The sequence below is a fragment of the Rhipicephalus microplus genome, chromosome 8 (genome assembly GCF_043290135.1).
Source record: "Rhipicephalus microplus isolate Deutch F79 chromosome 8, USDA_Rmic, whole genome shotgun sequence".
NCBI lineage: Eukaryota > Metazoa > Arthropoda > Arachnida > Ixodida > Ixodidae > Rhipicephalus > Rhipicephalus microplus.
This window is the reverse complement of record NC_134707.1, coordinates 58,774,248-58,846,336: the sequence shown is the minus strand read 5'-3', so window position 1 is coordinate 58,846,336 and position 72,089 is coordinate 58,774,248. Positions and strand designations below refer to the sequence as shown.

The following is a 72,089-nucleotide window of genomic DNA, read 5'->3' as shown; positions in this document are numbered from 1 at the left end:
AAGCCCAAGCAGTTGAGCAGGATCGCCTTCCGACGAATGGCAGGTAGGTCGAAGGCGCCCGAAGCAACCATGTAATTCTTGAAAGCCTGGATCCATTGCTCCCATGGAATGTCCGGGTGTCCAGGTGACGACAGGAACGGAGGTGGCGGCTGTAGCCCCGAAATACTCATCGTAGAAGATGGTAGGCAATAAACGAGGGCACAGATGAGGTTCAGGCCGGTAGCACATGGGCTGGTGAATCCTCGTCGCCAAAATATGTTACATCGTGCATAATGAATAGCACAGCATAAACGGAGACATCTTGTTTATTTCATCTTCTTCCTTCTCCCCCGTGGCGGCCACCGAGCGCGTGCCACCGCACAGCGCTGTAGTCGGTAGCGACGCCTTATACCACACCAATGAAACATAACCTTTCGTCCAAGAAGGCGGGTGAAAACTAAACTCATCACTGACACGCTTGCACCTGTGTCCACCAACGCCATCGTTGGTACACCATCGATAAGCACTCGAACCTTATTTCTAAACATGGAAGCTAACGGAGGTATATCTGTTGAAATCGAAGACTGTCCGGCGACCTCACCTCCAACGACCGCGCCGGCTAGTTTTCCGTAAGAGGCGAGGAGTGGCGGCGCCGAGGAGACGGTGATCAGTTGGCACGAGGGGCAGGTGGTGGTGTCACACTGTGGTCAGAGGCCGGAGATTGGTTTCGTAGCGGTCCTGGGATCTCGTAAGACCCGCTTCCCGGGAATGTCGGTGCTCGGGTAACGCCAGAACGGTTAAGTCTCGGTGATCGGTCATACCTTGGCGGCTGCCGGTAATTGCAATACCTGGCAATGTGTCCTTCGAAGCCACAGTGGTAACAGACTGGTAGAGGACGCTCGCCGAACCAATGCTGGGACCGCTCAGCTGTGAAGGGTCGGTGACGAGCTTGTTGAGCGGGGGCTGCCCACCTCTGTTTGGCGGGGCCGTGCCGAAGGCGTTGGCCATATCGCTGGTCGGCCACGAATGAGTCACGACGTGGCCGCGGATTTCCAGTTTCGCTGATGTCTGCCACACATACCGATGGTGGCAAAGAAGCTGATGGTGCCGCCGTGTAGTAGGGTGGATTGGTAGGTGGATGAGGAATGGTTTTGTCAACCCTACTACCTTGTCGTTGCAGCTCTTCACGCACAATTGCCCGAATAGTAGCGGCAAGGTCGGTGGGCGGGCTCACGTCGACGCTGGCAACCGTTGTCACATTTGCCAGCCTACCAAATTTCGGGGCGATGCGACGAGTCTTCAATTTTTCAAACGTGCGGCAGTGATGTTGGACGTCGGAGGCAGAGGTGAGGTCATCCCTGCCTATCAGAAAATTGTAAACGTCTTCCGCTATGCCTTTCAATAGGTGTCCGACCCTGCCTTCTTCAGACATCTGCGGGTTTATAATCTTGCAAAGCTTAAGAACGTCCTCTATATAGGCAGTGCAGGTTTCTCCAGGAGTCTGGGCTCTTCCGGCAAGAGTCCGATCCGCGCTTTTCTTTCTTGAGTCGGAGTCACCAAAACACTTCTTGAGTTCTTGAGCAAAAATAGCCCATGTTGTCAAGGACTCTTCGTGGTTTTCATACCACATCAGGGAGTGTCCGTGAGAAACAGCGCGACGTTTTCCAGCTGATCGATAGAGTTCCAGTGGTTGTACCGGCTCACCCTTTTGTAGTGCGTTAGCCACGCGTCCACATCTTCTCCTGCCATTCCCGCGAACGGGCGGGGTTCCATGTAGTGATGCCTTGGTGTAGCCAGTGTAGATTGGCGCGAAGTCGAGGCGGTTGATTCCTGACCTTCGCTCTGGGTCATGACAACTGTTGTCGGCGGCAGACCGGCAAGACGACGGCTCCGGCGAACTCCGAACAGCTGTAGCTCCGTGGTACGTCGATGTGTCGTACCCAGCACCTCCACCACTCTGTTACGTCTACGAGGGGTTTATTCGAAGCAGACGTAACGGTCGACTCGACGGTATACCGCAGTGAACGGGCAGCAGCGAGCTTTTGCCACCAACTGAACGTCCTCCTCTTCTGCTACCACCATGTTTCCCGCTACACAGGTGCACATACCTAAATTACACATGTGGTAACAATATAATTATGAGAGACGTCGTTTGAAGGTCCCCGGAAATATTGACTCTCTGGTGTGCTTTAACGTGCATGCTGACATCAAAACTGTATACGGGCATCTGCCATTTGGCCTACATTGACATGCGGTGGCCGGCATCGAACCCGTGACCTTTCGGTCAGCAGTCGAGCACTGTAACAACTGATCTACCGAGGCGGACTACGTCGACGCTCTTTTGCAAAGAGTTAATTAGTGTGTTTATGTTGCATATGAGAGAGCTAGGTACGTCGCAAAAGGGGGCCCAACAGGTTGTGTCTCCTTGCTCGCCCAGATGGTGCACGTCGGACTCGGGCAGTGCACTTAGGAGAAATTGTAAATGGCGATAAATTCCTTACGGAAACAAGCATCGGTGATTTCAGGGAGAAGAAACCAGCTGCGGACAACGCCATCTCTCCAGGTTTCAATGACTTCCTCAGATAGAGCAGCTGTAAAAAAAATATTCACTGTAGCGACTCAGCAAACAAAGTATGCAGTTGAAAAGTCGAAGAGGCAGTGCGTTGCATTGACGGGTGAATGGGGCTGTACCCTTTGAACCAGGCAGCCTTGATTCCACGCGCTGCCATTTTTTTAATACCCGTCCTTCATAATTATACATATTGTTTCCAAAATACTCATGCAAACTTCTTTCGTGTATGAAGTCAAGTAATGAGTGGTGGTGAGGTTCACGAATCTAGCGTTCAGAGTCGGGTGGTCGGCCAGGCCAAGCCTCCGGCCACTTGCACGGAGGGGACGACGGCGGCTTAATTGTAGACCCTTGAAAGTGAACAAGTGTGTGGAAATTACACAGTGGGTTGGGGCGTCGTAAAATGGGTACGATGTACCATTTTTTAACTCATAATTAGCTCTAAGTTGTGAAAGACTGACTTTCACTCCTGCCTTGGTCTTAGCCACCAGAGCTATAACCCCCTCTTCGTAGTTCCTAGCCGTTTAAGGTCTCTACGGTGTTTTCTGAAGTCAAGGTGCGCCCTACGGCGGAGACTGTCGGTATCACAAAGTGGAAATCAGTCTGCAAGTCCCTCTAGCTTTTTTGTTGCATGATAATTGGAAAGTTGCGCAGTTTTACGCCAATGACAAAAAGAAAAGAGGAACGGTGCCGTGTCGTGTTTTTCTGCAGAGTGCATTATGACCATTTTCTTTTAGAAACCCTTTTAGTTGACGCGATACGGCTATAGCGTATCCGCCCCCCCCCCCCCCACTTTTTTTGTAAACAGAAATACGGTCATATCTTTCTGCAATCAGTTTTGCGCATACCAGTGCTTGATAAGCTGCAATTACGGTTTACATTTTGTTTGTCTGGAGCGTTCTTTTGTTTTTTTTTCTTTTTTGTGTTCCACGAGTGTTCTATCTTGATTTGTTCACTTTATTTTGTACCTGTTACTACCATTCCTGCTTACAGCCTGCTTACAGAGGCTAGCAGTACTGTATAAATAAATAATAAATAATAAATAAATATCTTAAGTATATAATTTCATGGTTTTTCTTTTTTGCCAAAGCCACAAATAGTCAAGACTTAATCTTCGGCGAGCCGTTTTCCTCACAATGTGAAAATAAAGACTGCCCATCAAACTTAGCGTAGATTGACAGCCAGCGAGACGCACGCCTTACCTGGTCAACGTAGTCGCGATGTTCAGAGGAGATCGCAGCTTTTTCCAGGGTGTGTCTTATCGCTCGCACCTTCAAAGAAAGGTGAAATCGACTGAAAGACACTGTGGCGGTAGGTATATCGATGCCGGACAGCGTCCTACCTCTATAGTTAAACAATTACTTTTCTCAATTAACACTTAGCCACATTAAACGTTTTCGTGTGGTATGTGTTTTCATCTACCACGTCTCTTTGAAAGCACTTTGAAGTGGGTCTGTCCATCCCTTGTATGTATGTACGTGACCGCCTGAAGTTCCACCTTTGCAAACTGCCCACTGCTTCGTCCTTGCAAACATCCCACAACGCTGCATCACCGATCCACCATCTCACCGACCACAAAGCCGTTACAATGAAGGGGGAACGGAAACGACGTATAGCTACCATGTACGAATAATAAAATTTCTTGTATAAATATATACACTATTTGTCACACCTTTGATGAGGTAGTGGGCGATATTCGCGGACAGTTCATGGTTTAGTGATGAAACCCTCCTACGCTTCGCCACACTTATCATCATTCACTCCGTGCATATACTGTGATTTTTTTTTTAATTTGAACAATCAGTAATTGTCACGGACGGCCATTTTTGGCGACACCGCGTCATGGCAATTAACGGGCGCCGTACTCCCCCACTGACCGTGAGAACAGCGGCGCATGAAAGGGAGCCGAGAAGTGCAGAATGGGGTGCTCTTCTTAGAACGTCGCCGCCGACAGTCGTCCATTTTGTAACTGCGGCGGCGTCTGCAAGGTCGTAGAAGGCCACGGTATACCCCAAACAAGGATTAGACTACGAGACGCACCGGCTGAGAGCCAAACGGTTGACCGTTCCCACGGGGAAAAGCGTGGGAAACGCTCTGGTGGCCAAGCCGTATGACAGCAACCCGACAGGTTGTCACTCTCGCTAGTTGAGGGCCCTCTCCCAATTAAAAAGGGGTGAAGTCAAAATATTTTTGGGGCGGAGTTTCCGTCAATTAAACGCGCATAATTGGACCCATGTAGAGGTCTCTTGTCCCCAAGGAAGAGAGCGAGAAGACACGAGGGGGATTTAAGCGCAGGAGTTTGCCCTGCTAGGCAGACTAGTCGCTGACCAACATGGTGTAGAAACAGATCAACAAGCATCTCTTCTAGAAGTTTTTAGTGTGGCTCTGTATCGGCTGGCCACCTAAACTTAGCCATTCGTCTAGTAGTGACGCGATATTAACGTCTGCAACGTAGACATCGGGACTTCGCCTCGAGTTAGCTCAACCTGCTCGAAGTCACCTGCAAGCACTAGCCTCCCGGAGCCACCAGCGTTGCAACAACGCCGACATCGTAGTCGTGCCAGAACTCTCTTCGACTTCTCGCATCCGATCGTCGGGGACACAACGCTGCCGGTCATCACACGTATGCCTTCACCTGTTTATATCTTCGAACTTTCTCCTCCGTAGTCTATTGTTGTTAGTTTGTGTAGTTTGTAATACTTCTCTCGCGTAAGCTGATCGATTGTTTTATATGTATTTTTTTTTAGTTGTATCAAGTGTTGATGTATTTTGTTAGTTGTATTGAAGTGTTGTATTAGATCCCGTGTGCTGCAATATCACTAGAGTAAAGTTTGTTTTGTTTTCCCATCTCTGATCTCTGATCTCTTCGCTGTCTCTGCTTGCGTATGGAACGAACCAACCTGCTGTCATTCCCGTCGCCGACTTCACGCTGGCGACGCTAGAGTGGCAGCTTGTAACAGTAATAATATCTGAGGTTTTACGTTCAAAACCACATGAATATTAGGTATGTCGCAGTGGAGGGCGGTAGAAAGGTCGGCCATCAGGCGTTTTTTAACGTGCGCTGATATCGTACAGCCATACGCGGGACTCTGGCATTTCGCCTTCATGCAAATAAAACCGGCCTGCCGAGATCGAGCCCGTAACTTTCATGTCAGCATCCGAGCAGCCTAAACACTGTGTCACCGAGGCGGATTCGGAACTTGCACAGCATCGAAAGGTGGCGGTGTTAGTGGTTAGAAGATGAGAAAAGGCACCTAATTTCTGCAACCCGGTCGGGAGCACGGCGCAAAGCCAGCACCGAAAGCTGAGTAACATACACAGGCGTACGCCCAGGTTACCCGCTTTTCTTTTTTTCTGTTTTGTACCATGGTGCTGAAGCCAACCAGCGAAAGCATATTGTCTATGGCTCCATAATGTTTTCAATCAATGAATCAATCAATCAAAGGACGCGCTCGCCATCGTGGCGGGTGCAGAGTGTGCACACCTAAATTACATTTCTTACAGCATGGCTGGGACATTTGAAACTGTTTTACACCACAGCCTGATAACAAAAAAGAAAGAAAGAAAGAAAGAACAAATCGCAACTTGTAGCAACTTCATTACCACAGATGGTTCAGTGAAACCTCAAGCAGACGCAAATCCATGGATGTTAGCTTTAGGTGAGATATATGGTCATGATACTGCAGGCTACTGAGCATCACACAGCCGACTAGCCCACTTCTGGACTTAAGCAAACTTCCGTACCAAAGAAAGTGTTTTTCTTCATACTTAACAACGATTCCTGAGAAGCTACAAGCCAGATACCTATTAATCTGATCACGACAGGGCGTTTACGAGAAGGCCTTCACAAATTACGAGAAGGCGCTTGACTCAGTCGAGACATCAGCAGTGATGCAGGCACTACGGAATCAGGGCACCGACGAACCCTACATAAACATAGTGGAAAAAATGTAAAGTGGATTTACAGCTACCATAAGGAGGTCGACATAATCCCAATGAAGAAGGTTTTAAGGCAGTGAGACACGGTCTCTCTAATGGTATTCACCGCGTCTTTACAGGAGGTTTTCATTAAAGTTATTAGTAACCTGCGGTTTGCCGATGACATTGTCTCAATGAGTAACTCAGGGGACAAATTAAAGCTCATGATTACTGAGCTGGACACGGAAAGCAGAAGAGTAGGTCTGAAAATTGATATGTGCAAAACTAAAGTAGTTTGCAACAGTATCGGCAGAAAACAGCACTTTGCGATAAGTGGAGAGATGCTAGAAGTTGTAAAAGAATATTTATACTTAAAACAGGCAGTAGCTGCGGAGCCGAGCCATGAGAGTGAAATAACTAGAAGAATAAGGATGGGGTGGATCACATTCGGCAAGCATTCTCAAATCATGGATGGTAATCTACCACTAACCCTCAAGAGCAAGGCATATAAGCGCTGTATCTTGCCGGTACTTACCTGCGGAGCAGAAACCTGGAGGCTTACAAAGAGGGTGCAACTTAAATTAAGGACGACGCAGTGAGTGATGATAAACAAATGATAGGAGTAACCTTAAGAGACAAGAAGAGAGCAGAGTGGGTCAGGAAACAAACGGGGTTAAGGATATCATAGTTGAAATCAATAAGAAGGAATGTACATGGGCTGGGCACGTAGTACGTAGGCAGGACGACCGATGTCCATTAAGGGTAATTGACTGAATTCCCAGAAAAGGCAAAGGCACGAAGGGGAACACAGAAAGTTAGGTGGGCTGATGAGACTAAACGTTCGCAGGTATAACGTGACAGCAGCAAGTACAAGACCGGGTTGATTGGGCGATCATGGGAGAGGCATTTGCCCTGCAGTGGGCGTAGTTGCGCTGATAATGACGATGATGATGACATGCCAAAACCACGATATCTTTGCGAGGCACGCCGTTGTGGAGGGCTCTGGTATTTTCGGCTATGCGTTGTTCTAAAACGTGCTCTCACTTATCATAGTACGCGGGGTTATGACATTGATAGAAACCGCCGCGGCTGGAATCGAACCCAGAACTTTCGGGTCGGCAGGCGTATAAGGCACGATCCACTGACCAGAGGGAACGGCGTTTCCCGCATGCTCCGTCCCAAGTTAGCGGATAATGGCCGTGAGGGGCGCGCATATCACGGATGCCAGCACGCGTCCCCCACGTGACACGGCCTCAATTCGCCCAGCATTGCAGGAAGGGAGACGCCCGCATTGCGTTCCGTCTTGACCTACTCCGTCTCATCATTTTTTTATCAGGTAAGCTTCGCGTTATGCTGCTGCTGTCACATTGGGAAAGCTCGACTACACGGTGTCTACGGGGAAGAGTGTACTCACCTCTGTGACCATCGCGTCGCTGAGGATTACTATGTCCAGGAAGTCCAGTGTCGCCGACACAGTGTTGAGAAAGGCGAGAACATTCTCAAGTGTCCATAACTCTTCAACGAAGATCAAGTAGACTCCGATGCAAAAGGAGAAGAGTAACACACCACCCGAGGTCACTATTACGTACTGCCATATGTCGTTTAGACGTCGCTTGATGTCCGAAATGGTGCAGAGGCTGAACCTTACGTACTCGACCAATCGCGCTCGCCTTTCCGAGCCAATAACGTCACATTCTTTCCTTCGCACGATGGACCTGAGAACCCCGTGCTGGTGCTCAATGTACAATCTGATCACTTCGCAGCAGGGCCTGAGGACCAGAAAGGACGCTGCGTCAAACACGTAATAAAGAAAGTTGCCCGCCATGCATGTAAGTTTCAACATTACGCCCAGTGCTGGATCACGGCCGAGTCGGTCTACAAATTCCAGCGAGAGGTAACTACAGGTGCATACGTTCGCAACGAATGCTGACAATAGTAGGAAACGTATCAAGCAGCAGGTAGGTGTCATCCTGCGATGATTCCTCGGTGCAACGAACTGAACGCTTTCCTCGTACTTGGAAGATTCGCTGAAGAACCTGTGCATACTTCTCACTTTGACGGTCGCGAGAGTTGTGTTTAGCGCCACCTTGGCATTGACGACGACGTAGAGCAATACGTGGACGGTCGTGGTGAAAGGCACGTCGTGCGCGAATACGGCCAGGCAGAGCTGGTAAAAGAAGCCTATCTCGACGATGGCACACACAGAGAGGCAACCGACGGAATAGATTAGGTACAACTTATTCCAGAAGCAGATCCTTCTATCAGATTCTGACGTCTCAGAAGTGCGAGAGATCATGAGACCCGACGACTTGCAAATCGTTTCGTACCACTTGAAGTGACGTGTCATGAAAGATGCCATAGTGACCACTTCGATATTGTCAAAACAATAGTCTCTTGCTTTTTTCCTTTTTGAAGAGTGAGAGTGAGCAAGGGAGGCCTGTGAAGCAAACCACGAGCTATTGCGGTCACACCAGTGTTCTGTAATGAATAAAACACTAGCAATTATATTAGACAACGTTGGGACGTAATACGCTCCTCTACGGCGCATCATAATTCTACAGCGTAAAATAAACGCAGCGAATCACCAGTAAACTTAGTATTAAATAACGCATAGTGCGCGAACATTCACGCAAGACGATTGTTTCAGTTACGCATTGTGGCATCGGTATCTCATGAATTCTACTTATCACTTGAATCGCGGAGGTATAAGGAGTTTAGTTGAAGTTAAGCGCTTGTGTTGTGTGTTCTGTGTAATAGTGGCTGCGCTTCCCAGCAAGATGGTATAAGGAGGTTAGCCATCTTAACTGCATAAATGCCGTGCATTAATTATTCGAACAGGTTCTTTTTAAATACTCACGTGAATATGGCTATATATTCGCAATTTCTATTGAAGCTTACACTTGGTTCAACACCCATGGCAGTTTTTTTTTCATATACGTAAATCTGTGCGTTTTTTTAAGGGCAGTAGCAGACTAGAAGGCATGCGACCATAGCTAGAGGCCTTCGTCACATCGCGCATATACCACGCTTGCGCACTGGAATTCTCCGCTTAACTCCAATCATTACCCTAAGAATCTTAAGTCATTACGTCAGAAACAACTGCCATCCAAGATTTGTCGACGTGACGCTACAATGCTGTGCCAGCTGTGGACTGGGGTAGCGTTTACTAAGTCATTCAGCCATAGCATTGGCATGGCGGATTCATCCATGTGTGAAAGCTGCAAATGTATAGAGACTATTGAACATCTCTTGTGCCACTGCGCCCAATTTGATGAAGATCGCCGGACTCTCCAGTGTGTCTTAAATAGACTCAATGACCGGCCATTTAATGAAGCAAAGATCTTAGGAGCCTGGTCGCGCAGCACATCAGCACAGAAAGCCACACGAGCCCTCCTGAGATACTTGTCAGCAACTTCATTGAGGGACCACCTGTGAAACTCGGCATTGTGTGTGTGATGTGACATGTGCCTATCCTTCTCTCTCTCTTTTACTCCCCCTCCCCATGTGTAGGGTAGCAAACTGGACGCATAGTCTAGTTAACCTCCCTACCTTTCCTACATTCCTTCTCTCTCTGCATTGTAATGAACCATATATATCCCTTTCAAGACCCTTGTACACGTAGTTATCACTTCATAGATTATCTAGACCCCTCCTCTCACTTAGGTCACAATATTGCCTCTAGGCTACACTACGCAACACATCGTATCTGAACAGTGCGAGAGACCTGACCAATGGTGCCCAGCGCTTCCCCTCTTGTGAAGCACCAACTCACGCTTTCAAAGGGCCGCTCGTACGCGGTTATCTGGTGGCTGTTGACAGTTCGAGATACATCATCACTGACGCTCTCTCGAAGGCTTTCGCCATCGACGATCGTGAACTGCTAGGCATAACCCCTGCTGACACTGCTTGTTAACGATGTTTGCTTGCGTTACCGTGGATACCGTACACTCGCGCGGAATTATGAATGCTTCTTACGCCGGCGCAAGCGTTTTACGCCAACGGGCGCCAGCCGTGGTCTCACAAGTACGACCTTCAGTTTTTCGCCGAGAGCGAGGCGCTGGACGTGCGAGAAGTGCATCGATTTGAATAACCACGGTGCGGTGCTCGTAATTTATTCTTCGAAGTCGATATGCAGCGCGCAGGGTGGAGGGTGTGAAGCTTTATGGTGCGCGGTCTGCATATCTTATCACCGCAGCCGCACGCTGTAAAGAGACATGAACAAGACAGCTATACTCCGAGCTAAATTAGGGTTCACGTCCACGAAGATGAGTCAGGACACCAGCGTGGTCGTTGATTACGTCGAGCACGCGAGGCACCGTTCAACGGAGGCTTTCCGTTGTATCTTCTATTTTTATTCACCAAAAAAGGAAGCAAGATGCACGCCATGCGCCCGCGTTTATGAGCTGGTGCTAAACTGGCTTTGACCATGCGCGTGCGCATGGCCTCCAAGATGGCGAACGCGCGGTGTTGGTTTTGACTATGCATGTGCGCATGGCCTCCAAGACGGCGAGTGAGCGGCGGCGCTGCGCGCCTGCCATTTAGGAGGCCATGGTGTGTGCTGCGAAGGTACAAGCTGGTCGCGTAGATCGCGCTGTGTGGCGATTCCGTTTAAAATAAACAAAAAAACGTGTACTCGAGACGTAAACGGTCTAAACCCGAGTTGGAACACAGCGCGGCCTTGCTCTAGGTGGATTGTGCTTCGTGCGAAGGTTTCACGTACGACTGATGCTCAGCACAACCCGAACTGTCCGTAACGTCACGTGAGCACATCACGTGACTTGAGCAACCGTACAGTATGGAACGCCGCCATTTTGAACGCGCCAGGAAGCGAAATAAAAGAGAAGAAAAAGGTTAAAAGGACCGGGTCCTCATCACGGGTACGAGGCCTACGTACATGCCGCAAGAATACAGCGTAAACTGAAATGTTTACGCCTTATTGTATATGGAAAGACAAGTCCAGCACAACGAAAGACGACACTATTATTCTTTATATTTGAAAGGTCGTTTGTACAGGTAGGGAAAGGGGTGCGGGTCAGACGTTCTTAGTTTGCTAGCTCGTCTATATCTATGGAAACGTGGCCTGGGAACTTTTTACTAGGATTTTACGTTTCCCGTTGATCTTTGCTAAGGCTTACCCGAGCATGCCTGACATTTTATCCACCGCAGTCTATGGGAGCACACACACACACACACACGCATCGGACACACAAACGCATCGGACACACACACACACACACACACACACACACACACACACACACACACACACACACACACACACACACACACACGATGTCCGCTGCGTCTTTCCAGATATGCTGCCAACAGCCACCTTGAAAAGCAGTTTAATTTTCTTTGTTTAAAACATCTGACTTTTACATGCATGTTTTCATTGATTTTGTCAAACAACAGACGCTTTTACAGTTCGCTGTTAGCATTATTTTTAGTTCAAGCTATTACCAAAACACACTTAACATGTCCGTTCGCAGGTGAACACTTCAGAGGTCGAAGCTTATTTGGCGCAGGCTTCACACAGCCGCAGCCACGACTTTCTGCCCTTCTGTTCTTTGTAACTATAGGCTATAGGCTGGATTTATGGACACTAAAAAATCGGGTTTTATGCGCCGAGAATAGACAGACAGAACACCGTTTTGGGACGCCAAAATCGTGAATGTAGGCACAATAAATATTTACTAAAAATAAAATTTCAAAGAAATATGTGAGGGGCCAGTGTCTACGAGAGGAAAGCAAGCAAAAATCTTTTTTTTGTGATGGTACGAAGGTGCCAGTGGTTTAGCGTAGCCACGCGATTGCTTTATCGCAGGGATTTCAGAACATGGTCTCTCCTTTTATTGTCCAGAAATGTGGGTCAAGTGTCCACTGTCGAATAAACATGCTTCTGGGACCCTTTCTTTCCGGCATGGCTAACGAGGGCAGCACATGAGCGAATAGCCGGACTGCTATAGCCAAAAGGGTCTTTTAGCATCGTGTTAACCTGGTCTAATCGCACAGGGTCGATTTCTCCTTCTTTCTGTGAACCCCGTATACTCTTGGCCATAACCATGTTGTACTTGACGACTTTTGGGCTACAGTGTCTCTGGCTTTTGGCTGCGCTGCTTCATTTGACCTGGCAACACTGGCTAGGTGAGCAGCCACGATGAACAAACAGCTCTATGTACCACGTGACTCAATGCGCTGGCGAAATAACTATCCCGTTTGTTGTGCGTGCGGTGGGCGTTGCTTCTCGATCGGTCGAGTGTGGCTGTCGGTGTATTGTTGTTTGAAATGTGCCTGCGCTCGTCCTTGAAGTTTCGCCAGTGCTGCTCATTGCGAAGATGCACTACGCTGGCGGGAAGACGTGCATATTGCTACCGTGGTACACTCGACGTAAAGCGGTAAGTACCGCTCGCACGTCCCCGCGGACAGCGCTTTGTTAACTGCGTCAGCGCAATAATAACGCTGCTAACCAAGTCTTTTTTTTTCGTGACAGGTCGACGATAAGTGAGCATTTGCTCACGTTGGAAGCATGCCTGTGCGTACTGTTTCGTCGGGATGATGGCAAAGTTGTGTGATGTTAGGTGCGGGCAAGTTCTTTGTTCGGAGTGAGGCAACAGAGTATACGCGCGCGCGACTGTGATTCGTCGGCGGATTTGATCCGAGTTGTGGCGGCGCCCTTCTCTGTTGGCACTGGTGTTTGGTGCCCCGCTAGCGACTAGCCACTATCTCGGTCCAGGAATAGTTGCGCAAGGTTTAATAATCATTGAGCCAGTAAGCTCTAAGCGTCAACCGTTTCTAAGGCCCATACGCTTGGTCGGGTTGGTAATCCATGTGCACTTTTTTTTTGTCGCCCAAAATGACCGTGGACGGGAGACAAGGGCATGGTGTCCGCGTCGTTCATTTTGGGTCCTTGTTCATTTTGTACACTAAAACTACTGTGGATGATCACTGATAACGAACATAATGCTTCGTGTTACGTGCGCCCCTCAAGGCTCGCCTATACGTGATAATACAGACTATTTCGTTAAGATCGTACCGACGTTTCCATTCACCCGCAACGTAGATGGCGTGATACTGATACGTAGGCGGCGTATATATAGCCGTTCGTTGAACTGTGTTTAAACGGATCTTTCATGTGTGTGTGTGCTGGGGAGGGGGGGGGGGGGGGCAAATCACCTTACCTGAACTGCCCAAGCGCTAGTTTGATATTTTCAGCCTTAGTGCTGGCGTTAATTACTGTACATTTTTTTTAGTCTGCAAGCTTTCATCATGTGGATCTTTCGTTATGTTGTTCTAGTTATCGAAAGTTATGTTCCTCAACCAGCTTTTGGTGTTTGACTTCGCTGAGTACGTTTGCGTTCTTTAGTCACAAGCTACAAAAGTTCTAACTTATCAATATCATTTTCTTTGATACAAAGAAGACGCGCTCTAGTATTATACATACTGCACGGTTTCCATGCATGTATTGCCTCTAAAATGTCAAGTTATAACCAGCATATTCGTCTGAAAACACAACAAATATAGAACGTTTCTTCCTTCGGGATCTCGCCTTTGAAAGAAGTAAATACTTCAGGAATCAGTCTCACCAAATGTTCTGATGTTGAGTAATCGTGTCGATACGAGCCGCCTGAAAAACACTACTTCACCTTTAGTCGCAGCAAGCATATACCTACACACAACTTATTTTACACGTTACCTTCACTAGATACATGATATATGTACATACCGTCATATATGCGCAGTGACATTGCGCTTTTCTTCAATAAATTAATTGTTTATACGGTGCGCATCACATTGCGTTTTCTCTAAGAAACGCCATGGTAGACTTAAAGTACCATGGTAGATCTGCAGAAATATACGTGCGCCTGGGTGGATATGTGCCCTGCTCTATTAGTGAACTCATTCGGTTACTCGTCTACAGTTAATGTAAGAACAAAGTGGCCCTTATTTGGAATAGGCCTATGCTCAGATATGATGCGTATCCAATTAAAAAAGGGGTCCTTAACCAGGTTTGATGATTTTGAGCTGACGAGTGCGATGCATACATGGGCCGTTCGTGATCATGTGTGCCAAATTTGGAAACGCTACACGCCGCGGAAATGGGTCGAAATTCAGGACGAACACTGCTTGCCCTTCTTCTCGTGGACACACGCTCAGAGAATGAGGGAATGACGTAGACAACGAAATCGCCCTAAGCATATGGTATATGCTGTGATGTCGGTCCTCTGCGTAGACGACTGTGCTCTGATGTCGCCAGTAGCACGTGACAAGGCGATAATTATTTTACACATGTGTAGTTTTGTGTAATTTGTTGCTTGAATATATGAATAAAACTTGAGATAAATAATGAGACACACACAGGTGATGTGTGCGTCTTTCATTTTTATCCCGTGAATTGCAACAAGATGCGGGGCTATAGTGTGCCTGCGTCTTTCATACGTTCGTGCCCCTGCGGTTAGCGCATCGAGAAGACGCCAGCCTTGGAAACAAAGTGGCTCTGCGCAGGGGCTTTAGAACCAGGGGGGGGGGGGGGGGGGCAGTGGGGACCACCTACCTCAGTTTAGATTCCATGCCCCCCCCCCCCTAACAGCTGCGATGATCCCTTCCTCTGCCCGCACACTTCCCATATACTTCCGGAGCCCCTGGCTCTGCTCGTTTCAGCACTCGGTATGCTCATCTATTCACGGCGTCTAAAGCGTTTCCGAACGAATGCGAACTGAGGCATCCATCCCGCAGAAATAGACAGCAGACCACAAAATAACGCTGGTCAACAAAACAATGCCGCTCGTGTGCTGCAGGTTTGGGCTTTCTCGGGCCTCTGGCACGTCATGCGCACGTGACCTCTTGCTCGGAGAGTGTGGGGACGAGATTTGGCCTGCGAAGGCTACGCGGGGCGAGCAGCAAGAGTTTCGAGCACAAATCCTCGCATCCTGGTTTCACGCCGCTTAAAAATGCTGGTTTTGTCGGCTCGTGATGAACCGATCGAAAGAAACCTTGTGGCATAATTCTCTTCATCAGACACATAACTACTATAGTGCCTAACTAGATTGTTATAGGGCCTGGTGAGGCGCTTTTTATGGGTTCGTGTGCGGGTGATTATTGATCAGCTGCCGTCTCGTAAGATCACTTATACTACGTGAAGAATGCAAAAAGAGCGTTCCCGCACCCGCCCTAATGGCTACAGGTGGCGCTGCTGACCGCCGTCGTACCTCAAAGGTACGGATCGGACGCGTTGTTCGAAGGTCGCCGCTTCGGATCCTGCTGGTGGCAAGTCATCCTTTCGTCCACTTTTCTTTCTTCACATTTACACTATAATTACTTTGTAACAACATTCCGTAAACTTTCCTCGGTAATATTGTCGGTTAGCTCTCTCTAATGATGTGTATCCCTTAAAACGCTTACCTTGGACCATTATCATCGATTTCGCTTGTTTGATTTTTAATGCATTTTTTAACATTTAAAAAACTATATTGATTGAATGAAAGTGCTTGGAAGAAATTCAAGAGTGTCACTCGTCGCTCGTGCGACTAAAAACTGGAAGACCAACACCGTTCCCTTCTGCAATATCTCTCTGTATCAGGGTTGCCAGTTGCGCTTATATTAACAGGATTTGGGCTTCCTTCTACGCCCAGTCGCTTGTAGGATTTTTCCAGTCGCTTGTCGCGTTTTAGGGGCTTAATTGCATTTTTCTATAAATTATAGGTATATCAGTCATCACGTTCACCAGCACACGTTTGTTGTTTACTAATAGCGTGTTTCTCAATAATACAATGTAACTGAGTGTATAGGCCTGTTTGAGGGCCAAGGTTAATAGCAGTGCCCGTCCCCCCCCCCCCCCCCCCGTCTTGCTAATTCAAAGCACGGGGCAGATTTTTTGCCCCTCCCCGTTTTTGAAGTGACTACAGGGGAAGCCGGCTCCCCTGATTCTGTCCTCGTGTGCACGCTTGTGGTTCGGTGTCGAACTCAAAAATACGTTGGCGGAGTGAAAAAATACCGTAAGTCGAGAGCTGAAGTCCAGTGCACCTCAACCGCATATACATACCGCAGGCAATTCCCCGACGCTGGCTGTATCTCATGTAAGCACGAATGCGCAGACATGAAACACACTCTTTGGAAATTTCCACACGCTACACGGCTTTTCGATCACCCGGACCTCCTTGAAATGCGTTAGCTCGACGCTCTGGCTAGCTCAGAATTAGAAGACCCAATTTGTGCCATCCAGCAGTCCCGAGAAGCGGCGGAAAGGTTAAGCCTTACCGCGACCACCCGGGCGGCCTATAGGCCCAGTCGCTAATCTGCAGGTTTTTAAGATAATATTTTGTACATCCGTGTATCTAAGCGTGCGTTCTACCGAAGGGAGACTGCCCTGAGACGATGTTAAAGATTACTATGTGCTTTCGTTCATAGTGGCGCATCTTTTGGCTCTACAAGACAAGAAAATTACGCGATTTATGAAACTCTCCTTCGTACTTTAATGACATTTTTTAATCATAATCAAAAATATTGTCAATAAACACAAAACTTATTGCTTCCGCTTGTTTTGAATTTTTTTTCATCATGAGTGTTTGCTTGTTTGCTCCGTGGCATCTGTCAACACTGCTCTGTATGCATGATCAGGTAGCGCTATATAATGCAAAAAAAGCGTTCAGCAAAGCACATGGCATTGCTTGCTCAAAAAACAGAAGGAAACAAACTTTCAAGGAAGCAGCAAATAAATTATGGAGGTAAAACTTTATTCTACCACTGAGCCAAGCCGGTGCTTGGGACTTGGCAAACTTTCCTTGGGCAGGCTTGATGTCGGGGAAGCAATCGCGTTAATATGAATTATAAAGCGTTTTAAAACAGCGAAAAAACAACCAGTTGTCCCACAGTGCGAATAGCGTAGCGAGTGGGCCATCCAACGCTCCAACTCATTACAAAAGCTTATTCTTGTTCACCTATTAGCTGTAGCGCATACCCACTTCAGGCATAATTCATCATCGTCGTCAGCCACTGCATGAACGAATGGCGCAAAATTCCTTGCAAGTGTTTACCAGATACCACGCTTCTCAGAAGATTGACAAAAAAATAGCATAGCGATTGCCGGTCTACTACCCTAAAATTTTTATTGTTAATGCCGTAATGTCCATCAAGCAAGTGTGCTTGAAGCAATTACCCAATCAGTGTTTAGAGAAGGCTCTGAAAGGCTGCTCTTCTATCTTTCGCTGTGACTGTGCTGCGCCTTCCGCGCAGGCCTGGCGTTTTTTCCACCAAGAGATTCGGGAAGGTACGTCATGGGTCCCCGCAGGACCCTATTGCGCTACGCGTTCATGACGTCATGTAGTGGCATCACGTGGGCGACCAGGTCAGTGGCGATCTTCTGCTTGGCCTTGTCCGTTGAGCGCAGCAGGGTAGCCCATTCCTCTCATGTGGGAGTTTATCGTTGTCCTCCTGTATACATGATTAAGAACTACGTGATATCGAGAAATCGTTCGTTCATTTGTCAAGTTCTGTCAGACTTTCTTCACAGTCTCACTTGTCTGAACGAGAATGACTGTGTACGTGTTCACTGCTCCGGCAAGCTGCAAATGGAAAGACATGTGATATTGAAGCTTTACATATGCAAGCTGTTCTTCTTTTTGTTAGAAGAAGATATACAGAGGCCGTCTTGTGTACACCTTTACATATCATTTCAAGAGGTGGGAAGCTACGTGCCTAAAAAGAGAGGCTACAACGGTCACTTGCCTAAGTCAACATAAATATTAGGGGGCACACTTCACTTTCTTCACTCGAAAGCATTTCTTCCGAATGATGAATTGAATTCGAACATTACGGGGTTGTATTTTAACCAGTGCAGTACAAGGTTGAACCATCATAGCAAAAGTTCTGGCACCCACATCAGTATCTTTGGTTTCTGCATCCCTAAAATTTCCTGCCAATCTTTTTTTTTTTCGTTCAAGACTGCAGTGTCAGAAACATACGATATACGGGCGCATGGCATTCGGACATCTCTTATATGGAAGTTTAACAATGCTTTGCTATAGAGCCAACTTGTGAACTATAACTATAACGTTATATGTGACAAGAGGAGCAAATTAAGCGATGACAGCGTCAGAATTCATGTTGTCAGGCAACAGAGCAACATACAAAGTCAGAGTTATAACCTCTGCCATTTTACGTGCCAACCGGGCCACCATCTGATTATCTTGTCGGTCGAGCTGAGGACACTTTAATGCCACGAAAATAGTTATTGTAGCCGGCCTTTACAACTCAGCGAAACCTTGCGACGCACGTCTTTCGGCCCAGATGCTCGTCGCGAACCTAGCGGTGACCTCGAGCAACTCGAGTTAGGGGACACACCTGCTGCGCTCGTTTGGACACCTGTCAATTCTATCACCGTGGCCCAGTGAAACGAGCTAGGCCTAGCGCCTCTTGGTATGTTAGGCCCAATCTAGCACATTTATTATCACCTGCACGAACAAACATGCTTCGGGCTCGTCGCTAGGCCGAACCTCCACAGATTTTTTTAGTCGCAACCTATTCGACCATTCCATCAACTGTAGGCGGCGCAATGGCGCGTCGAAGTGGAGGACGAGACGGTGATGTCGCGAGCGTGCACGTCAGCGTTGCAGAGCGTGAAGACGCGCTGAGAGACTGAAGTGCGGCGCAGACTATCGCCATGTGACAGCTTCGGAGCACGGCCGCATGGTGCCACCTGCGTCGCTGGAATGACCGAATTTTGCACAAATTATGGCCGTATCTTTTTTGTAACAGTCACTTGCTCTCTTTAGCTTCTTCACGGGCTGCATTTTTATTGCGTTGTAAGAACGAATCTAGCATAACCCGGAGCGGTGTGCTATACCCTGACCAGCGAGTTTTATTGCCTTGCGACCTTGAGGATGCTCGAAAGTAAAACAAAAAACTAGATATCGTCAAACATGTCTCTTTCTAGAGATAACGAACAGTTCACGGTGTTCCAGAGAAGCCGAAAAGCGGGAACTTTACATTCTGTTTTGTTCTGTTTTATTTGTCAGCGACACCAACTGAAGTCAAAGAACTGCCCGCTCATTTTCGAGTTCAGTTTGGTTGACAGACACTCCATAATGGAATAAATCCAAGAGTTCAAGTACTTTCATGATGAGGGCGGCCCGGTCAGTGGCGAATTGTGGAGCTCCTATGTTTCTTTATACTTGTATTCAATATATACTTTTAAGCTTCCTTACTCTCGAACGTAGCACAATATGCTTGGTACTTAAAGACTCGCTGACTTTATAGCCTACACTGAAAGAATTAAGAGTGACTCTACATTTCTTACCGAAACGAGCGTCGGTAATTTCAAGGAGAAGAAACCAGCGGCAGATAACGCCATCTCTCCGGGTTTCAAGGAACTCCTCAGATAGATCACCTGCAAAAGTCGTATTGTTCGAGCATATGGTTCGAGCAAGCGGAGATTGTATTCAGTGACATGTGCTTGCTAGCAGTGAATAAGCAGTGCGCTTAGGGGTCGACGGGCATCTTGTTAGGACATATGCATGTGCAGAGTGCTCCAGCTGTCCTTTGCGAGAGTTTCAAAATATGCCAATGCAATGACGACGCGACCAAGTGCCTGTCGCCGACTCTCGCCTGGAGCTAGTCATACTATATTTTTGGATTCTGGTTTATAGCTTACTTTGGATACTTCCGTTAATGGACTTCTGAAGCAACGAAGCTGGGCAAAAATTTCAGTGAGAAAGTTGTAGATCGGTTTGCAAAACTTCCGATCAGACTATTTCGAACTAATCTGTTAGTTATTATAGTGTTTTACTGCTTAAGACAGACGTCGCGAAATACAAAGATACCTCGTGTCATGCCCGTCCATGCGTGAGAGCGCGCTGCGATTATAATGCTCCCTAACACTCCGCATTCTAGCGGCCATAGCATTTGCGGGATGGTGCTGCCTCGACAGGGGCGCGACAACGGTAGAGATTGTGCGATAAACACGCTTTAATGGAGGCGCGCCCGAAGTTCGGCCTCTACTGAAAGTGATCAAGAACAAATGCGTACTTGGTCGACGTAGCTGTCGCTTTCTGAGGAAATCACGACTTCTTGCAGGGTGCGTCGCACGTTCCGAACCTTCAAAGAAAGAGAAAAGTTGATGGTAGGGCACCGTTAAGAAACTGACGTCAGTGTTGGACAACTCCGCACCTTCATAGTGTCCCCTGTTAGGGACGATGAAGTAGGCGAAAAAGAAATTCTATTGTTCACCAGGTTACATACAAATTTTGTTCCACAAACACATACTAATTCGGTTCCACAAAATTATGGCACTTGACAATTCTATTCACAATAAATGTGTCGCATGTTTGCGCTCAATTGTTCTGGCACCCAGCACAACAGTGTTTTTTTAGGTAGTTCTTAGGCCCTGAATCGGCAAACACGCCAAGACAACCCGGTTGTTGGCGATTTTAATGAAGGCATGAACCCATCGTTTCATGAACTCCTCCTCTTCCAGTGAAAAGAATTTTTATTCCAAATGGCCCGTTACAATATTATACAACCGCACCAGCAAAGCCCATTGATATTTACGGGCATTTGCTTGATGCACAGGCAAGCCCGTGTTTTCCCACAACACGTACATGCCATCGGTCAGCACTAGACGTGCCAGCGTGCCATTTGGACATCGTTCCCTTTTGACAAATCTTTCTACACCCAACGGGAGGTACGCCCTGTCCACGATGGACCAAAAAGTCTTGGCCACTCGACAGGTTAACAAAGCGTGCTCGTTGTCCTCGTCCATGCCGCAGTGCACGCACGATCGGACCGAACGTAGTGCCACTTGTACATTCGGTTCGCCGTGGGCAGGATAGCCCACCTGTAACGCGACACGACCTCCTGGATGCTGCACGGCAGCCAACTGGGCGTCAACAACACCCACGGAAAACCGGGGTTTTTGACCTCGCAGCCCGAGTTTACAAGTAGCTCTTTAGTGAACTCCGTGTTACACACCTCCAGGATGGTGGTGTCCAGATTTAGCGCGGCTATACGCTTGTAAAATCCTACTACATGCCCGTAGAGGGGCGTCGGGTTCATTGCCTTCGGCCCCGCGGGTTGCGTCGGCAGGAACAAACTACCCTGCACCCCCAAGAAATACATTGCCAGTTTCCTGGCGCGGTGTTCCTTCTGAAGTTGCAAGACCTTGAGGGTCGTCTTCAAGCATACATGTCCGCGAGGGCGACCACCGAAGGGATGTCCCATCCGCCCTTCTCGCGAGGCAATCCCAACTGCTCGTATTTAACGAGGGCCGTTTTGCCATTCCAGAAAAAATTATTTGGGACTTGACTTTACGCGCGATTTGGTTCGGTATGACTACAGAGTTTGTAAAAAACCGCAGGCGCCCAGTATGTACGCCCATGAGTAGATATCGACATACGTAGCACGGAAAGCTAAATTCAAGTGCCCTGGTTATCGCCTGTTTTAGTGTATTCACCTCCTCCTTTCAACTCTGGTTGGACAAGCCAGTGGCCCTGTAATTTCTTCCTAGGATAGTTACATTGTCTACCACGGAGATTCTGTGCAGACACGTTACCGGGGATACATGGAGACACAAAGACTTGCATTTATGCAAATAAAGTTTCGCTCCGGAGAGCTCTGCTTAGGTTGAGAAAACTTTAAGGACGGTGGCGAGGCTGTCCTCGTCCCTGTGATATATCGTGATGTCGTCTGCATAGGCAGCTACTATAAGTGAGCCACTTCCTGGGGTCTGCAACCCAAGGACACTCGGGTGTCTTTCTACCTGGACAAGGAAAGGTTCAACTGTCAGCGCAAACGACAGGGGGGAAAGGGGACAGCCCTGTCGCACGCCTCGCGTTACCGGTAAAGAAGCTACCGTTTCACTATTCATCGTTAAGTCACTATTAATGTCATCATACAGTTCCATGATAACGTACACGAACTGTCTAGTAAAACCAAATGCCAACAGAGTGGCAAAAAATGTATTTATATTCTAACCTATCGAATGATTATGCCTCGTCTAGTGATGTAAGCCATCCCTTCGCTTGCCGCTGCCTCGTGTAGTCTATTATATCTCTATTCAACATGTTCAGGGTTTGGACAAGTAGGCAGAACACAAGCTGGCACATATGAAAACGCTTTGTTCAGTGAGCTTTCGCTCACACCAGTTTCACCCTGATCGAGGCGATCAAGACGTCGGCCGTCGGTTACCTGCTCGACTGTGAAGCGCGTCGGCTTTCATAAACGCCTTATCGAATCTTCCAGCGCTATTTACTGATCCCAGCGTTAGATCGAAGACAAACCTTTTAGAGCGCCATTTGAGGGTGCGAAGCTCCTCATGGTCGAGGCTTGTGCCCCCATCGCCGTATCCATATGCCTATATTCGGTGCGCTCACAAGAGGTGCAGCTGTGCTCTCGACTCTAGTTTGAACGGAGATCACTAGATGGCTCTGCAGTGCTCGTTACATGCAGTTGGCTCTGCAGCGTTCGGTTCAAGAGGACTTTTGGGGAATACTGGACACACTATAGGTGTGGAAGATGGAGTCACTAATCCTTTAAAGGAAATCCATAAAAGTAACAAGGTAGTTATAAAGTGGGAAAAACAGCTATCCAAGCCCCCAGAGGTAAAACGGGGGCTTAGGTAGAGGTGTCGTCACCTTTGTTATTCATGATGTACCTACAAGGATTACAGGCCAAATTAGAGGGCAGTGGACTTGGCTTTAAGCTCTCTTTTGTCAAACAAGAAAAACTCATTGAACAGCCATTACCAGCATAGATGTACGCAGATGATATAGTGCTAATGGCCGATAACAAGGAAGATTTGCAAAGATTGATGGACATCTGTGGTAATGAGGGAGATAGGTTAGATTTCAGATTCAGTAAGGAAAAATCAGCAGTCATGATTTTTAATGATAATGAAGGTAGTGAGCTTAGAATACAGGAGGTCACGCTAGAGATAACAGATAAATACAAATATCTGGGCGTATGGATAAGCAATGGAACCGAGTACATAAGGGAACACGAAATATACGTAACGACTAAAGGTAACAGGAATGCAGCAGTGATGAAAAATGGGGCACTGTGGAATTACAATAGGTACGATGTTGCGAGAGTAATATGTAAAGGGGACATGGTTCCGGGTCAGACGTTCTTGTGCATCAGATCAGAAGTTCAAGCAAGCTTAGAAATTAAGCAACGTGGAATAGGTCATCTTGCTTTAGGAGCTCACGGGAATACACCGAATCAGGGAGTACAAGGTGATATGGGATGAACATCATTTGAGGGCAGGGAAGCCAGCAGCAAGATGAAATTGTAGAAGCGATTGAGAGAAGTGGGGGAGGAGCGTTGAGCTAGGAAGGTTCTCACCTACTTGTACATGAAGAATGTCGATACAAAATGGAGGAAGCGAACCAGAAAATTGACGGGTAAATACTTAGAAAACGGCAGGAGGCCTAACCAAAAAGAACTATCAGCTAAGAAGAAGGTGAAGGAAGTGGAGATTGACATGTAGAGAATTGGCATGATTAAGAAGTCCGCACTAGAGATCTATCGAACTTTTAAGCAGGAAATTGCCAAGTAAAGGATCTATATGATAATACTCGGAGTAGTTCTCTACTGTTTGAGGCCAGGACAGGATTATTGCGAACCAAGATATATTGGGCCAATTACAAAGGGGTAGACACAGTATGCCGTACATGCGGAGAGGAGGGGTAAACTGCCGAGCACTTGATTATGTTCTGACAAGGGCTTCACCTTATAGTTTGGGATCACGGCGCAGAGCTTTTCAAAGCACTGGGGTTTACATACAGGGAGGGCGAAATAAACTTTAAGCGGGTAGAATTAACTAGAAGGAGGTTATCTGATTGGTGGCTAAAGTCACGGCACGAGTGCAAATTAAACTATTCACTGCAAAGTACCTGTCCTATACTTCACTATTTAAAGGGAAAAACAGATAAATCTAGTTAGTGTTTCACCAAGTATCACGGCTAGGTGGCATTAGCCGCTGCCCGATCAACGGGTACAGGGCCAGAACTACGAACCGCGCCCGCTCGCTCGCTTTCTCTTTCTTCCGACAGTGGTCACTTAGTGCGCTTCGTTCATCGCATGAATTCGCCCTTCTGCATTGTCAATAAGGCTTGACCTAATTAACCCCAATCTACTGCATGTGACCATAGCCGACCGCTTCGCTGAAGACACTGCGATGTCAGATTGGTTGTGCGGCGTTCGAGAACCAACATCAAAAGTGTTACTCTTCTCTTTTTGCAATTAATGCAACAATAAAACTTATTGCATACGCATCAGGAGCCCATGATTTTATTCTTTAACGAAACACGACTGCTTGCAGAATTATGAAGTATTTAAATGCATAAAAAGTACAATTACTTCCTGAAACGCATACAAGACAACACATTACTTCATTTTCTTTTTTGGAATGTTACATTGCGTGCCTTGGAATTGCGTTATCTCAGTTTGACACATTCGTCAAAAACGAAATGTAATTCGCGCCCCCTGAAAGGGATAAACTCAATTGCTCGTGGCCTGCGCGTCTTGACAGAACAGTATGAAGCAATTTGTAGCATTTAGGCCCTGCCTTTGGTGAGCTGTGATAATGTGTGTGTGTGTGTGTGTGTGTGTGTGTGTGTGTGTGTGTGTGTGTGTGTGTGTGTGTGTGTGTGTGTGTGTGTGTGTGTGTGTGTGTGTGTGTGTGTGTGTGTGTGTGTGTGTGTGTGTGTGTGTGTGTGTGTGTGTGTGTGTGTGTGTGTGTGTGTGTGTGTGTGTGTGTGTGTGTGTGTGTTTTGAAAGCCGACCACATAAAAACATAAGGGATTAATTATTGCACATTAGTTCTGCGGGAGGGAGGGTTACGAAATAGAAATTGACCACTACCCGTTTCGCCTCAAAAATGTGCACAAAACTCCGTATGGATTTTTATAGGAAGAAAAGCTTCTTCATTGCCGATACATTCGTCCTGCTCCGGGGCTCGAACCCGGGACCAACGATTTTCCGGGGCCACCACCCCGGAGAGGCGTTCGTCCCAGGTCTAATTTCCAGCCCAGGATGAGTGTTTCGGCAACAAGAAAGCTTTCTTTCCCATAGAAATTCATATGGAGTTTTGTACGCATTCGTGCTGCGAAACAGGTGGAGGCGAATTTCCCTTTCCCAACGAACGAATAAACTTATGGGGCAATATTTAGCTATCACTTTTTGCCCTGGACACTTATATTCACGAAAAAAGTTCATGTTGTATATATACTTATGACTTCATCCACTACGTCCTCTTGAAAGTAGTTTGAGCGACCCCTGTCACATCAAATCCTTTACAGCATCCGGTATACTTGAACCGATCCTCAGGGTAGAAGTTGGGCGCTGTAGTTCAGCAGCAGTAAAGCAGCAGTAGAGATGCTATAAAAAATTTCTGACTTATGTCAAGCGAGTGACGAAACTTTTCAGCAAAGTACATGGCGACGTTTTTTAACGCAGCTCAATTGTGGATGCTGGGTCGAGTTTGTGCGACGTACTTGAATTTTTAAAAAAAGCGCAAATTGCATATTACCAGTAAGAGCACGTTTACACTAGAGCGACATAACACTTACACTATCCTGACGAAGTCACAAAGCAGACGCAGACCATTGACCAACGAGTCGACCAACGATGACGCCTCAAGAGACAGCGTGTCCTCGTAGTGTAACATGATGAGAAACCGAAAACACCAGCAAAACGTATCGGCAAACCGATTGCTGGCGTGTCTTCGCGAGATATGCTGCTGTGCGTAAATTTCCTTATGTCTTAGCTTCAAACGACTACGAAGGGGGAAATGATAGAGGAGATGACAATGCCCCCTCCGAGGCTTTCACATCGTTTGAATAAGCATCTTGCGCACCCCACGGAAGTCTTTTCTTCGCTTCCCTTTAGTGTATGCGCAGCCCCGTCCCTCTAAGCCGTGGAATATGGTGGGGGCTGCGCTGCGTAGCCAGAGAGGGATAGTAGCAGAGCAGGGAGCATGATTCAAAATGAGGCGCAGCTGTGCAATTTTAGTCTGTGTCGCTGCGTGTGCCTCTAGTGTGACTACGGAATGGGCCAACGAAAGATTGTGAGCACGACAAGGCGGTGACGGAGACTTCCAGAGACGATCGGGTGACTGTTTATGTTGTTGCAGTGTAAATATGACGACGACAAGGCAAAATACACTCCCAAAGACAGTATCCCAAAGCTTTTGTACCCGAGACATACACTTGTCTGATATAAAGAGCTGATTGATTGATTGATTGATTGATTGATTGATTAAAGCCCCGATCGACCAGGTTGGACAGGTGGCTAAAGCCAGTGGGGTTCTAGAGTAAGTCCTCCCGCATTAAAATGACTTATGTTTCATTAAAATACGTCTGTTGTGTTCTGAAGTTCACTTTCGAAGTCGGCATGGTCCTGCTTGTGAAGAACTCGGCTGCGTGTTTCCGTAGTGGTGGGGCCACAAAGTGGCAGGTACATGCAAAGCCGCGGATGTAGTTAAACATCTCCGCTTTCGTGGTAGGCATGATGTTGCTCTCATGTGAAACTAATTCATACTGTCAAAAGTAGGCTGTCTATCACTTCGCGCCAGCTTCTTCAAACCTTCGTCGAATATGATGGTATCCGAAAAGCGATCTCTGCCCGGCACGACCTTCTTTGTCGGCTAATCCTTTTCGTCTCGCTTTTAAAGTTCCGACTCGAATGAAATTTTTCGTTAAACCTGCAAGGAATATGCAGACAAAGATCGATGATACTTACTTCTCTGATCATTGCGTCGCTGAGAATGGCGATGTCCAGAAAGTCGAGGACCGCCGAAATGGTGTACGTAATGGAAAGCACGTGCTCCACCGTCCAGAACTCTTCGACGAAATTCAGGTAGATGCCGCTGCAGGAAGCCCAGAGGACCATGGCGCCAGAGACCACTATAGCATGCTGCCAGGTCTCGTTCAAACTTCGCTTGATGTGCGAAATCGCGCCTAGGTTCAACCTGACGTTTTCGACCATTCGTGCTCGCCTTTCCGGGCCGATGTAGTCGTAGCCGCCGCTTCGCACGATGAGCCTGAGTACCGCGTGCTGGTGCTCAATGTAGAGCCGTATCACTTCGCAGCAGGGTCTGATGACCAGGAAGGGAGCCGCATCGACCACGTAAAACACGAAGTTACCGGCGATGCAAGTGAGCGTCAAGGTAGCGCCCAGCACTGGGCCGCAAGCAAGTTTGTCTACGAATTCGATCGAAAGGTAGCTACTGGTGCATACGTTCACATCAAATGCTGCTAGCAGCAGGAAACGGATCAAATAACTGCCATTTGTCGCCTTAAGACCATTCTTGGGTGCAACGAACCGGACTCGCTGCTCGTACTTGTGCGATTCGTGAAAAAAATTCTGCAAGCTTCTCGCTTTGAGGAGCATGAGCGTTGCGTTCAGCGCAATCTTGGAACTGTCGAAGGCGCAAATGAGTACGTACAGGTGCGTTGTGAAAATCAGTTCGTGCACCAACACAGTGAGCCAAAGCTCGTAAATATAAGCGATCTCGTTGATGGCGCACAGAAACATGCAAGCGGCGGAATAGATTAGGTAGCACTTGTTCCAGGAAAGGAACTGCTCTTCGGACTCCGAAGTCCTAGAACTGCGCAGGAGCAGAAGACCGAAATATTTGCAGATCCTTCCGTACCCCTCGAAGTGGCGCCTCATGAAGGACGACATAATGGTCGCATTGGTAATTTTTAAAACAATCGTCCTTTTTTCTTTTTCGCGGGGAATCGGAGTGAGCAGTCGAGGACTGTATAGTAAACCGGAAGTTGTTCACGTCACACCGGTACTCTGCCATAGAAAAGAATGAAAATTGGAAGAGCTAGTAAAGTCATATGCCTCTTTTTTGTTAGCACTATATCGTACTATATGTGAGGTCTATTAGACTTACTGAATGCTTAATGATGAGCTAGTATGTTGCTACTTTATTAATGAAGCAGGGTGCGAAAAAAATGTTCACGCACTCATAGGTGGAGGACGCACACAAAAGCCCGCTGAGTCAACTGTAAGTTGCTTCTTACGTTAAATGACGCACAGTTGTGTACAAATATATTCGCATGAAATCATTTTCATTATGCGTTCATAAAGCTTGTATAGTTTCTTAACTATACTTACTACCTAACGTTTTTTCAGAAGGAAAGGCATCCTAAATAAATGAATGTAGCAGATAAGTTATTCATTAAAGGGAATTTCACTGCTGATGACATATCTGTATTGGCTTTGTCTGTTGGAGCTCACAATTGTTTAAACAGCCATTATAGTTTGATCCCATACATGCTTATTTGTGTTTTTCAGTGTGCCGCGTACATCGGCAATCAATGCCGGGATGCAAATTACGTCGGGTCCTACCTAAAGTTGTACGCTTATAGATAAGCTGCGTCGCACGACACGTTAAACCGCTATAGTTATTTTTCTACCACGTTGCCAATGGTGAGTTGAAATAACTTGCCAGCTGTTAGCCGGATCGGGTCGCCACTTACCTGAGCACTGACTCACGACTCTGCGAGTGCTACTTGTACGCGCTTATTTCATATTTGGCAGTTTCCAACACACCATCAACGATGCTATTTCGGAAGTTTTCACCAGCATCAAACTGCCGCCCGATGTCCTCGTGCATGTCGGTCGTCCTTGACTCGGTTGCGTTACCATGGATACCATACTTCTAACCTCTTACGAGTGCTTTTTGAGTTAGCACAAGTGTTTCCCTCCCTTGGCTGCGCAGGCCAGACCGCAGGTCTTTCGCTGAGAGTATAGGATCTTTAACTCGCAAGAATCCCATCGATTTCAGTTGTCGCTATGCGTTTTCTCGGCGCTCAATACGTTGTGGGGACTGCACATTTTATTGCCGCAGGAGACGCCTTTTTTTGTGTGTGTGAAACAGCTTTATTGCGTGCGATGTCTGAGTGCGCGTCCACGTTCGACAGTTCGAAGACCTACTTACTCGTTAATGACCTCTAACACGCGAGGTAGTATTTGACTGGGGCTCTGCATTATCGCTTCTAATTGTTTCGCCGATGAAGCTATATTTGCGCAAACACACGGGTCGTACTGTCAGATTTGGCGTTAGTGAGGCGTTCGCCGTGTCTGCAATAAAATCGGCGCGTAGATCAGCTGCGATAATAGAAGAAAAGCGGCTGCTCCGCCACGTGTTTGTTGGGTAAACGTTCGTTTCATGCGCCGGTCGTAAGTCTCCATAAAATGATGTTGCTGTATACAGGGCGGGTCTGTAAAAAAAAAACAAAACACCGATACATAACGTGATCTTTACAGACCGCTGGCATGATTGCTCAGTTTTGTTTCCCGCTAAAACTAGACCAAAACGCTTGTGCTTTTACCCTCATCCCACCTAAGCCTAGCTCTACACAGCAAAACGTTGGTCAAATCGGTATATTTTTGATGATGCATGCGGTTTATCCGTTTTCCCAAACGTTATGCGAGCCTACCTCAGCGTTTGTCAAATGGTACGGTCATAAACGAGTGCTCAATTAAGCGCACGTCACTGATTTCAAACGGTGGTGCGAAATCCCGGCGCAAGTTTGTCGCGACTGAGAGCCCGCAGCGAAAAAAAATAGTGAAAATTCTCAACAAGGGTGAATCAATGAATGCGATAGCAAGAAATTGTAATCCTATACGAAGTGAGGTTGGCAGCTAACTCTTTAGGATTCAATCTCACACAACTCTACAAAACGCGGTTTTAAGAAAGCACGACCGCTCCAAGGACGCTATTCGCACATTCTCCTCGCGTTGAAAGCGCAGCGTGTATACAAGGGTATGCGAGCCGCCTGCAGCCGAGATAGCTAGATAACGATCGCGCCAGCGTTACCACGCTTGTAAAATCAAAGGTCGCAGTTGGGACGCGGGGGATCTTATATATTTCGACCGATCCCGTCTTTTCATGCTCAGTAAAGACGGGCAAGGGGTTTCCTGTCTGCTTGAGCGTTCGACCACCGGTTTACCAGCCACCAGCCCCTGGGATCTTATCGCATGTGCCTGAGAGCGATAGATATGGGCCGGTTTGTTTGACTTCCGCTTCAGTGGCGCCCACTCGCGCGCTATCACCAGCGTTTAGAAAGTAGGATGCGCTGGGGCCCTGGGGGATCTTATCAATTTCGACTTTCTACGTGACATGACAGCGACAGCAACTGCAAAAAGCCGTGGAGACGGTACATGTAATTGCTATCGCAATAAAAGAAGCACCAAAATAATCGAGTGTGCCTCCTCTCCCCCTCAAAACGACAGCTGTGACGCTAACGGGAGCTCCCGGGTCAACACTGGGCGATTTTCAGAACCATTTTGAAGGGAAGCATGGTACAATGTCGAGTAGTGCCACGGTAAGCGGTAATTGATGAAGGCAAAACGGAATGCAAAACTCAGCACAGCATACCAGTTATGACCAATAAAACATATTGTATATACCGTGCGCACGCGTTGTCACTCATTTACATGCGCATGTGGACGGGTTATAAAGCTCCCCAGTTCTTTGCTCACTCATCATGTTTCACTGTGGGGAGATGCATGGATTACTTTTTTTTCTTACCTTGATTTTCAAGAAGCAAAAAAAACTGGACTCCTGGTTATCGAACCATGTCACGACCTCCTTTTCATTACATAAGAGGTCGTGCGGACTAGCCCATTGGTCCCACGCCCTAGCTTGAGGAGTCTTTAATTCCAGGCAACTGAAGTGTCGCACTGCTGTAGCACCATTAATAAGCATGCGTGCACACATCGGAATAAACCAATAGGGTAGCCGGCCGACTATCGGTACCGAATCCGGCACCTCCCGCAAGGGAAAGTGATGCCCGGCCACTTTGCGACCACCTTGGTGGAAATAATAATGAAAAACGTTGTGTCAGTCTAATCAAAATGTGACGGCCCCTCAAAAAAATTTGGGTGTTTAGAGGTTGTATGCAGGGGTGTAGCCAGAGGGTGGCACACCGGGCCCGTGCCCTCACCCTCCCCCCAAATATTTTTTGATCATTGCATACAGAGCGAAAAATGGCCATTTCAAGTGGGTGCCTCTTGCCAAATCAAGGTGGTGCACCCCCATCCCCCGCAAAACATTTCCGGCTACGTGCCTAGTTGTACGCATTCCTTTTTTTTGCAAACTGAGACCGACAGCGGGAAACAAACACTTCACTCTTCCAGCACTGCACCAGCAAAGATAATTTCTTCGAGGTGGTCTGAGCATCCATTTTTGACCCGTAAGTGAAATTAAATGCTTCATTCTCATGTATGAGCCCTCGTACACACAGCGCAAGTTTCAGTTGAATCGTTATAAAAAAAGATGGAGTTACGGGAATACTTTGAAAGAAGTAAAAAAAGTTTACAATTGCTCTCATCTCTCTGCAAATAAAGGCCACAAGCTCAAAAACCACTCGTCACAGCCATTGACTGTTTCGAGCATGGCGCGCTCAGTCATTACTGGGGCTGCAGTGGGAGGCCGCCACTTGCCCATGCGTACGTGCGCGATCACACTGAAAAGCCGTGTATTGGAATAAAAACGAAGAGAAAAAGTGCTCATAGTCACTGGCGTGCGTGACGTATTTTCTTTTCCCGTGCCATCCCTCCCTGCTTAGCTTTCAGCGCTTTGGTCAGCTCTAGAAGAGAGAATACAGTGGCAGCATGCGCCAAAATTTTTCAACTCCGCTCGTACTGGACGTATTCTAAAAGTAATTTTCCGTTTTGCATTGCTCAACTACCGTTTTTCAATATCTTGTTGGAAAAACATTCTCGGTTACTAAGGGTATTAATATTGACAGATATGTGGAATTCAACGTCCCGAAACCACCATACGATTATTAGAGACGCCGCAGTGGAGGGCTCCGGAAATTTCGACCACCTGGGGTTCTTTATAACGTGCACCCAAATCTGAGCACACGTGCCTACAGCATTTCCGCCTCCATCGGAAATGCAGCCGCCGCAGCCGGGATTCGATACCGCCACCTGCGGGTCAGTAGCCGAGTACCTTAACCAGTACCACCATGGCGGGGCGGTTACTGAGGGTATAGACATGCGAATTTGTGTAGAGACAAAGAGGAAAATAGAATTGTTATATCTGCTTAGTAAGCCTTCAGTAAAAATTTCTTCTCTGAAAGGGACGCTGAAGGAAAAAACAATTTTCCGTTTTGAATTGCTTAATTACTGTTATGGTATCTCTTGCTGGAAAACCACCCACTGTTATTAATGGTATACACATGCAAATATGTGTACAGACAAAGAGGAATATAGAATTGCTATACCTTTTTAGGCCAATGAAGGTGGTCTACATAGATATAAGAAACCAAAAGTTGCTATGACAAGACGAGTGCACATGACCCAAGGGGTCTATCAACATGCAAGGTGTTCAGATTTAGTGCCTACTTTCCAACCATAGGTTCTGTCTAGCAAGCGCCAATGTGTGCATGCAGTTACCAAACTACTTAATACAATATCTACTTTTTACATCTGTTGAGACTAGGCTTATGCGAATAGTGAATTTTAAGTTCGAAGCGAATAGTGAGATTGGTTGAATAATTTCGAATCGAATTCATGCTGAAAGATGACATATACAGAAAAATGGGCATACTTATCAATTAACCTGCGCAATAATCAAGAAGCATGAAATCAGGCTCCTATGCAAATTCTTTTTTTTTTCATTCAAATAAAGGTAAAACAACTGTCAGTAGTACCAGAATTACACTTTTGGTAGATGTAAGTGATAACCTGTCAAATATGTAACATCAAAATTTTTTCTGTACTTATATGGAACATAGGCCGACATAACAAGCTTTGATATATATGATGAATCGGTTTGTTGGCGATATGTTCATTTAAAGGAGCCCTGCAACACTTTTTCAAGAAGCCTTGAATTCACTAAAGAATCCTATTGCCTCATGAATTCACCACCGTAATCTTTTATAGAATCCGTCAAGTACGAGCGAAGTTGCGAAAATTCGCGTGCTGCAACTGTATTCTTTCTTCTAGTGCTGACGAAAGCGCTGAAAGCTAAGCAGGAAGGGAAGACACGGGTAAAGAAAATACGTCACGCATGCCTCGTGACCTGGAGCACTTTTAGGGGCGAAGCTCCTCAGGGTGTGGGTCTGTCCATCCCCTTTGGTGTATGTAGCCACCGGTGGCACATACCCGTTCTGGAGCGGGTATGTGCCACAGGGGATGTGAGATGGCGGTACTTGGAGTGTTCACTATATGGACGCACGGACAGACGCATGGGCGGGCGGGCAGACAGACTAGCAGACGGATGGACGCGCGGAGCGGATATGTGCTACAGGGCATGCGAGATGGCGGTACTCGAGTGTTCACTGTATGGACTCACGGACGGACGCGCGGACGGATAGACGCACAAACGGACAGACGCATAAATGGACGCAGGGATGGTCGCGCGGACGGGCGGAAGCAAGAACGAATGGACGAACGGACGGACGCACGGACGGGCTGACGGACGCTTCGCCCCACTCATCATTCACTCCGTGGATATGCTGCGATTTTTTTTATTCAAATACGCGGCTTTTCAGTGCGAGCGCGGTACACGTGGACAAGTCGCGGCCTCCCGCTGCGACCCCAGTAATGACCCAGTGCGCAATGCCCAAATCGAGCAATGGCTGATTGAATGGCTGTGACGAGGGATTTTTGAGCTTGTGGCGTCATTTGCAGACAGAAGAGAGCAATTTTTAGCTGACTTCGAGGATTTGTTGTGAATATCAGGCCGCGCACTGTGCCAAAATTTTAGAATCGCGCGATCGGTAGCCTCGACTACCGATCGGCAGTGACCATGCACAAGAAGTGTTGCACGGCCCCCTTTTGGTACTCGGCTGCTGACCCGCAGGTCGCGGGTTCGTATCCCGGCTGCGGCGGCTGCATTTCCTATGGAGGCGGAAATAATGTAGGCCCGTGTGCTCAGATTTCGGCGCACGTTAAAGAACCCAAGGTGGTCGAAATTTCCGGAGTGCTCTACTACGGCGTCTCTCATAATCATATGGTGGTTTTGGGACGTTAAACCCCACATATCAATCAAATCAATCAATTGCAGGGCCTCATTGAATTTGAAGTAGAACTACGCTGCAAAACGGATTTTTCTTGGATAGGTGCTTTCACGGCTTGTCACCCCTACACCTCAGTGAAACCACTTTTACAGGAGGTTACGTGCAAAGTAATATGCACTTATTTGTTCATTGTGAATACTTCGAAAGTTTCAATACTTCAAACTCGAATCAAAGCAGATTCGAATACTCTACTACTATTCGTTCAAATATTCACAGCATTTGAATATTCGCACAAGCCTGGTTGAGACGATGAAGCATAATATCTGCCTAGTGGAGGTGTACATCACTCTAATGATCACATATTCAGCATTTGATTCACCTTGTAAAACACTTTATTGCCCTCATAAAAAACTTTAATGCCTTCTTTGGGACGTATTGCACTTTTTATTTGGACGCACCTCTCCTGTTATGGGAAACGTGTTTTTTACAGGAGGAACCTAAATTTCTATTGTAATATTCCTTCAGGTTTGCCTTCACTCTGTCCATGTGGAATTCAAGCTGATGACTTCACGTCACAATTGTCTGTAGACACAAGTTGCACTGGAAAAGCTTGAGGCTATGACAATTCTAAAAAGATGAAGCCTTATTCAGGTACTGAAACTTTCGCGAACAAAGTCCATTGGCACAAGACTCTTCCCGAATGTGGCAGGCCCTTCCGTATCTTCTACCGCGCAAGCAGAGTTCGCTGTTAATCTGTGCCTACCTTGAGCTTCTATTACGCCATCATCATCTGCTTCTTCATCCTTTCGAATGCTGGTCCTCAGTAAACTTCTAGAAGCTAGAGGCATCGCTGAAAAGAGGTCAAAAGACAAAATAAGCTTTACTGTTCCGGTGTCGGGAGACTGGCATGAGAGAATATAAAGTATACGAGGAAGTGTAATACAATATTTTTGGTGTTTTGCATATTGAAACTATACAAATATGAGGCACGCTGTAGTGGATGGCTCAGGAAATTTCGCATACCTCAGGTGCATGTAAATTTATTTAGGTACACTCAAACCTCGATATAAAGAACGTGGATATAACAAACATCGGTTATGACAAAGTGAACGAAAAATAGTCTTGCAACAGCTGTAGTGTTAAAATTATACCTTTATAACAAATTTTTGAATGTAACGAAGTTATTTTTGTGTAAGATGCAACTTGTTATAATGAGGTTTGAAGTATATAAGCCTCTGCCATTTTCGCTAGTATAAAATATGCGACCGCTGTGGCTCGGATCGAAGCTGTAACTTTCGGGTAAGCAACTGGGAACCCTGAGGACGCACGCCAAGGTAGTGGGCAAACTGGGAACGTTGAAAACACACGAACCCTGGCGAAAGCTTCCAATTCTGCAAGCCTAGTATGTCCTGGTGAAGACGAACCAAACTGCACAATAATCGTGAGAGTTGTGCGTGCTCACCACATCATGACGCCCCAGCTTAAAAGAGCACATAATTTCTGTCCTTCGACTCAGTCACATAACGAACACCACCTTATCAAAAAACATAAGTCTAGGATCACCAAGATTGTAATAGCAACTGTGCACTGCTGTAACGTTGTTATGGCTCATCACCGAGGTACTAATGCATGAAGTAATTACACAGTGAGGCATAGTTAGTCCCAAAACACAACCTCCGGTTATGGTGTGTCGTCACTAAGGCACAATCTGCTGATTTTGAAGGCTTCCAGCTCTTCCATACTATTAACAGCCATTATAGACACCTGTGGCTAACCTAAAATTACCAGAAGTCATGATCATATGCGAAACTACTCACTGCATGAAGGCAAAGCTGCAGGTGCCCCCCCCTTACCTATTCTCAATATGTATATCGTCAATATACAGTTTCTTTGCGCCACAGGATAGTCGCCTGTGCCTGCAAAACCTTTTTGATGTCACCGAGCGTTGCTTAAGTAAACTAAACTTTATCTAAATTATCGCCTCTGTCGGTATTGATGGCCAGTGATGTCAATGTCTGGGCATTCCCACAACGTGTCTGATGGCCTCCTCTCCTTTTTTCGTATTGTTTGTACCCACGGTTGATAAGGTAGTGAGCTGCTAGACCAAATTATCTTTTGTGATTGGGAGAAAAATTAAGCGCGTAGACTTAAGGTTTTCGTGAACCATGCTTCTGTGTTAACGTGTAAATACTCTTTGATGTACGGGGGGAGGGGGTTTTTAAAGTTCTCAGGCCACTATCCCATCTATTCCTATGGGAGCAAGACCTCGTAGTGTGCCCCACTCCACCCTGTACATATAAACATTCGTTAACATTTTGAGACAGTCAGATTTCCAAGACTTCACAGTGGTGCTCGTAGCCACAACTTCAAAAACTCCTATGTGAAGCAAATGTTGAGTTTTATGTTCTATAAGAAAGCGACTTAATGACTGCCTAGTGATAAACTATTGTATATTGTTTATATGAAATGGTTCTACTGTGGGCAAGAAATTTTTGGCATACTTTTTTCTTTTCTGGCTTACTAAGACTCCACTTCTGGCAAGACTTGGTTTGCGGTGGACCCTCAGTGCTAGTCCTTTGTGTGCGTTCGTTCGTCTTGTCTATTTCTAACTGTCTTTAGCTTTTGGAGCTGGTTTGTGGAATCTCACAAGTGCATTATTCAGATATGTGAAATGGCTTAACGTGTGTTTTCTAGACAAATAAGTTGGTAGTCATTGTGAATAGATTTGCCCCCTAACATTTCCTTAATAGACTGCAGCAGAAGCTTTCTCGTGGAGATTTTTTTCAGACAATGCATGGGCATTGCCTGGAGGTTCATCACTTAGCCCTTATATGGCAACACAAGCCATCGTGAGCTAATAATATTAATAAAAATATTAAGTATTGGTGTTTCCCATCTCGAATCGACGACATGGTGAGGGATGCTGTGGCGGAATTTCCAACACTTTAACCAACACAACCCATCACTTAGCCATTGTTTGTGCAGTATTAGCCATCATTATCTATCACTATGCAAGATCAGCCAACTCCAGTGAGAATTCCTCTACATTAAAATTATTGAGCTACTGTGTGTACAGTTTTCATCATCTACCAATTGTATCCACCCAAAGTATGTGATACGATAACTTGCCAACCCAATTGTATGCTATGTTTACGTGGTGTGGCAGGTGTACTGTCCTGCTTTCTTTTTGCAACAACTGTGTGATTTGCTTACCACAGCAACACTTGTGGCTGACTTACTTTCTGCACAGACCGTTCTTGCTGCCCCTTTCACACAATGACAATTACAAACGCGTGCTTTTCTGTGGCACATGGATGCGACTGCTAGATGCACAGTGGTGTCTTACGTACGATTAGCGATGGCGGTTACGGCAATCAAGAAGCATCGTTACTTTCTTTGAGACCTTTAAACTGCGTTCAGCTTGAGACCTTGGGAGAGTATAACTTGGCCTCAGAGATGCCTTTGCATCATGTGGTCTTGTGAGCAACCTCTTTTCGAATATGGCCCCAGCAGGGGCGCCTGCGCAAGTAGGCGTTTGGTGTGTAGCGACACCATGGACCCGAGCTAACGCGGGAGTTTTGACTCCCTCCCACGCCTAGCCGTGCGTGGCTTTGCCTTGTCCGGGGAAAAGGGGATCCTGGGGGTTGAGCTGACGCTGGGTGATTGGACCTTTAAGGCCTCTGGCAAAGGCAACACACCCCTTTGGCCCCGGCTTCACGTAGACGGCACCCCTGGGCTGACCCACCCAGGGGAAATTGGCAATCGCCTTTTCCTATCTCTCTCTCCCTACATCTTCGTCTTTATCTCTTACTATTTATCTGTCCTGTCTTCTACTCTCTTCCGTTTACTTCAGGTATTCATGGCGGCAAGGGTTAACCTTGTGTAGGTATCCCACCTTGGATAATTACATTGGGTTATAGTGACAGCGTACGGCTGGCGTTGGGAGGGCTTGTTTCAACAAGTCCAACCGCGTCCCCTTGTTGGGCTCCGTGGTGGGTGGTCGCCGCTGTTACCGAACACATTCATACTTGTGAGGCTTTACAAGCATCCACCGACCTTGATTGGTCTCGCAAGAGAGGCCGCACCGAAGCAAGTTATCACGTCTCGAAAGAAACTAAAGTTACTTTCGCGAAGTACCACATTATCCACAGTGACAGCACACCTCTAAGAAAATTATCCCCATTTTTGGTGGCCAAGTGCCTAAAAGAAAAAATAGGACCCACATACAAAGCATCCAAAATGTCAAGCGGTGACCTTCTTTTGGAGCTAACCGAAAAAGACCAAATGCCTAAGCTATCCCAACTAACCAGCATTGGAGAAACAGCTGTCACCGTTTCGGTCCATCGCTCTCTAAACACCAGCAGGGGAGTAATCTCTGAGGAAGACTTCTTAGGCCTTAGTGACCAAGAGCTCCTCGAAGGTTTCCACGACCAAAATGTCATCAAAGTCCAAAGAATTGTAATCCGTCACAATAATCGGGAAGTGCCCGCCAAACACGCAATACTAACCTTTGGAATGAGAAATGCCCACCTCTCTTAAGGCTGGGCACTTAAAAATAAATGTCAGACCCTACATTCCCAACCCCAGACGCTGTTTCAAACGTCAGAGATTCGGACACGCCTCGCACTCTTGCAGAGGCAAAGAAACATGCGCAGAATGCAGCGCAAACGACCACAAATCAGAAAACTGTTCATCCTCACCCCACTGTGTTAACTGTGACGGGAAACACACAGCGTATTCCCGGTCATGCCCATGCTGGAAAAAAGAAAAAGAAGTCATCGCTCTTACCGTCAAAGAAAAAATATCATTCAGCGAAGCGCGAACACGGCTATGGTACCTTTTCCACAGAAGTTACGCCGATGTGACGCAGTCGGGGGCAGCGTCACAAAGGCCTCAGGAGTCGACCGCTACCACACCCAGTGGTTCTATGGTGACTCAAACCGCCCCCGTAAAAGAAGCAGCGCCAGCTGCTCCATGCACATAAAAGGGCGCGCAGCCTCCGGTCTTCCTGGGCCCTAAACTCAATAGAGTGCCAAGGCCTGAGATCCGTTTCTCAGCGCCTCACTCTCGATCTTCCAGCGCCTCAGACAAGGCAATGGAGATCGACCACAAAACTCCGGTGTCATCGACACCGAAGGACAAGCGCTCTCTCGAGCGTACCAAACAGGACAAGAACAAAGTCCCAGTAACCACAATAAGAAAGCGATAACCGTAATAGCTATCGTATTCCTCTCTATTTCTATTTCTTAATATTGTCACCTATCATCTTTTATACCGATAAATCCCCAGAAGTATATTTACTTAACTTTATTCTGTCATGGCTTTTATCGTACATTGGAACTTAGGTGACATAACTTAGGTGACATAAAGGACATCATTAACAAATTCTCACCAGTAGCCTTTTGCCTCCAAAAGACAAATCTTGGTGCAAAACACAGCCATTTCCTAAACGGCTTCAAAGTTGCCCGGAAGGACCAAGAACATTGCAACCGTCTTTCAGGAAGAGTAGCCATAGTGGTGCAGGGCAGCACTCCTACGCGAGATGTCCAAATAAACACATCTTTCGAGGCCGTAGCCGTCACCATCCTATCATACAAAACCATCACCATCTGCTCACTGTATATCCCACCTCACACCCTTTTCACCACCAAAAACCTAGAAAATATAGTGGAACAGTTGCCACAACCATTCATCTTAGTTGGGGATTTCAATGCTCCTTCAACTCTTTGGGGTAGCGACGAAACTGACGCAAAAGGGCAAGCCGCAGAAGATTTCATTTTATCAAATGACATCTGCCTTCTTAATTCCGGTGCTTTTACCTACTTTTCACCAACCTCGCGCACATTTAGTTGCTTAGATCTCGCCATGTGTTCATCGTGTATTTTTAATGATTTTAAATGGGACGTCGTCAACACGTCTTATGGTAGTGATCATCAACCCGGCATCATAAAACTTATACCATCTTACCCAACTCTAACAAGCAGGCCACACCGGTGGAAACTACAGCTCGCGAACTCGACAGTTTTCACAGAAAACGCTAAGCTCGACGAAGTTTTCTCATCGGAGCTTTCTGTTGAGGAACTAAACGAAGAGTTCGTCAAAGTTTTAATCTTAGCAGCAGAAAAAGCAATACCGCAATCATCCGGCATCGTACGCAAGAAATTCAACCCTTGGTAGACAAACGAGTGTACTGATGCCAAAAAACTACAAAATAAGGCCTGGGGAATTCCACGAAGATACCCCACCTACGCCAACCTCATCAACTTCAAACAGGCAAAAGCCAGAGCCCGATTTATTCGAAGACAGGCAGAAAAGGATTCATGGCAAAAATACATATCATCAATTAACTGTTCAGTCACATCTAAACACATCTGGGACCAGGTGAGGAAGTTCAAGGGAGAGTACTCCTCCTACACAATACCACTGCTTACAAGTCCAGACACACAATCAACACTAGAAGACCAGGCCAGCCTATTAGGAGAACACTTTTATAAGGTATCATGCTCAGCAAATTACACCAATACATTCCTGAGATATAAAGAAAATGCAGAGAGACAAAGATTGCCTACTAGCAGTACCTCAAATGAAAGTTATAACCTTCCGCTTACGCTGCACGAATTAAACAGGGTACTTTCTGCCGGTAAAAAAACGGCAACAGGGTCTGACCAGATACACTACGCAATGTTGGCACACCTATCCCAAGCATCCGCGAAAGCACTTCTCCAATTCTTCAACAAAATATGGGACTCTGGCATAATGCCTGAAGATTGGAAAAAAGCCATATTCATACCATTCCTAAAACCTGGTAAACCCCCAACAACCCCAAGTAGCTATAGACCCATTGCATTAACAAGTTGCCTTGCAAAAACTAACGAAAGCATCATAAATATTAGACTTACCTTCACTCTGGAATCGGAGCACCTAATTGACGCACACCAGTGCGGATACAAAAAGGGCTGTTCCACCACTGATCACCTTGTTAGGCTGGAACAAGAAATACGACAAGCATTTCTACACAAACAGTTCTGTCTCTCGGTCTTCTTTGACTTAGAGAAAGCATATGACACAACTTGGAGATACGGAATTCTCAGAGATCTAGCTAACTTAGGGATTCGCGGAAGAATGCTGAACTGCTTACACAATTTTTTATCGAATAGAACTTTTTTAAGTACGTTTGGGTACGGTACTGTCACGGATATTTGTCCAAGAAAATGGTGTACCTCAGGGCGGTGTTTTGAGCACCACCCTGTTTATAGTGAAAATGAAATCCATCAACAGGGCTATACCCCGTACAGTCATGCACTCCATCTATGTTGATGATCTGCAAATTGCATGCCGAGCCTCCAGCCTATCATCCTGCGAAAGGCAACTCCAAATTACAATAAATCGGCTTACGAAATGGGCCAACCAAAATGGTTTCCGCTTTTCAGCCCAAAAAACCACAGCTGTTCTCTTTACGCAAAAGAGAGGGTTGTTCCCTGAACCCGCGCTCAAACTATACAACATCAACATGCCGGTAAAGCAAGAACACAAATTTCTAAGAATCACATTCGACCGAAAACTAAACTTTCTACCACACATAAATGCATTGAAAACTAAGGCAAACAGAGCACTCAATGTGCTCAAAGTACTCTCCCATAAACACTGGGGTTCCGATCGACTCTGCCTTATACGTATTTACCGATCTCTTGTACGCAGCATTTTAGACTACGGATGCATAGTCTACGACTCGGCGCGAATCTCATACATCCGCCGTCTCGACCCTATACACAACCTCGGTCTCCGTCTGTCAAGTGGTGCTTACAGAACATCACCTGTGCAAAGTCTATACGTAGAATGCAATGAGCCCCCTCTATGTGATCGAAGAACATTACTAACCTTGTCATATGTTTTAAAAATAAGGTCGTCACCTGAACACATCTGCTATAAGATTGCCGCAAAATGTGACTCGCGACCCGCAGGTGGCGGGATCAAATCCCGGCTGTGGCGGCTGCATTTCCGATGGAGGCGGAAATGTTGTAGGCCCGTGTACTCAGATTTGGGTGCACGTTAAAGAACCCCAGGTGGTCGAAATTTCCGGAGCCCTCCACTACGGCGTCTCTCATAATCATATAGTGGTTTTGGGACGTTAAACCCCACAAATCAATCAATCAATCAATCAAATGCGACTCGCGCTCACACTACCTCAACAAACCGAACCTAATCAAACCACTTGTCCTACGTTTCGAGGAATACTGCCGCTTTTATACCATCCCTGATGGATCACTAGATGTCGCTATTAAACCACCAAGACTGCCGCCATGGTTTGACCTGTCACAGCTATGCGAATTTTCACTAAGCCGTTTCAACAAAAAAAGCACCCCACCAGAACACTTAGTCCAAGAATTTTATACACTTCAGCACGAATATAGGGATTCCGAAGAATTTTACACAGATGGCTCAAAAACGGAGGACCACGTGGGTATTGGGATTGTGACGACGAAAAGCGCAATTTCTGTGAAAGTACCTCGTAGTTTTCTATTTTTTCAGCTGAAGCTTATGCCTTGAGTGAAGCAGTTCGGAAAATCATCGCTGAAAAATACAAGAAAGCAATCATATACACCGACTCACTAAGCACACTAAAAGCACTACATATAAAATCCGAATGTGAGCCTATAATAGGCGACATTCTAAACATGGTATACTTAAACAGCCAGGCAACCTGCATCCGTTTCTGCTGGGTCCCAAGTCATGTTGGGAAACCCGGAAACGAAAAAGCAGATAAGTATGCTTCCCAGGCAGCCCATAAAACAGTAACAAAAGTAAGAATTCCCCTTAAAGATATCCAGAGAACAATTCGCCTGCCCCTACTAGAAAAATGGCAAAAGCAATGGGACACCTGCACGAACAATAAGCTCCACCGGGTGAAACCCACACTCGGGGGAATGGAAGACCTGCCGTCACCAGCAACGGTTTATTGAAGTTGTATTATGCCGACTTCGCATTGGACACGCACACTTGACACACAACTTCTTACTCGCAAAGGAAGAACCGTGTGAAAAATGCCAAGAAGCGTTAACACTTATGCACATCCTAATCACATGTCCTTCCATTGAAACACAGAGACAAAAACATTTCAGCAAGCTATACAAACAACACGTACCTTTACACCCTGCTTTGTTCCTAGGAGATGACCCTCTAGTACCTCTTCCTGACTTGCTAAACTTTCTGAAAGAATGTAACCTGTTAAATAAGCTTTAAAATCTAATCTTTTTAGTGTCCATTCCTGAAAGTCTTGTGCCTGGCGCAACATAGCCTTAGCTGCTTTTGTGCCATAAAAACCAAATTAACCTAACCTATCTCTCATTTTCAGTGGCACCAGGCAGCATAAGAAGCGGTGCTCAGTCCGTGAGAAGAGCAATGCGGAAAAGCATGAGCACCTCGAGTCTCCCACAGTCGATATCAGCAGCGACTCCAACTTCCCGGACTGCTTTCCTGGTGGCAAACCGGCCCCAGCAGCCGGCCAATCGGTTTAGCCTGCACCAAATGAACAGGCGCAACCCATGAAGAATGCGCCTGGGCGTTTGGTGGACGAGCCGGTTGTCACTCCCGTGTGGCATGGCCTGCACCGTGGAAGCGGTCGGAACTGTGACATTTTTTTAAAACTCTTTTTGGTGCCCTGACGCTTGGAAATATTCAGCTGAAAACGCAGTGAAGGTGTTCAGAGAAGCCGGAACGTCTTTCCACTGACGACCACTGCTAGTGTCGCGACACACGTCTTCAAAGACTAGCGACCTTTCTGAGACTTTGAAAAGGGACACTTCGGTGCCGTCTGCGCTTGAGTTTTAACGTGCTTGTGGCGACAGACTGGTCCGGTCACCAGTCTCCCCCCTTTTTTTTGTTTTTTTTCCAGGTGCTGTGTTATTGTGGGCAGCACGAGGACTGGCTGTGAGGCCATCTCTTAACTGTTGCATGCTTGAGTTCACATAACGCGTAGTGCGTCCTGGGCCACTGTCGGAATAGTGCCTTCCCGCTTTTATTTGCAGTTTTGGCGCTGCGGACTCTCGTCCCGCCTAGGCTCCAATTGTTAGCATCTTGGACACATTCTCCAGCTGGCCCCATTATTTATATGCATATATATGTTTTTTTTTTGCTTTCGTGCTTAGTAAGCTAAGCGTAACAACTGTTGTATTTTGGAATGGCAAGGGATACATTCTTTTTAGCTCTGGGCGCGAAATTTGCTTTGAGCGTTGTGCCGCTTTTAGCCTTGACGACGCAGTGATTGCACTGTTCTTTGAAGTGGTTCCTAATGCAAAGCAGCCTTACAAGCGTGACCAGTCCCATGAAAATGTTGGTCTCTCGTTCTGAGCATTCAGATGCATGGAAAGTTTTACTCTCCTGACCATCTGAATTAATAATGGTATTGTCATGACGCAGTAGCCACTATGTGGAGCCGTATAGTATGTTTGCATCTGCATGTATTTGTGAAATAATGAACTGAAACCTGTTTGTACCCACATTCTTGTGTCGAGCAGTAGACTCTTTCAGCGTTGATGGAGGAACACGCCGAGAACAGGGTTGCCGATGTCTGGGGTGGAACAACTGTGCCATTTGCGCCATTGTGCGCCAAACTTGTTTACCTGCGCTGAACCACTCCTGCTGCGCCAAACGTGCTTATCAGTGCCGTACTGGGCCACAACACCGCAATTTAGCGGCAAGGTGCGAAAGCCATCAAGCGCCGTGCCCGGAGAAGTGTCTGAAGCCGTGTGTTTATTTAATCGGAATGGTTGTAGTTTCGGTTTCTTAAAGGCTCGCTCCAGCAGCAGCCGTGAACTTTGATTCTAAGGGCCCGGTATCGATTGCTAGGCGCCTGCGAACACAGTGGGCATCAGTACGAATGGATTGTGAACCCTTCTACATGCGAAAAGACTGCAAGAAGAGCCTCTCTTTTTGGCGCAGCTGTATTCTTTTACACCAGCATTTTGTAGAGTTGCACGATACCAGATTTAAAAGAGTTGGGTGCCAGCCTGACCATTTGTTGTTGGTGTGTTCATCGTTTCACCCTTCTGCTGAAACTTCTTTTGCAACTTGGTGGCAGCATTGAGAAAAGGAAAGAAATGATGGCAGTAATGGTGCTCAAAAGAAGCCGGGTTGGTGTCCTGTTCCTGGAACAGCCTGGCAATAACAGGTGCAGATCACTGCTCATTGAGCGCATGTGCATATTCTCGTTCATTTAGCCGCTGTGCTTCGCGCTTGCCGAATCGGTGGCTTGACACTCGTGCGTTCTGGTCAAAAAAGAAAAGAGTGTCTGTGCATAACGAAAAAGAAAAGTAGCTGATTCCTCTCTCTGAGAATCGGTATTGTAACACGAAAGTGAAACGTGTATGCACAGTAGTTGTTAAGCGTTTATTGTTCACTGTTTTGACGCAAGGACAAAGGAATGAATGCTACAGTAACGAATTGCTAAGTGACGCGAAGAATTGCAAGTTGCTAGAAATTTGCAGCGCGTACCTCAAGCAGAAAACGTGCACGAAACGAGCGTACACAGGACGGGCATGGACCAAGAGCTGTCACGGCTCGACACTTAAACCGCGCTGTTCAAACAAAGGTGCAGGAAACAAGTATACAGAGGACAAATGCGAACTTTCACAACACTTACTTGGTGTGTGAACAGTGTGCTTCTTTCGTAAGCGTGGCAGCGAGCGGAGTGGCTGTGCGTTCGTGCTCTGCTGAATCAAACGTCTGATAAGTGCGTGCGCAGGAGAGACAATCTTGAGGAGGCGGTGCTCATCACGAGGTGAAAAGCATGGAGGAAGGGGGCGACGACATTCAGAGCGTGCTCAATGCGAGCTCGTGGCGTCATCTTGATACTGATGACGAAAACGCACTGAAGTTGCGAAGCTCTGAGGACTACCAAATGGTACATGGCATATAACTATTGCTTGCTGTTGACACTCATGACGATATACGTTCCATGGCTTAGTGGTATGCGCTGCAGAGTGATAGGTTGCTGGTTTGATGCCCTGCAACAGAACTTTTCTTCCTAGCTTTTTTCATTGCTATTTGTTAGTATATATTTTATTAAGTCATATTCATGACAGATATGTCAGTGGAGCTGTGGTGGACCCCGGCATAACACTTTTTGAGCATGGTCAGGAAATGCTGCCGATCGGTAGTAGAGGCTCTCAAGAACACGCGAGCCAAATAATATAGCGCTGCACGCAGCCTGGAATTCACAAAAAGTTATGAAAGTCAGCTAAAGATTGCTTCTTCTTCTCTTGACAAATGATGGAAGGTGCTTTAAAATCACTCGTAGAAAGCCATCTATTAGCCATTGGCTGAACCCAAGGTGGTCGAAATTTCCTGAGCCTTCTGCTACGGCGTCTCTCATAATCATATGGTGGTTTTGGGACGTTAAACCCCACATATCATCATTAGCCATTTGCTGAATTGAACATGTCGCACTCGGTCATTACAGAAATCGCCTCGGGAGGCCGCAACTTGCCCACGTGTGCGATCACGCTGAAAAAGCCGCGCAGTAGAAGAAAGGAAAGAGTGCTCAAGGTCACGAGGCGTGACGTATTTTCTTTGCTTCCTGCCATCCCTCCCTGCTCAGTTTCCAGTGCTTTCGTCAGGACGAGAAAACAGAAAATGCGATAGCAGCATGCGACAAATCTTTGTAACTACGCTCGCACTAGAAGGATTTTTTTTTTTTTGCTGCGTTGAGTTTGTGAGGCAATAAGCTCTTCCGGTGAACTCATTCCATGGTTACTTGAAAAAGTGTTTCAGGGCCCCTCTAAATGTCGCAGTTTCATCGCAAGGGTGAAACAAGGAATGCGGTAGCAGCGAATTGTAATGTTATATGAAATGAGGCTGGCAGATCAACTTTTTTGGATCAGATTGGATCCGATGTTACGTAACTGTACAAAATGCTGGTGTACTAGAATACGGTCACTTCAAGTGCTGCACATAGAAGTGTATGTGAGCCGCCCGCTGGTGGCAGCCGAGCTAGCATGCTTGCCAGTGATCACAATCACGAGTTGTTGCTTGAGCGACCCCCCTTCCCTCACTCCCTCACTTTTTGTTCTCTTTCAAGGCGGGTGTAGCTTCGACTGCAGGCCTCCCGGGTGGGGGATGTTACCGCACGCTCCCTCCAAGCGACGGAGATGGGCTGCACCGTTTGGTCTCGGCTTTAGCCGCGTTTGTCCCCCCTTTTCCCTTGGCTGGAATGAAAACTCGTCCCACATCGGTTTTGCTTGTCCCAAAATAACTGCAATAGTTGCAGTCTTCTGTGGTGGAATGCTTGCAGAGCTTCCTTTTTTTGTATATATTTTTGAAGGCCATGCATGCAAGTGCTGAACTATACAAGACCTTCGTCGTACAACTGACCATGTATGGGAAGTTGCTGACAGCAATGCTCACTTTTATGTCGCAGGTTTCCAATAAGGCTATGATGTTTTGCCTTCTTTTAATTCTGCTTGTTTTAAAGCGGAAGAGAACGGCCACTGCCTTTAATACTCTGCAAGGTTTTGCAGAGTTGCCGGGACATGCTAAACAGAGCCCTGCGAGACCACTGAGCCATTGTTCAAATGGGTGTCCTTCCAGGTGGCTGTTCTGTTGAGATTTGTAGCATGAATGCATAGTGATGGTTGCCTTGTTTGCACCATTTGTGTGTAAATGAAGCTAGTATGATGCTGCCCTGACGCTGCTGTTGCTGGTCAAAGATTTCGCGTTTGCTTTTGGAACACAGCATATTGTCGCTGTTGCAAAGGGCTGCCTTGTTTGCAGCAATGCATCTTCTATTTTGGTCAATTTTAAAATCTATAAAACACATATACGCTGTTATATTGTCAAGGTGTTAAGCCATGCTTTGCATCTTGTATTGGCTTGTGGATATATCTCGTGCCTCTGGATTTAACTCTACAGTAACTTAACTGGCGTGGCAGGTGCACTCCATGAAGGGGCTGCTTGCGGAAATTTGACGGTACTCCTTTAGAGGGAGCTCTGCTTATATGCTTGTACAGAAACTTCAATTAATATTGTTGCTGTTCCCTCCTGTTGGTGGACTGCAAACCAAAATCTTTGTGAGCTGTGAAACATTGCTGAAAATGAAATGTTTCGAGTCTCTCGGTTGGTGTAGTTGCATCACACTATTTTCAGGCTGGTAGTTTCATGACCAAAGAAATAGTTGCTTGGAGCTGGTAGAATGGTTAGACAATGCAGTGAGCTCGGGACACTTCTTGTGCCTCTATTCTGGGCACTAAGTTGAATGGGAATTCTCTATGTTTCTAACATGCTCATGTAACATGCAAATTCATGTGTGTAAATTTATCCTGTATCTTGCAATAAAATGGCAGCAGAACCAATGTGCCCCATGATGTCTACACAAGGCTAAGCCCCTTCTCATGACTCTTTCACTCAATGAGGCACGTTTGTAAAATTCGTCTGCGATGACACACCCCCTCGCGTGTTTTAGTGTTCTGCACTTGCGTTCTCTGCTGTGTGCGAAATTGTAAGGTGCGTTTCATCGTAGGTGAACGTTTGAGTGCAGTGTCCAACGGGCAGCGGACGACGTGGATTACATTTAACGCAGAGTCCTTTCGTTGGTACCTGCGGAAACAATGTGCTGTACAAGGATACAGTAGCAGCAAACGTATGCCTGGTGACCCATGTCTTCCAGATATAAAACAAGGGCAATGGTTCGGAATACTGTATACCTGAATACAGTATTACAAACCATTGCCCTTGTTTCTTATCTGGAAGACATGGGGCACTAGGCCTATGTTTGCTGCTACTGCATCCTTGCACAGCACGTTTTCGATGGTACCGAAGAAAGCACTCGGCATTAAATGTAATCCACATCGTCTGCTGCCCATTGGACTCTGCACTAAAGACGTTCAAGGCACTGGACTTTCATGCATCAGTATTCGTGCCGCCCTGTTTCTTTCCTGAGCATGCAGTACCTACTATTAGCGTTATCCTTGAGCAGATTGCCAAGTCATCTATCACACTGCAATTCGCATACGTAGTGGTAATTTATCCAAGCATAATGCAAAAAAAGTAGTGCCCACAGATTTTTTTTGTGCTTATTACAATTTTGTGCTGTCTAATAAATTTGAGTTATTGTGAACATTGAATAAAACTGATATGTCATATTTTGGCATGACTAGGCGTCATTTCATCCTGTTACAATTGAAGAACACAAGCATTGCGCATGCTAAAGAACCGGCGTATGTGAAGCAAATAAGCAATGCTGCAGTTATGACAAGTATACGCTGTTTGTTCCTTTAATCCAGCGGCGCAAGATGCCATGAAAGCCGAATACATCTTTGAAGAATGCATTACATTGTAAATACGAGGCAAAGTGAGAGGCAGTACTCTTAAACATCACTATCTAGTCGCGAGTCGGTATTAGATTAGCTGGTGTTTACTTGACACCCACTCGTAGAGGACTCGCCGGTGATCGCCTTAGCGCGAGTCCGGTCAGGGGCATTTTCGTCTCAAATTAATGCGAGATAAAATTTCGTGCTAGCGCACACGAAATGACGTCGCTTGTTTACCAGCTATCGCGTCACTTCCGCTTTATTTTTTGTTCCACCGAAAGCGTTCCCTCTCCACATAGATGGCGCTAAGCCCCATGAGCAGCTGATCTAGGGAGCCTACATGAACGGCTGTTTTTAGGGTGGAGACATCTTAATAACTGCCTTCAAGAAACTCAGCCAAAACCAGCGGGCAACGGGGCACGCTGTTGCCAGCTTCCACCAAATTCAGCATAGTTTTCTGTGCGCCGCCATTTTGGAGCCAGCAAACACACAACACCTGGGCTTTTGACAGCGGCGGTTCTCAAGGTCGTGTAAGCGACCCAGTTCTCAAAGTGAGCGCACGAAAAAATTCGAAGCCCACACACAAACACTTCCGACATAATACTGAGGTTACGCTGACACGAACGCAAGCGTGGCAACAGCTCAGACTAGCGAGCGCGTCTCCGTACGAACGCGCGGACGCGTCCCGTTTGTGGGCTTCCTACTCGCAATGCGTGGACGCAGCATCGACAACTTCGGTTATCTACTCATTCGCGAACACCGCGAAACACATATACGTGTGCTGCAGGAAAAAAACAGTGAACGAAATACGCAGTACTCACAGAGCAAATACGACACGCACTGGTGGGCTCCCAGCCGTCTCGCTTCACTTGAGCCAGCCATAGTTGTCGTCGGCCAGGGCTCGCTGGGAAGCGGAACATTCGCACCCCCTTTCTGTTGTGGTTAGTGCAGAGCGGTACGCAGCATTCCGGCATTCTAAGGCTTCGCCGGCAGCGTTTAACACGCTACCGCAAAGTTCGACGCCGTATTAATGAGAACTAAACGCAACCGGGCGTAGACGCAGTGCGGGCACCAAGATGGGGCGACAGCGCGGCGTTGCTGTCTGGCAACATTGTGTTTTGGCGGGCAGCGGTGCGTTGGCGGCATGTAGTGGGTCAAAGGCTGACATCACCCTAAAAACGGCCGTTCATGTAGGCTCCCTACTCAGGGGGATCGGCCAAGAGTCAGGCGGATACGCATACTATACATATACTATACGATACATATACATACTAAATTTCTGATTAATATTTAGTAAGAGCTAAAATAATTTTGAGATTGATTTTTTTTATTGTAACAATAATTATGAGGTCCGTTCGATTTACCTGCACTGCCTAAACTGGTACACGCAGTGCAGCACTCGACCGTTCGTTCATGTAGTGCAAGGTGGCGCTATCAAAACTAGGCCGTTCGTTTAAAAAAGTTCAGGTGTCGTGCATGGCCAGTTCGGACAAAACCCTGCACTCAGTTTGGAGGTAGTGCAGCTAGAGTACAAGCAGTGGCGCTGTTGCTGCCAGCGTATACAAGACGAATTATGTGCATCTGTAAGAGGCATTCTCGCATAGTTGTCGCCTATATTGATTGAAGACGTGAACCACGTTGTAGGAAATGGGAGTTTGGTGACTCCGTCGGCTTTCTGATATCCACGTGTCGGCCACCTATGTATCATGTAGCGTTTTTAGGCCCCATGCCGTCACTTGCTAGGAAACCGGCTTTGCTGCATTCTTACTCATGCCTAACTGCAAGCAACCACATTCCGCACTTACGTTGTTGAGCAAATCCAAGGTTGGCTCGACGGTGCTGTGTATGGTGGACAGTGGTTGGCCAAGGAGTACGTATAGTGCGCTGTCTACCCAAGTAGCACAAATCCACCAAGTACGTTAACGTTTTCAGTACTGACAATTGGTCGTCCATATTGACAGGTTAGAGAAAAAAAAAATCAAGGTACTGACTCACGACTTCTTCGCAGTACCTCGGCATTCTGTTGCGTTGCAACCTAGTCAATACGAGCGTAACAACTGTGACGAAGTAGTGTCGAGTTCTTATCAGTTATATGAAATTTTGCACAGTGACTGCACTTGTTTCGGCGGAATCCATGGCTTTTTTTTTTTTATGATATTGGCGAGCTTTCACACCAACGCCCTCAAACATACGCAAGCACACGACGAACATGTGAGATCCACGGCGCTGCCAGCACGCTACCGGCGGTGCACTGGCTGCACTAGCTGCACTGCGGCGTTCGTATTTCAATGTGGAGCTAGTGTCGCACTACGCGTGCACTCGCTGAACTGGTGCTGCATGAGTTCAGCTCTGGCTGCACTGCCATCTGAACTGCCAGGAACTGGTTCACGCAGTGTAAGGCAAATCGAATGGACCTATGAATGACTGTGAATTTAAGTTGCACTATCTTGTGTAACCTACCATTGACTGAAGATCTTTTGACTGGGAAGGCCGAATAAAGAATTGTTAGTCGTTGATACACGTACCAAATCTATTCGAGTCGCATATAAACTTTTCGACAGCCTTGAAAATATCCCTGTCCAAGTGTCCCAGCGCAGAGGCTACAAATGATAACAGAATGGCCGACGTAACCGGCAGACCACATTGCCGCAATATAATTTCGATACTTCCCTTTCTGTGTTAGAAAAAAACATTGGCAGCTGAACAAGAAGTGTTCGATAGTTTCAAGTTCGTTGCAACAGAAGCAAAAAGGAGAGATTGCTAAACCCGGTATGTGCATGCAAAAATTAAGATTTGGAATTCTACAACGCATTCTGGTTATTACAACTTCAGCCCGTTTTGCTGCACACCATTTCCTGCTCCAAGGGAACTGAATAGGTACCATCCTTCGCCATTCTTCGGAGAAGCGTGGTACCTGCTGCACACTTGCAAGGAACATCTTCCCTTTTTTTGTGTGTGTGTGCTGTGCTGGACGACGATGGCAGAAACTTTTGCAATCCCTACAGTCGTCCACAGGGGGTGTGCACCACAGTTAATGTGTGAAGAAGATTGAGCTTTCTGTAAACGGTTGGATCATTCGACGACGCACTCTCTGCGCAACTCGCATTTTGTGACACCTGGTCGTCCCTTTGCTGTTCTAAAAACTCTCTATTACTCATATTAACGTGATTCTTTTACCGACATCAAGCCTGCCTAAGGCCAGTTTGCAAAGAAGTACCGAAGTAGAATACTGAGCTAGCATGCAGGGGATGCGGGTTCGAATCCCATTGTGCCCTTGGTGTTTACTGAGTTTTTTTATTGACAGCGAAAGCTGTTATGAGATCAAAACTCGGATCATGCGCGGCGCCGTAGTTGTCCGCCGCCGGCACCGGTGTTAATTTGCGTTAATTTCTATTACTCCTGCTAATTACTGGTGATTTATGAATGTACGGAAGTCAGTTTCTTCAGGGATAGGGCGCAGTGAGCTTAGAAAATTATGATGTGGATTTCGGCTATATTCATTTTGGGTGGGGCATAGCGGGCGAATAGGAGAAGGTGAAAATGGTGGGAGAGGGGGAGGGGAGTGCACCTGTTTCTTTACATTTTCCAGTAAATCTAAAGACGCGCACGCATTTTTTTTTGCGTGACGTCGTCTCCGTGACGGAAATGACGGCTGCCACTTTTCAGCTAATTTCGTGCTCCGAATAGAATGCTTTTTCTGCCGCAAAACACCAGGATGTGCTTCTATCGATGAGTGGGAGCTGCGTATAACATCCATCAACACCTTATGAGCAAAAAACAAGATGTCTGGATGACACTCATTCTTTGGACAAACAATCAGACACTCTTCATCCAAAACTGTGTCTTCGGATGTCTTGCAGTGTGCAGCATCCTGATTGCTTGTGTTTTGTTTTTTGGCATGATTTGTGAACAAAGCTGTATAGATCGACGTGCCGCAGAATAATTTGTAAATGTCTCAGCGCAAAAACAGTGCGTTCTCAGGAAGGTAAATGTTTAAGGCGTGTCTCGAATTTTAATTTATCGGCTAACCCATTCTACAACACGTCCCCTTTATCTGCATAATATATGTCTTTGTTACGTGCCCTTCAGTTAATAATTTTCGTATTTGTTTAATTTGTCCCCGTGCGCTTTTGTTGCCTTTCGAGTGTGCTGTCTTTTTCTCTTTTTCTTTGTCATACGTCGAGTACCGTGGGAGCGTGAGTGCCACGAAGATATCATCATCGGCGGCGTCTCGCGACAGCGAGCACGCTGTTTTCGCCAAGGCTAGCTCGATCTTCCCACGAGCTGCCAGAGGAACGTTCACTGCAGCCCTCTTACGCCAAGAGCTCTACAGCTTAACGCGGGGCTCCGTAGATTAAAGCCAGCCTGGTCCCCACTTTCGTCGCAGCCATGGCTGGAATGACATGGACGCTCCACCCAGCACTCTTCTACGAGAAGTACGGCACCGTTCTTGTACAGCTATGGGAATCGAGTGACGTCGGCACCTTGTTCGATCCCGTGCGAAGGCTGTCCAGGAGCATCGGCGACCGGATCACGTCTCTACATCGCCACCACAGCGATACACTCACTGCCACGACCAAGGCCGGGGCGGTCGGTGGCGCCGTCGAGTCAAGCCTAACGGATGATAGCGTCATCACTGAGGACGACGCCATGTCGAGGGTCAACCGCGAGCCGGGAGACACGTCGTCCGAGCCCAGTACGTCGCAACAGAACGAGCTTGCCTTCCAGGGTGACATCTACACGCAGATGCGGCGCAACCGGCGCCAACTCGAACGCCTCCAGAAGATCCGCGAGACGCGCGAGAAGTTCTTAAAAGGTGGAAGCACCAGCAGCGGTGGCAGCGAGTTCGGCTGGAAACGACGTGGTTTCCAACGTCGTGGCAGCTCTATCCTGGCCTCCAAGAAGAACAAGGGCCTCAGGAAGGCGGATGGAGGCGGCACTCCCTTAACGGACATGGAGGGCGTTCAACCCGTGCGAGCTGTCGTCATAGACGTCTCCGGGTCGCCGGGGGAGAGTAGCGCCTCCGAAGACGAGAACATCGCTGACAAGGCCAGTGGGAAGCGGGGCGGTGCGATTAAAGCTGCAGAGTTGCTCGAAAAAAACGAGAGCTTGCAGGCCTTCAGCGGCATCCGCGGGACGGGCCAGAGAGGCCGCAGGTCCCCGCCGCCGATGGTGCGGGTGCCGTCGGAGTCGCACACAGACACCGACTCCGTCGCCAGCACTTCCTCGGTGGGTCAAGCACCTGTCGCCAGTATGCTGCCGCTCAAAAAGCTAGAACAGCCGTTCGTGGCTGCGAAGTCACCGGGGCATTCCGCCCTCCGCAAACGCAAGTCTTCCAGAAGGAGAGATATGCGTGGTGAGCCGGCGACAGCTCTGGAAAAGTCTGCACCCGTCGCGACGGTTGACGCGGCATCTGTGGTTTTTGATAGGCCACGCCCCGCGACGGAATCCAGCTCGGCAACGAGCTTACTCAGGAGGAAAGAGCCCGTCGCGACCGACAAGTGTCCCGAGCCTTCGAGCCAAGTCAAAAGCGACGCGAAGAAAGACTCGTCCAAGCGACGGAAACCGAAGGCCGAAAGAAAACGCAAGAAAATGAAGGACAAGTCTAAAACCACTCTTGTGACGAATAAGACATCGCACGTGCATTCGGTGGACGCGTGCGCAGCTGGCGGCGTTGATGCGGGTGCTGTCAACAAAGACAAAAAGCCACGTCGGAAACTCGAAGCGGCTGTTGTAGATGATAGTGCACGCTCACTGCTTCCAAAGCGTGCCATCGCCGGCATCGATTCCTCGACTTCCACTTGCGTGACAGCGTCACCTTCGCTTGCTGAAACTACGCGAAGCAAAGACGCCTGGGCCACTGCGAAGCCAGTAGCTTCAGCTTCCACGCCTGGCATGGATAACAAGAGGCCGTCGGTTGTCGACAAAACCATGGAATCGGCCTCCGACGTAGTCATGGTTCACTCAGGCCTGCCGAATGTCGTGCAAGACAAAGTCGAGGACGCCGTTAAGACCTCAACGCCACCGCGCGCCGAGGTAAAACAGCGGTCAGCGAGAAAAAAAGAGCGCGCCGCAGAAACCGAACCGTCCGAGTCGACTCAAGCCGTCGTAGGGCCAAGCAGTGTGGCCCTCGAGATATCTGCTGCGGCAAGTGGAAGGACCTCCGGCGTGAACAAAAGGCGTTCCAAGAAGCACACCACCTCGAAGTCGCCGGCCAGTGCTGCCGTCGAGACATCGTCGGGCGCGCCCCTTGCGTCGACCAAAGATGTCGAAGCGGAAAGCACTCGTGCGGCGTCACCCGGCAACGTCGACAGAGTCTTCGATGAAGCGGTGGCAGTTCACAGTCACCCCCATCATCGTCGTCAGAGGCGCAGCAAGTCTAAGAAGCACGCTAAGAAGGGCGACGGCAAGCGGCACTCGAGGAACACGAAGAAAGACGTTGCCGTAGCTTCGGCCTCTGTGGCGACCGGAGGTGAGCTTCTGCCGGCGTCGACCACCGACAATTACGGTTACGGCGGCCCCTTCAAGGTCGAGGGCTCCGATGCGGTGACGACGCCGTTCAAGAAACCGAGCCTGGTGGCTGCGCCGTCGCAGCCATTCTATGCGCTGCCACCCACTGCAGACGTCACACTGACGGGTACCGACACGGCGTTGTTGCCGGGCGGCCAACGGCACGCACCCAGGCTGAGCACGGTGATAAACGGTGACGACGTGACGGTCCACTTGGACCTGACTAGCCGTGACAGGGCGGCCATGTTCTGGCCGTTCGGCCGCAGGGGGAAGAAGAAGGAACAACCTGAGCAGCCCTGAAAGACCGCGCGTTCGAAATAAACGCTTATTTAGTGGTCGCGCCTCCAGGGCCTGCATAGGGCGCTGTATTGATGCTTTAGCAGCGCCAGTAAAGGTATTAACCCTTAGCGGTTCTCGTTTGGTCATTTCTGTCGCATGTAGGGGTCCCTTGAGGTTACAAAAAAGTGCAGAGTTAGTCGCACGTATTGTTTTCGGATGCACATACGAAAGACGGCCGAAACAAGGCTTGAGTGACGTCCTTTATGCATCCGCCTAAGATGACTTGAAGGTGGAAGCCATCCGGCATGCCTATAAAATGTTCCCACCCACAGTAGGCTCGATACATAATTATTCCAACCGAAGGGTCTCACTAACCTGAAACTAGGGCACCGGAGCTAAAAGACCCGGGCCCTCGGCATGCGACATCGTGGTAAGATTTAGGACGATAAAGGAACGGTCACGTCTTTCTAGCTTGGTGCGTCCCCCATGACACACAATTTCAGACGACCAATCGTTCAGAGGCAAGCGGTACATATAGCTGGATTTCTGTTTCCATCTCACGCGTTTTTCTTCTCTCGGAAGTCGCCCTTATAATAACGAGCGCTTGTCCTGCCTACGTGGTACGTGCCCGGCCCATGTACATTTCTTGATTTCAACTGTTATATCCTTCCCCATTTGTTCTCTTACCAATTCTGCTCTTTTCCCGTCTCTTGAGGTTACAGCTGCAATTTTCCTTGTTATCGCTCGCTGCCCGAGTTGTGGTCTCGTATCAGCTTTCGCATAATGAGATAATGACAAAATGAGATTTCAACCTGGGTCCATTGCGTGCCAGCCCAGCATCCTACCACTGAGCCACGCCGTTTTTTTTTTATTCCAGGGCTTCAACAATTTTCAACAGAACAAATTTTCTACAACTGTTTTATGAATAATAGTGATTCGGCCGAAATGTTGTAGGCCCGTGTGCTCAGACTTGGGTGCACGTTAAAGAACCCCAGGTGGTCGAAATTTCCGGAGCCCTCCACTACGGCGTCTCTCATAATCATATGGTGGTTTTGGGACGTTAAACCTCACATAGCAATCAATCAACATTAGTGATTTCATGCGCGGTGCCTAATCAGGCATATCGTTTTGCATTTTTTTTGCAGTTCCAGAAACGAAGTTAAGGACTCTCGAAAGTATTCCAGAGCTCGTCGAGCGTCGACATCAGCATGAAGTTCAGCCATGCGTGGTGCTTGGGACTCGTACGCAAACTTGCCTTGGGCAAGCTTGATGTCGGGAAAGCAATCGCGTTACCATGAGTAATTAAGCGTTTTAAAACAGCGAAGGAACATTCAGGCATCACACGATGCGAACCGTGTAACGAGTGGGTCGTCCGATGCTCCAAAACATTACAAAAGGTTGTTATTAATCACCTGTAATGATAAATGTAGTGGGTCATGCAAATCTCGGCACACACACTGTCAGTGCTAAGCACGAGACGCTCGGCCCGGACTGTCGCTGATTTTGCTAGCTAGGCCTACGCTTTTACCTGGTCTCGGATAACAGTTTTGACTGTCTCCGTTTTATATTATAATTGGTGGAAGTGCTGGGTCTCCTTGAAATCCTGGAATTGCGAAGCCGGACTCTACCTGCTGTCATGACCACTGCATCTGCCACAAGCCCTCCTCCTATGGCTTCCCAGGCCATCGTGTGCTCCGGCGCGGTCCGTCAGCGGGATCCTCCCATATTCAGCGGCACTGACGACCACGACGTCGACGACTGGCTGGCTACTTACGAACTCGTGAGTGTATTGAACAAATGGGACGAAGCCACGAGACGGGCCACTGTCGGCATTTATCTCAGTGGCATTGCCCACTTATGGCTTCGGAACCATGAGACCGACGTTCCCACCTGGACAGCATTCAAAGCAAAGTTCAGCGAAGTCTTTGGTCGTCCTTCTGTCCGCAAACTTCGTGCGGAGCAGCGCCTTCAGTCGAGATCTCAACTGCCTGGTGAGAACTTTACAAGTTACATAGAAGACGTCATTGACTTGTGCAAACGCGTCGATGTGAACATGACAGAGGTGGACCGCATCAAGCATATTTTTAAGGGTATTGGCGAGGACGCTTTCCAGATGCTCATTTCAAAAAGCCCTGCTACTGTCGCCCAAGTTACCGAGCTCTGCCAAAAGCTATGATGAGCTCCGCCGGCAACGTCTCGTCACCCGCCGTGCTGTCCCACATCAGGAATCGATGTCCGGCTTAACTCCCTCGCAAGAACCCGTCCTCCTCTCGCAGATCAAAGATTTCGTGCGCGAAGAAGTTGCCCGCCAACTCTCGCTCATCTCTGGCCTACCGGAGCGCAGTGCACCGCTTAGCCCTACTCTACGGACTATTATACGAGATCAAGTGTCTGAGGTCCTTCCTCCGCAGCTGGTGCCACCAGTCAATGCACCATTGACGTACGTCGAAGCAGCAGCACGACCACGACCACAGACGTTCCAAGCGCCGCCTCCACAGCCTGCTCCTGTTTATGCCGCCCAGCCGCCACGACCTCCAGTTCGCCGAGTTCCTAATCCATGGCGCACTGCCGACAACCGACCGATCTGCTTTTCGTGTGGTCTACCTGGGCACGTCGCACGTCTGTGCCGCCGCCGCCCACTCCACTCACGTGAAAACCTACGTCCATATGAGAACGATTACACGTACACTCAATACACCCCAGACCCCGAATTGTACGCTCCTCGTCCAAGCCACCGACCAGCTCCTGATCGCCGATCTCCTTCTCCACGTTGACGCTCGCCCTCCCTGATGCGCCGACGCCCCCCTACAATCGACGCGGAAAACTAAATGACGCAGTTCCCGAGGCAAGAACTGCGTCCTCGTCGCAAAGCACAAGCCCTCTTCGTTCGCCGCCGAATGTAATTAATGCCGTTCTTGAAGGTGTACCCGTACTTGCCCTTATTGATACTGGTGCCGCAATTTCTGTCATCGCCGAAAAAGTTTGCCGTTCAATTCGAAAAGTGACAACGGCTTACTTGGGTTCATGTCTTCATACTGCCACTGCACAGCCTGTGCAGCCTGTGGCCGCGTGTACTGCCAGACTTGTAATTCAAGGAGTGCCCTACACAGTGCAGTTCGTAGTACTCCCGCACTGTTCTCATGACATCATTTTAGGTTGGGACTTTCTCTCCCATCACCAAGCCGTCATTGATTGCGCCCGTGCCGAAGTCGCCTTTTGTCCCCTTGGTGATGCGCTACCAGTGCACGATCGCCCTTCCGGCGCGAAGTTGGTCATTAGTGACGACACTCAAATCCCTCCACGCGCTACTCTCTTTGCACCTGTGTCGTGTTCCACCGTCGTCGACGCTACCGCATTTTTCACGCCTTCCGCTGCTTTCGTTCATCGCCACCTATCACCGCTCCCAACCGCTCTCGTTACTCTTCAAGGTGGTGCGACCAACGTGCCTGTGGAGAATCCGTTTCCATTCATGATTACGCTACTTCGAGGCGAATGTATTGGTTCGATAGAATCATTCGAAACCATCGCTACACTTGACGTTCCTGATGAATCATCGGAAGTCAGCGCCCTCTCCTGTACTTCCGTGAATGACCCTTCCACTACCGACATTTTCAACCGTGTCATCGACGAAGGCCTAAACCCACAACAGAGGTGTGAGCTTTTGAGCCTCCTTGACAAGTTTCGACGATCTTTTGACAGTCACAGCGCTACTTTAGGTCGCACATCTACCGTATGCCACCAGATCGACACAGGTAATCACCCACCACTACGGCAGCGACCATACCATGTTTCGCTGACTGAACGCCGTATCATCGATGAACAAGTAGGTGACATGCTAAAGCGAGGCGTCGTTCAACTGTCAAACAGTCCTTGGGCGTCGCCGGTTGTTTTAGTTAAAAAGAAGGATGGCAAGATACGCTTTTGCGTAGATTATCGTCGCCTAAACAAAATAACACGAAAGGATGTTTATCCTTTGCCTCGAATTGATGACGCCCTCGACTCTTTACAAGGCGCAGAGTTCTTTTCTTCCCTTGATCTACGCCCTGGGTACTGGCAAGTGCCCATGAATCCGGATGATAGGCCAAAAACTGCATTTGTTACACCAGTCGGCTTATACGAATTTAACGTGATGCCATTCGGGCTATGCAATGCGCCGGCAACATTTGAGCGCATGATGGACACTATCCTACGAGGCCTCAAATGGAACACGTGTTTGTGCTACTTAGACGATGTAGTGGTATTCTCGCCCGATTTTCCCACGCACCTTCGTCGCTTAGAACAGGTTCTACGCTGCCTCTCTGCAGCAGGCCTCCAACTCAACTTGAAGAAGTGTCACTTTGAAGCGCGCAAGCTGACCATTCTTGGACACGTCGTGTCGAAGAACGGCGTTCTTCCTGACCCCGCTAAGCTACGTGCTGTTCGCGAGTTCCCGAGGCCCGCGTCTTTCAAGCAGCTGCGTAGTTTCATTGGGCTTTGTTCATACTTCCGCCGCTTCGTCCGAGATTTCGCCTCGATCATGGCGCCTCTGACAGACCTACTTCAGGGAGACCGCAATCTATCTGCGTGGTCTCCAGCTTGCGACAGTGCCTTTGCGAAGCTCCGTGAACTGCTTACAACACCACTCATACTGCGTCATTTCGATTCAAGCGCTCCCACAGAAATCCACACAGATGCTAGTGGTGTCGGTCTTGGCGCTGTACTCGCCCAACGAAAGCCTGGTTACCAAGAATATTTTGTTGCGTACGCGAGCCGCACTCTTACAAGAACAGAAGCAAATTATTCGGTAACTGAGAAAGAATGCCTAGCTATTATCTGGGCCATTACAAAATTTCGGCCTTATCTGTACGGCCGCCCTTTCGATGTTGTTACCGACCACCACGCGCTCTGCTGGTTATCCTCCCTCAAAGATCCCTCAGGACGCTTGGCACGATGGGCTTTACGGCTCCAAGAGTACGACATCCGCGTCATTTATCGCTCAGGCCAGAAGCACGCCGATGCCGACGCTCTTTCGCGTTCGCCTGCTTCTACTGATATTGCGAGTGTCTCCATCCAAGACAACTTCCTTCCACTATCAGGACCCATCAAGATGGCTGCGGAGCAGCGCAAAGATTCGTGGATTGCGTCTCTGATGGATTACCTATCTAAAACACTCGCCCACCCGCCATCTCGAGCGCTACACCGACAAGCCTCTCACTTCGCCATCCGTGATGGAATACTTTATCGCCGCAACTACCACCCTGACGGTCGCAAATGGCTACTCGTCATACCCAGGCATCTCCGCGCCAGCATATGTGCTGCTTTTCATACCGATCCGCAGTGTGCGCACGCCGGTTTGTTTAAAACCTACGCCAGGCTACGTTTTCGGTTTTATTGGCGCGGCATGTACACATTCGTTCAAAAGTACATTCGATCTTGCACAGAGTGCCAACGCCGCAAGCACAGTCCTCGCCGTCCTACTGCACCAATGCAGCCGTTACCGTGCCCAGTGCGACCATTCTACCGGGTTGGAATAAACCTTTATGGTCCTCTACCATATACATCAGCTGGGAATCGCTAGATTATTGTAGCGATCGACCATCTCACGAGATATGCAGAAACGGCCGCTCTACCAGCCGCTACGGCACGTGACGTTGCGTCTTTCCTGCTGCAACGTTTTGTTCTGCGTCACGGCGCTCCACGTGAACTTGTGAGCGACCGAGGCCGCGTCTTTCTCGCGGATGTTATTCGAGAACTTCTTGCAGAATGCCATGTAATTCACCGCTGTACTACCGCATATCGCCCACAAACAAATGGCTTGACCGAGCGTTTCAACCGTACTCTTGGCGACATGCTTTCTATGTATGTCGCCTCCGACCACACCAACTGGGATCTTATCCTTCCTTACGTAACGTACGCTTACAACACGGCACCTCAAGCGACGACAGGCTTTTCTCCATTCTTTTTACTTTATGGTCGAGAACCATCGTCTCCAATTGACACCATTCTCCCCTACCGACCCGACTCATCCGAAGGCACACCAGCTTCCGAAGCCGCCCGGTATGCGGAAGAATGTCGGCAATTAGCTCGCACCCTTACAACACAAGAACAAGGGCTACAGAAATTTCGTCACGACGATGGACGGTCCAACTACCAATTTTCGCCCAACTCTCTTGTTTGGCTGTGGGTGCCCCCCAGTGCTGCTCCTGGTACCTCTACAAAGTTTGTCAGCAGGTACCATGGACCTTATCGCGTCATAGAACAAACTTCCGCTGTTAACTACCTCATCGAACCCCTCACGGCCACTGTGGACCTGCGTCGCCGAGGCCGCGAAATCGTACATGTGAATCGCCTCAAACCATATCACGAACCACTTGTCCTCACGACACCTTAGAACACTTACTTGGCACCATCTTCAGCGAGAGGGAAATATGTAATGATAAATGTAGTGGGTCATGCAAATCTCGGCACACACACTGTCAGTGCTAAGCACGAGACGCTCGGCCCGGACTGTCGCTGATTTTGCTAGCTAGGCCTACGCTCCTACCTGGTCTCGGATAACAGTTTTGACTGTCTCCGTTTTATATTATACACCCATTAACTGTGGCACATACCCACTTCATGCGTGATTCTTCATCGTCGTCAGCCACGGAAGGCAACACAATATTCGTTACAAGTTTATAGCAGATACCGCGCTTCTCCGAATAAATACGAATGATAGCTTAGTGAATGCCGACCTACTATGCATAAATTATGAATATTTATAGCATATTGGGTGGCGTATACCAAATTTGCTTCTAGAGTTTACCCAAAGAGTGTTAAGAAAAGGTTTTGAGAGGCTGCTCTTCTAGCTTTTGCTATGACTGTGCAGAGCCTTCCGCACAGGCCTGGCGTTTTTTGTTCAAGTCACTCTCGTGGTTCGGCTCCGCAGTTACTACCGCTGAGCCGAACCACAACTGAACTAAGTATACATATATTTTGATAACTTACTGTGTCTCGCAACGTATTCCAAAGCAATGATTTCTGCCGAGACATTTTCGCATTGCCTTAGTTTTATGCAAAGTAGTTTTCAGCCCCGTATAGATGGTTCTAAGTAAATACTCCACCTCCTCCTCGCAGAAATATTAGGATTGGAGTCGGTTGTGAGCGAAGGATCTCGATGGGTGCAATGAACGTGGTGAACGCTAATCAGAATCGAAGTTCGGCATTGTGAGGCAGTTGTTTATTCAACTACAAAGCCATGTCTGTGCTTCTAACTGCTTCGAAAAAAAATTCGGCAGATCCCACGTACCTTGACAATCGACGTTATGCGAGGCATGCGGAGAGAAACTGACCGTTTTGAAAATTCATTTTATTTAGCGAAGCGTCATGAAATGACGCAAATTACATATGCGAATGTAGCACACTAGACATATGCAGAACAATTGCAGATATATAAAACTTTGAACATATTACCGTTCTCTCGGTTGTATAAATTTTGCTTAGCGATGATAATTTTCCGGGATAATAAACACAACTATACCGCCTTCTCAAACAAGTATTTAAACAGACAAGTGGCATACAAGCTACGTACTACATCATTGAGAGGATCAACACCATGGACTAACTAGGGTACTAAAAGACTAGATTATCAAATAATATCTTTGTGTAATTCCCACCCATCCTTATTCAAACTAGCCATTGAAACCACATGTGTTTCTTGTTAAAAAACAAGTAAAGCTACTTCTTTTGTCTCCTACAAATGTATAAATTTTCAATGATGAATCGTAAAATGCTGATGTTTACCTTTTGCTTTGTTTTGTAAGTGCTTCATACGCTAAGATATTTACTTACTCTATTACAGTTTGTAAAAACCTTTTTTCTTATATTCATGTTGAACTGTTTTTTTTTTCATTTTGATCTTTATTTGCATACTCCATGATAAGGAGTTAATTATTTCTATTTGTTGGCATATTTTCCCTGCTTTTGTCGCTTACTTCTGTTCCTGCTGTTGGGCATGTAAGTCCGGGGCAAATGTCTTGTCAGGAGACATATGAGGCTCCTTTTGCCTTACCTCGTGCACGTATTTCTCTTGTAAATATGTGTGAACTCAGGAAAGAAAATAGATTAAAAATAAATATTTATATAGCAGGTTTCTTCGCACTTGCACTACGATGCCAACAGGCGCATGACTGTTAGCAACACCGTAAGCGATAAGCTGATATGATCAGCGCTCGTGATCACGAGAGTGACAGCCCTTCACACTGCTGCATAAACCAACCAGAGCGCATGGCGCCTTACTATAGAATTCATGTGTTAGCCCGACACGACAGCTGTATCACAGAAGTATACATATGTAACGTTTATAAAAGTTTATAGCCAGCACTGCAGCGACAATTGACGCTTAACGAACACTATAGTGTCTATTTAAAAGGTAGTTCCGACACCGGGCACGATGTCTACGGGGTAGAATGCTCGATTGCCACGCAGAATGCTTGCTTTCGATTCCTGCTTGGACCTTGACATTCATTCATGCATTCCCCGAGTCAACGCTGTCGATGTCAGGTTATTATTTATTTATTTGTTTATTTATGTACTTATTTATTCACCTATTTATTTATTTATTTTTATTTACAGATGACTGCAGGCTTGAATCAGAGCCCACGCAGCAGTAAAAACAAGCACTTGTACAAACAATATTCGCAATCAATCTGTAGTCTACGCTCGCAAACTACACACAAAATTAATTCTCTCATATATACATACAAGTGTACATATACCAATGCATATTCAACAGCATCTTTGCCACGCAAATCGATAGCAATTCGTGACCAGAATAAGTATATGTACACAAGACTATTCACACCACAATACATACTCGCAATGTAACACGTGACGCAGCAACAGGAGTATTACGTTAACACATTCGTGTAAACGTCTGAGATCACACGTGCACATGCGTTCCTGCAAATACCTCCCCACCCCCACCCAAAATTATTTTTTGATTGATATGTGGGGTTTAACATCCCAAAACCACCATATGGTTATGAGAGACGCCGTAGTGGAGAGCTCCGGAAATGCCGACTAACTGCGGTTCTTTAACGTGCGCCCAAATCTGAGCACACGGCCCTACAACATTCCCGCCTCTATCGGAAATGCAGCCGCCGCAGCCGGGATTTGAGCCCGCGACCTGCGGGTCAGTAGCCGAGTACCTTAGCCACTAGACCACCGCGGCGGGGCCACCAAAATTATTAATTTGGCTTGTTTATTGACACATGCAAACGCACGCACGAACATACATAAAGTATGGTTGAACCCTCCCGAAAAAAAAATTTGGCTGCGCTACTCAAAGCAGGGGTAGAGGACAGCTGTGGATGCGGGGGTGTGCAGCTACTGTAGGATATACTGTAACTCTACGGGGGTGCGGAGGAAGAGAGGCTGCCGTGACCAATGGTGTAACAGGAAAGAGGTATTCCGTGAAGAAAAACTTACTGATATTCATAGCCACATGACTTTACTCGCGCTCATGCACAGATACTCGAGTTTAAGCCTTCGCGCAGTCAATTCAATGACACTCACATCCACTCAACCTGAAGTGTTCACGATGCCCCTTAGGAAAATTATGGCTTGGAAACCTATTTGGGAGCTGAAAAAAAACAACGCGTTGGTAATAGATGTAAAGCTGCTAAGCCACTGCTATCGCTATGTCCACTCTGCAATAGTACGAGCAGGGAAGCACAGCGTTAGAAAAAAAAAAACTTTCTCAACGTCCGTAAACGCGCGTTCGATAAAAATGGCGATTGTATACCTTTAACGCTACATTATATTTACTAGGTTCACACTTATAAGACTCGCTCGCTGGATTTCGTGCCGACTGGTTGTGCCCCCGCGAACTCCGATGACAGTGCAGCTCTGGCCGACTGAGCTGGCCCTACGCCATCTCCTGACGCCGACAAGAGCTCTTGCCGAGTGGTGCCCCGTCTTCGGACTCCTCCGACCGGGTCCATCTTTCATATTTTCTCCTAACTTCCGTCGTTTTCCGTCGTTCGCTGTCCCTGTGACTCGCTCTCTCCTTCCTCTCTATCTCTCTTCAATTTTTAATCCTATCCTCTTAATTCCTCCTTTACCCCCCCCCCCCCTCGTGAGCTACTGTTGAGGTGTCCTTCCCCTCAGAGACAGTTATGGGGCTCACTTTTTAATCCTATCCTCTTACTTAATCCCTCCTTTACCCCCCCCCCCCTCGTGAGCTACTGTTGAGGTGTCCTTCCCCTATGAGACAGTTATGGGGCTCACTTTTTAATCCTATCCTCTTAATCCCTCCTTTACCCCCACGCCTCGTGAGCTACTGTTGAGGTGTCCTTCCCCTATGAGACAGTTATGGGGCTCACTTTTCTCTTCTTTTCATTTAAAATCACTCTCACACACTTATAACGAGCTCTGTGCGTTTTCTGTGCCTGTAATTAAGCACATTAGACCCGTCGCGTACAATTTCAAGTCGAATGGTTTACATAGGCCTGTATTTGGCAAAACAAACAATGTCCAACAAACACATTATAGAGCCATCACGTGCGAGTACAAGTCGAACGGCGTACGTAGGCCTTTAGTTGGCGCAAGTAACAATGTGCAACAAACACATTAGCGCGGTCACGTGTAATCACGAGTTTAACGGCGTACATTGCCTCTAGTTTGCGCAAGTAACTATGTACCACAAACACATTAGCGCTATCACGTGCAATCGCAAGCAGAATGGTGCAAATAGGCCTCTATTTGGTGCAAGTAAGGATGGGCAACCACCACATTAGCGACGTCACGTGCAAGCACAAGTCGAATATGTCCATGGGCCTTCGGTTGGTACAACTAATAACGTGCAACAAGCACATGAGCGCCGTCTAGTACAATCACAAGTCGAAGGGCGTTCACAGACCTGTAGTTGGCGCAAGCAACAATGCAGAATAAGCATTTTAAATCAAGATGAACCAGGTATACACAGAACTTGCGCAATCCCAGAAGCTCCACATCTAAAGTCCGCGGCAGACATCATCTGTATCCTTTGTCATTCCTCGCGTTACGCAAAATCTTGCATCAGGAAACGACCCACGAACCTTATCGCACTCTCTTCAACGGGAACGTCCGAACCGTCCGCGTAAATGCTTGAAGAACCGTGTTTGAGCGACAACTTCTAAAGCTAGAACTGCACAGCTCGCAGCGCAGCCAGACATGTAAGCGAGTAAATGAAATTTCATTTGCTTGGACGTGTTTTCTTCGACCATGCTTTCGGGCTCCACGAGTTTTCTGTGAGGCTTGGAAAGTCCAGCTTCCGCAATGGCAAGGAGGAGGCGTCTGTGCTGGTATCTGCAATGAAGCGTGCAGTGTAGCTTATTGTCAAGCCATCTGTAGAGATGACATAATAACGTGTTAAAAATAACCTTCTAACGAAGCCGAAGATATTTCTTTAATGTTGGCGCACAAGTAAGGCACTGGCTTCTATATACTTAGCTCTTGAGTGACTTTTGAGCATACATCTAAGAAACGGGAAATGCAGAGCAGTACATGGAAAATAAAACATATGAGCAGACGCATGTAAAAAAAAACACACTCACACATCAAACCCAATCACAGCGTACAAGGAAATGTCCGAAAGCCAATGAATAATGACGCTAACAATGTATCTAGTCATTGAATCCAACCGACAAAACATAGCAGTCATGTGGTCCTTACGAGGACGAATTTCTCATGCGAACGTAAGATTTATATCCTGAGATTGTGTGCTTTGGACACCTATACCTTCATGAAATTTGCTTCCGAACGTATAGGCCGATGGCATCTCGTGAAGGAGCACGGGTTGTGAGCTCCAACGACGGCCTCGCGCAATATCGTCATTCGAACCCATGTCCTCTTACCAGTGCACACAGAGTCCGGCAAACGCCGTTTGGCGACTTGAGGACAGGCTCACAACGCTAGTCGTGGGAAGTGCGACTCGAAACTCTCAGGCTGGGTGAACCTCGACAGGTAGTGGGACCCTTGTTTGGGGGGCTCCACCGCAGTAATCAGGTGTCCATATTTTTAAAGATATAGATGCTTCCCCCCTCTCTCAATATCTTTCTTAGAATCCTGATATATTTTCTGCCGGCAACCATTATCGCGAATCTACGCAGAAATTCGAAGCAGTGCACGATTGTGCGGGACACGACACGACATCGCAGGCGACGCTGCCGAAACGCCAGCTAGCAACGGAATTCTTACCGCGTCCCTACAGTTTTTGATACAGACTTGGCCCCTGAAAGCGAGGGAATTGCGGGACGTTTGTTCGTCGTGGAGCAGAGCTGCACAGCGAGAAAATTTGTGCTCGGAAGGCCTTTCAAGTATACGCTGACCTGTTGGGAAGGAATTAACGTGTTCTGCCATATGTAGGAAGTATGTACGCTCAAGTGCTGTAGGCGCGTTTTTGCGGTGCTGGTCAAAGACGATGTTGCTTTTTAGGGGCGAAGCTCCTTAAGGTGTGGGTTGGTCGTCCCCGATGTATGTAGTTGTAGAAGGTAGCCACCTCTATTTTAGTTCTTCGAGTGTTCATTAGACGGCGGTACTTGTAGTTGATGAAAAGTTGCGAGATGTTATAAAACTAGGGGGCGGTACTTGTAGATCATGATGAAAGATGCGAGACGTTAATATGAATAATGTCCCATATGGCACGTGTAATTGGTAGGAGGCAATCGTACGTTAGGGTGTGCGCTGTAATAAAACCCGTTCGCTGTTGGCGCGTGCTCGGAGTGTTTGACTTTTAATTTAATTGTTGGGTGAATTGCACGGAAGGGTTTCATGGTTTACCGATGATTCCTTCCGGAGCTTCGACCCACTCATCATCATTCGCCCCGTAAATATGCTGTGATTTTTTTTTTGCTGAGAGCTACGACAGGTAGTGACGTAGGAATAGCGGGAATTCAGTAAACACATCTGCAAAGAATGTTCTAAAGATGAATACTCCTGTATGGTTAACATATTTATACCGATTTTCCGCTTAGAGTAGATGTCGACGCACCGCCTATTGAACTACGGAGTAAGGGCAAGAGAATTGTTGAAGCAGGAAAATATTACGCCATCTCCCACCTAATTAGGGGAACCACGTGGGGATGAGAAGCAGCGGTGATGTTCACCTGTGTTTCCATTTGTATGTTTACGTGTACGCAGAGAGCACATTTGTGTGCTTGTGGAGCTGGCATATGTTGTGTACCGCTTATGTTACGCCCCTCCCACTTTGTGTATTACTCTGTGTATTCCACACAGGGAATTAATGTATGCCCTATATTTCATCAAATCTTAAATTACTTCAACACCCGGTGCTGCTGGGAGTGCACAACGGAGAGAGCGAGCGCAGCATTAGAGAGTTATAGTTTATGGTTAGCGTAATAGCGGAGGTTAAGGGAATGGCGTTACCATGCAGCAAACGAACGTTCGTTGCGGACAGCGTCTTATAGTTTAGCAGGGTACTGTTGACGTGGTTTACGTGCCCAGCTGGGATGGTGGCGCCACCTATCAGGTGGTGAATAACTTAAATACAGTGAAAAGAAAAAAGAAAATGAGAATGTTTGCCTATGCCACCGCGCGAAGCATTGTTACAAGTTTATTTTACTAATAACAAAAGCAAATAATTATGAAACACGCACCAAACTCGGAAAAAAAATTACGTTGTCGATTTGTTTACATCGATCTTGTAGTTAGGCCTAGACGCTTCCGAAATGGAAAGCTATCTCAAAAATTACGCCAACTTATCCGTAATACTCGGTCATCGAAGCTAACTGAAGGTAAGCGAAACCACTTTAAACAGTCGTTTGCTGCGAACAAGGGGAATCTTTCAACAACTACGCCAAAATCACTTCAAAGATGGCGTCCGAGAGCGCCGCCATGTTTACGTACACTACGTTCACCTACGCTACCTTAAATCTGAAAAATACCGCGCGTACGGTAAGCAGCACGGGTGACGTACGTATCTGCGCATGCGCACTTCGATTCCGGTATCACGGTACGCCCGGTATCCCGGTAAGCCCGGTGTACTATAACTGTGTATTATATGTGAGCGCGCAGCTGTGGCGGAGGGATAAATGGGAGAGAAGAAACGAGGTGGAGACAGCGCTCTGCCAGCTCCTCCACCACACCTCCTCGCGTGAGCGCGAGAGTTGGGCACATGCGCAATGGGGCCGTGGACGGTCGCCGAGGTACTGACATAGCCCCCAGCAAAACCTGCTCCGCATGTAAAATTAATGACAATACCAACTCACCGAATTCTAAATTGCTTTCTCTTTCGCATAGTGTGCGTTCTGTGTTCAGCGGTTATGGCCGTGCGCTTTCCAGCAACACTGTGAAAGATCGCATTGCACAACAAGTAACGCACCTTACCTGAGTGGATTCAGCGTGTGTATTGCAGATACTTGAATCAGAGTGAAGAAATGGTCCCCAGTGACGAGCTTCCACTGCGAGGCTGCTGCTACTTCGTCGTCAGAGCAAACAGAAAGGGCAATGTGAGTTCGGGCCTGGGTTCTGCGGTAGCAGTCGAAGTCAGATACAGTCGAAGCGGTGCCGAAAATGTCATTCATTCCTGCCGTCACAAAAACTCCTTGCAGGGGTGTAGTTTGCGGAGTGAAAGAAAACAAGAGCGTATCAAACCAGTTCCTTTCAAAGCAAAGAGTCAAAGCACGATTGTTGACTGCACGAAAGAGTTCTGGGTAGGATTCTACAGCCTTGAGAGCCTGTGGGGCTGACTGAATAGCGGTGATGCTTGACTGAACGTAATTGCCCAGAACCATCATGCCCAAAGCCCAGACTGCGACGGCCAAACCTCGGAATGTTGGAGCGTTCGCTATCGACGAGGCCGGAGACCTTCCCAGGAAGGTGGACACAAAGAACATGAACACGCGAGATCCGTGTTGCCGTATTTGTCTCCGGTAGAAGAGACGGCAACGGACAGTCATGTACAGAGCCAAGAGGCCATAGTGAATGAAGATAGCTGTAGTTGACAAAATGAGAGAACGCCAGGAATCAATGAAGGTGGTTTCGTAGACAGTTTCCATCGCAGTGAAGAAACAAAGCGGTGCCGGTGAATAGCGGGCACCAATGAACACGTCAGGGATAAGAGAAACGCGTGCTCGCACTGGAGGAATGTACAAGTCCGCACCGATTGTGAGCAAAGAAAATATGGTTCCTCTCGCCTCGTCAATGGTGTTGTTCAGCGATCTGTATGCGTCGACAAGAGCCAAGCGTTCCGGCTTCAGGTTCCTCCCGCCCCATTTTTGATCCTTCATTATTACTCGTAACTTGTGCCCTTTGGGGAAACTCCCTTCGGACCTATCTTCGGTGAACAATCCTGACGCCTGCACCGTCTTTCGCGAGTCACACCGGCGATACCTGTCCTCGGGAGCGCTAATATCTGCATCGGTGACGGTTACCACTTCGCAATAGGCGTTGAAAACGTCTCGTCGGACTCCGGTATGGGACTTCACCGATGCGAAGATGAGGTTTTTCTTGTGCTCCAAAGTCGATTGCATCAACCGTTTCTTGGTATACTTTGGTACCTCGGACCAGGTGTCAAGCAAAAAAATCAATCTG

General features: G+C 47.5%; 1 long non-coding RNA gene across 1 annotated transcript; it reads left to right on the top strand.

Annotated features, from left to right (window-relative positions):
• The first annotated feature begins 12,712 nt into the window (after window positions 1-12,712).
• Window positions 12,713-45,922, top strand: LOC142768531 (uncharacterized). The gene is made up of 2 exons (XR_012885328.1): window positions 12,713-12,861; window positions 43,799-45,922. It is a non-coding gene; the product is annotated as an uncharacterized LOC142768531 (long non-coding RNA).
• The last annotated feature ends 26,167 nt before the right edge of the window (window positions 45,923-72,089 follow it).